The 71,655-nt window shown below is 41.7% G+C and overlaps 2 protein-coding genes and 1 long non-coding RNA gene across 6 annotated transcripts; 1 reads left to right on the top strand and 2 right to left on the bottom strand.

Moving 5' to 3' along the window:
* Positions 1-13,419: 13,419 nt before the first annotated feature.
* Positions 13,420-22,488, bottom strand: ap3m2 (adaptor related protein complex 3 subunit mu 2). The gene is made up of 9 exons (XM_047380228.1): positions 22,356-22,488; positions 21,076-21,362; positions 20,804-20,975; positions 19,153-19,290; positions 18,686-18,771; positions 17,921-18,054; positions 16,010-16,217; positions 15,702-15,846; positions 13,420-14,321 (listed from the first exon to the last, which is right to left on the bottom strand). Exons 2-9 carry the CDS (start codon positions 21,346-21,348, stop codon positions 14,221-14,223), a joined length of 1,257 nt encoding a protein of 418 aa, XP_047236184.1. The 5' UTR covers positions 21,349-21,362; positions 22,356-22,488; the 3' UTR covers positions 13,420-14,220.
* A 2,516-nt stretch (positions 22,489-25,004) lies between these two features.
* On the bottom strand, positions 25,005-62,305 carry kat6a (K(lysine) acetyltransferase 6A). Of its 4 annotated transcripts, none has more exons than XM_047380796.1 (17): positions 61,736-62,305; positions 58,546-59,991; positions 45,605-45,713; positions 43,648-43,763; positions 43,137-43,218; positions 42,628-42,742; positions 41,705-42,018; positions 40,921-41,033; positions 39,266-39,381; positions 38,872-39,013; positions 38,325-38,486; positions 34,202-34,295; positions 33,851-34,082; positions 33,021-33,222; positions 32,268-32,930; positions 30,669-30,927; positions 25,005-30,590 (listed from the first exon to the last, which is right to left on the bottom strand). In XM_047380796.1, the coding sequence occupies exons 2-17, from the start codon at positions 59,242-59,244 to the stop codon at positions 27,259-27,261; spliced, it is 6,750 nt and encodes a 2,249-aa protein (XP_047236752.1). In that variant the 5' UTR covers positions 59,245-59,991; positions 61,736-62,305; the 3' UTR covers positions 25,005-27,258. The 4 variants fall into 4 exon arrangements, with proteins under 4 accessions (XP_047236752.1, XP_047236750.1, XP_047236751.1 ...); XM_047380794.1 differs by having other exon boundaries at positions 30,669-30,930; positions 61,736-62,304; XM_047380795.1 differs by having other exon boundaries at positions 30,669-30,930; positions 58,546-59,907; positions 61,736-62,304.
* Positions 49,738-52,070, top strand: LOC124877529. The gene is made up of 3 exons (XR_007040551.1): positions 49,738-50,358; positions 51,661-51,823; positions 51,924-52,070. It is a non-coding gene; the product is annotated as an uncharacterized LOC124877529 (long non-coding RNA).
* Positions 62,306-71,655: the final 9,350 nt, after the last annotated feature.

Genomic DNA, 71,655 nt, shown 5'->3' with positions numbered 1-71,655 from the left:
GTCTCCGTACCCATAGAATCTAAAATAATCCCACGGCAATTTCTACTAAAGTTTATATAATTATAGATATATCTATATATATAGATATATAAACATATATCGAGCGGAACATTATAACATAAGCCGTATTGCTCCACTTGAGGAAGTAAATCCGTTGGGCTTCTTCTTGGCACTCAGACAACTATTCCGAGTGCTACTCTGGCAGACAGGACACGGGGGAAAAAAAAAACAGAACATGTCTAATAGGTAACGTTTGGAGGCTGGTGAACGTTCATGCCTGAGGTGTTTCATAGCATCAAGATTCACATTACTACAAGGCCTGTCCTCACCACTGCAACTGTGGGATCTGGGCTGGAGGTGAGGGGCCATAAATGAAATAATGACAATGCTTTAGAACCTGAACTGAAAAAAGAAAGGTCCAGCCCAATGCATTCGAAGCTCAAATCTAAACATGTTAAACTTGCCATAGCCTAAAATGCAAATAATTTGGACTGCAGCTGTATAGAAAGCCAAAAGTGCCACAGTTTATTAAATTAAAAAGTCCCAAAATCAATGTTTATGCAAGAGAACATTTTTATAAAACTGCAGATGTGTCTTACAAATCAATCTTTCTTTATTTTAAATAAATAAATGTAGAAATTATTAAATTATTAGTAATCATTTCATAAATACTTCACTTCACGTGGAGAGATTTTATTTTATCACTCCACCTTACAAATCAAAATCACCCAGTAAAGCAAGAAATACAGTTTAAGTTATTTCCTTATGTACGGGAAGCAAAACGCAATTTAAAAAGAACAAACATCTATTAATTTACTATATATTTTTTAAGATTTTATTTAGATTACCTCATTTATTTATTGTATTATTTAATTCATTTTCTAGTAGTTACAGAATGCTGTGGATGAGGGCCAATTCATTATGCTCTTGTCCAGGGCCCAGGCAAGACTGTCAGCTAGCCTGGCTACCACAGTTATCATCACTCTCGGGTAATTATTTAGTAAAGTAATATGTAACAGAAATTAGAGGATTAACAAATTGAGCATTACTTTTTATATTGAGGACTATTAATTAACATCTATGGGAAAAAGTAGGTACTCCCTCCTTAAGCACACTTGCTGTCATTATTTATAGACCCAAAATGAAGCCAAAAAAGAAAAGCCCAGCTGTTGGCGCTGCCATTGTATTTACGAAGGTAAGTAGCAGCCAGGCGAAGCTAGTCAAATGCATTTGATTAACTAATCATCAGCAAGTATGCCCATCAATGTGGGAAAGGTTATAAAGCTATTTCCAAATAGTTTAAAGTCCGTCATTCTACAATGAGAAATATTAAATAAACCTTTCAGTCTTCAAAGCAGTGGCCATGTCAACAAATTCAGAAAAACCAGCTCTATCTTAGACTCCACAGGCCTCTGTTGAAATATTACGATTCCTGACAGAACAATTAGAGAAAGACTCCACAAGTATGGCTTGTATCAGAACAAGGTAGGTTTGCATAGTTCTATCTGACTGAACCACAGCACTTCTGGAACTATGCCCTTTAAGATGGATGAGACAAAAGTAGAGATGTTTGTTTAAAATCAAACACAGAATATCAGCAAAACGCTTCATAAGGCCCTCAAGCATGGTGGTGGAAGATGATGTGAGTTTGTTTTGCAGCCACAGGACCTGGGCACCTTGCAGTCATTGAGTAGACCATTAACTCTTCAGCGTACTAAAGTATGTTACAGTCAAATATGAGGTAGTCAGTTCAGCAGTTAAAGCTTAGCCAAAACGGGTGCTTCAGCAGGTCAATTATCCCACCCAGCACCAACTCTGCAACAGAAAGCGTGAACTAAAAAAACAATAATGTGCTCCAATGGTTCAGTCAAAGTTTAAAGCTCCACCAGATTGAAATCATGTGGCTGGACCTGAAACATCTATGTAGAAACAGACCCTAATGAGTTGATGCAGCGTCGTGAAGAACACTGTGCGGCAAACCTTACTCAACACTGCGAGAGACTGATAACATCATATAGTAAAAGGACATGTTTGCTTTGTTTTTCCCTATTGTGTATTTATTAAGTTAGGGTTAGATTTGTATTATTTTAACCCCTTGTAAAGATCGGAATATTTTGATTATGACTTGATACATAAAACTCTAGACATTACATTGGGTGTTATTTTTGGAAGAAGGTATCTTCTGGCTACAATAAACGACTGATCTGTTAAAAACATATATTGCATCAAATACTGCACTGCATTTATTCGGCATCATCGATCGCAAAGCTGTCACATATCAGGGTGGGCAAACATGCAAGAAATACAAGAATGACTAACAGATCGATCTCACAAGCAATGGTGTGGCTTTTATAGAATTCCTAGATCTTCACACCATTCATGATAATACAATGCTGACAGAACCAATTGCTAAAAGTTTGTTGGTTTGGCTAAAAATAAGGGAAGAACCCCTAGAGGTGAAGCTTTCTGTAATCTTAAGCTTCTTAAAAGTGTCAAACTATACATCTCTTCTAAATGTATCCTGGGTGTTTTATCTCTTAAACTCATGTAGCAAAAGCCTGATGCTATCAGGTAAAGACATCTACACAGTCCCACCATCTTAACAGTTTGTCCGTTACATATCTTGCTGCCACTTCTAAAGCCTCTAAACAGGCAAGACAAGACAAACTGGAAGAAACTCCATTTTCAGTTTTTGTCTAAACCACCACCATGTTCCACTTCAACTGCAGAGTCATATTTGCTTTGTTGGGCTTTAAAGAAGTTCTCTGAAAGGTACCTTGATGCAGTTACACTTCTGGACATACCAGTATCCATTGTATCACTGTCTTTTCACTACCTGAAAGAGAGAGTTTCATGTTTTCTATCATGTTAAGTCTTGATGGTTTAGTCCTATGGTGATGAAGGAATAACATCAAGACCAACCACACCGTGTTCAAGTCAGAAACCAGCAGGATTATCTAACGTTTATACTTAATGACCAGGATGATAACCACTGGAAATTCAAGCTTATAGCAAAGCGTGTCAAACACTAGAGGCGATAAGTTCACAAATAGTTCACATGTGTTTACGTGCAGGAACGATTTAGAAATACAAAGTACCAGAAGCGTAAATACACTGCTGATCCCTGCAGCTTTCACCATGTTTTAAAGGCACAGCAGCTATATTGGACTTGGAGGTCATGGCTGGTGAGAAACCTTGTTCACTGTTGGGATTTCTGACTATAGGCAGTCTTCCTGTTTTTCTTTCTATTCTGACAAAACAACTAACAGAAAAGTCTTGACAGTAAGGTGGTAGTTTGAAAGCTTTGTATTTAATCGGGTGGAACTTGATGTAAAAAGTCTGAGAAAGACTGGCTTAGACAATCTTAACAGATTATGTATAATTTAATCTTCATTACCATTTTTTTGTTAGAGTCTTGGTCTTAAAAAGGTGAACTTTAAAAATAAGTTAAAAGGATGTATTCCTATTCTCTGCATTAATGTCTTTACGTTTCTATAAGATTTGGAATGTTTTGTAAGCTGAATAGAGAAAATGTGCTCGTTCTGTGGGGTGCCAGCATGCACTTGCTCGTCTGCACATGCTTTTGTAGACTATTCTAGTTTTTCCTGCTGACCATCCACACTCCGTCCTTCTCCGTGGTATACAGCCCATCCCCCGGGATTTAAGATGCTGCTGCACATAGAAAGACACAGAGGCACACATGCACACTTACACCAAAGCACAAGAGAAACACTTTAGGAAACTGCACTCTCTCCCTTTCTTTGCACCCCTCTATACACACATGCACATGGACACAAAATTGCCTAAGGTTAACCCCCACCCTTATTGGAAGCAGCAGAGGTCAAAGGGCAAAGCGCAGGCAACGGCAGGAATTCTCCACCACTGCTGTTTGGTAACCTCACAGTCTCAGCCATGTGAACACAGTATCCTTAGTCCACTAAAAACAATATATAAAAAGACTCCAATACTTAATAAAAAAGCATAACATCCAAATTAAATTATATTCTATAATTAATTAATTTGCTGTGCAGGCAGTTATAGTAGATTTTTTCATTTATTTTAAACATTTCAAACCATGTTTGCAATGCACACAGTGTTCTCATGCTGTATAAATTGTGCATGTGTATTTGAGTTGGCAGGACTACTACTTCCATCTGCTCTGGCACCATTAAATGGAGGGAAAAAACTAATATATTTGCTAATACAAAACTTTTCAGTAGTACAAGACGATTTTCAGTTCAACTGCCATGTTTCTTCACATATGGGAGGCGCATAGTTTCTTTGGCGCTTGCAGATTAGCAGCTTTAGCTTTAGCTCAGTCTCCGTAAAGTCAGCCTGAGAAGAAAAGGGTCCTTACTTGCCATTGGTAACACCAGCAGCTGTGACGCTGACATTTGTTTGTCTAAATGAACATCCCTGAAAAGATGTTCTAGACGCCTGGAAAAGTGTGTAATGAATCTATCCATTCCAAGTGAAAAAGCTGCTCTCTCCAATTACTTTATGTTCGTGGCGTAAAAGTGTTACAAGGCCTCCAGCTAAAAGTTGAGAACATATTAGTCGGATAACTTGACATATCATTAGCTCTACAGAATAACTGCCTAAGTCACATTTGCCAAAATATGACTAAGGCAGTTATGGAATGAGGCTAAGACACGTTAACACGTTGTGATGCCACTTCTCTAGCCTACATAGACAACTAATGGCAGCTAATGGCATAAAGGCTAGAAAGACATATTTTTGAATGTCGTTAGATACACTGTAGTGTTAGCATGTCAAACCTTTACAAAATCCAGAGACCAGAATTTGGCCACTAATCAGAGCAGAGAATCAGCGGTTATTTGTTTTTTACCGCAACATTAATATAATATCCTTCCAGACAATATTGCATAAGGATAGAAAGATAAAACCAAAAGCACACCATACCTCCCTCGCATCACCCTCACTCTGTCTCTTCTTCAGCTTTTCACATTTGCGCTCCTTGCAGATCTGCTTGCCTGTCTTACGGTTCAGACAGTTTGCGCAGGTACCACAGTTCACTTTGCGAAGACAGGGAACGCAGGCGCCACATTTCTTCCTCCGCTTCTTCTGGAGGTCAACAGTGACATCAGTGATGGCTTCCAATGAAGACAGAGAGAACAGCCCTGCTTGTTGGTGTTCAGCCTCGATATATTTGCTCAAAGGAGAACTCTTTCCTAAACATTTTCTTTGTATACAAAGAGACTGAGCCTCCATTGTGTCCATGGAGAGATCATACATGTCTTCAGGTGGTGGGCCTGGTCCTGCCCTCGGCCTGGGCATGATGACTCTCCTGTATTAGCTTTGCTATTGCCAAAAATGACAGAGACTAAAACACATGGATAAAAACAGTACAGTATAAAAAGTAAAATTTAAAATCCAAATCAGGTGTCCTCTAAATGGGGCTCTAGGATATAACTGCAACAACTGGAAAATGTCAGTCCTGAAAAGAAATGGTCAGATGGAAAAATGCTCTTATATCAGTCTTGATAATCGAAGAAAACTCGAGAAAGTCCCAGTTGTCTTAACTGTGTGGGATGGTACCAGAAGAGTTGGCTTAGTCTTCATGTTGTCTTCCAGAACAACATAAAAGCATTATGGTGTTTCCAGTCGCCCGGGTGGCCCTGGAGGATCCGAGCACTAACTTTGAGTCTGGATTCCATCTCTTTGCTTTGAAGAAAGGCTGGCAACCCAACACGTTGTTGGGCACACTGTTGGAGCTTCAAGGCATTGTCTACCCAGCCCGGGTACTGTCTGGAAGTGTGCAGAGACCACAAAGAAACACAACAGTAAGACAAGAAATGTTTTAACCATAAAGAGGTAGCTGGTACCTTTAGATACAAAATCTCTACTGGTCACAGTCTATATGTCTACACTTTATTTGTCTTAAAAACTCTTGTTTAACCACATTACAATTCGCACACATGTAAACCCTCGTACTGCTGTCTGAACATCGTCTGGATTTAAAAACCAGCTGTCAGGGCTTTGAATCTAGTTGGCTCATAGCCATACAGCCCTACGTGCACAGTTTGAGAAGATGTTGTGTTTTACTAGCTGAGCGCACATGGACGGGGTGGTTATGTCTCCCTGAATGAAGGAGGGGGGATGATGGGTTGATGCCAGGAATGGTCCCCTTTGTTTGGGGGTCGCGCACTCCAGTCAACCCTCAGTGAAGTGAATTGTGCAAAGAAAACCCAGTGTTTTATTTCTAAAGCCTGGTTTTAAGGCTTGCAGGAAAGCCAGTTTTTCTTGTTTGTGTAACGTTTTGGAATAATTTATATGTGGCACTGTGGAAGTACCACCTGGGTAATTCAAAATACAGAGCTTTGGGTAAATACAAGCCTTATTTAAGAATAAAAAAGTTCAACTTAACATTTTCATAGCTATTATCTGTGGTTTCATTGTGATTTCAAAGGGGGCCTAAACAATTAAATGACAAACAAAAGAAGTTAAACTTAACTGCGTATCACCTTTCCTATATATCTGAACTTATAAAGGCGTTATGTGGCAATGTTGGAATCTGTAGTTTGTTTTTCTCTCATCATACTTGTATCCAATGTGTGCTGCAGAGAAATCCGCTAAATGCACATCACTTATTGGTTTCTGTGTGGAACTAGCCCAGGCTTTTTGTTAACACTGCAACAAAAAGAAGGAACCTCAAACTTCCTTTTTTTCAAACAGTTCCACTTTGCTGATTATTTCACATGTGTGCATTTCAGTTTATCTGATTCTGATAAGTTGCTATTTTTAGTCCTGATCCAACTTAGGAAGGCTTCGATCAATGGTATGTAGGGCTTAAAGATATAATTTCAACTTTAATTGAGCAAAGCCTCATTTAATCCAGATGTTACCAAGTCTAATTACTTTGCCCCTATGCATGTTTTCACTTGTTAGTATCACATGGCTTTAATCACAAACCTCTGAATAAATATATATTTATGGTGCTACTAATTTTGCCTCTTGATGACTTTTCATACCCATCATGGATCACTCCATAACCACCAGAGAGAGGTTTCACTGTAATAAATATTAATAAAAGAAATAATATCTAAAAGAAGGAGTTAATTTACAGTTTTGTTGGTTTTGTCAACTGTCCCAGTCAAGGCTCAGGACCAAAAAAAATTGTAATTTATCTCTATCATTTATGAAAAATATTTAGATGAAAAGAAAAATAAAGACATGTAATGGCTTAAGTACATGTCTATAAAATTGTGTGTTTATGGATATAAAATGGATGTTGTAAGCCAGGGATGAAATAGCAAATGTGTTGCTATGAACTGGGGCATAAAAATTGATAAAAGGGTAAACTTATCCCACACCCCTCTAACAAACCATTACATGTAGAGAATTCTTATTGTGTGCTTGCTAAATGGTAATTTTGCTTTTTAAAATTGTACATAAAATAGGAATTTCATAATTGAGAGAAATGTCTTCATTGGAAGACATTTCCTAAAATAGTCCAGATTCAGAATAAATGTCTTAATATTTTTGCTAAGCAGATCAGGAAGGTTTTTTTGACAACTTTATTGTTCAGAGATAACACTCACTTTTTCATAAAGCTTATAGTTAGTGGCTTAGGTATTCCTGAAATATCTCTGTAGTTATGCTTCTATAGGTTTAGGCTGCTGTAGGACATAATGACATCATAATTTCCCTCATTCTGCTACATTCTCCTACTACTCTCCAATTTTTTCATTATTTGCGGTTATATCACCTTTTAACTTTATCTTTTAACGTTATCTGGTTTTTTTTCTCTTCCTAGAAGCTACACCTGGCTTGCAGTTCTTTTTAGCTGTTACACCTTCCTGCTGGGAGGGGGGGCATGAGCTTAGCAACTGCTGACAACAACTTAATGTTCTCCTACAGATGATACACTTTGCTGTCTTTCAGTATTTAACTTTGTCTCTCTCTTAAACATAGCTACTGGCTGAGCTTTTACTATGAATAACTGTATGTGCTCTCTTTTATACTCTAGACTTGAAAACTGGCTCAGGGTTTATCTGCTTAGCTGTTTTTCTCTCCTAGATGAAGCCACTGAAGAAGCTACTACTGCATTTAATATTTTACTTTTCTTTCACATGGAAAGCACTAACAGATCAGTGCTTCTGTGTTGTTTTGTGTGTATGCTCTGTTCTCTTAAACCCGCAGTTAGTGGTGGCAGATGGCTGCTCATACTGAGCCCGGGACTGCTTGAGGTTTCTTCCTGTTACAGGGGAGTTTTCCTTTCCACTGTTGCTACATGCATGCTCGCTAGAGGGAATTGCTACAAAGTCAAGTGACACAATGCAAGTGAGTGTCCAGTGTCACTACATGCTCATCCAGGAGGAGTGAAAACTGTCAGTGACTTAATGCAATCTGCTGGGTTCCCAGCAGATTAAATAAAAAACTATTTAACCAGTTAGAATAATAAACTGAATTTAACTGCATTGTTTAATAACTAGGATCAATTAGAATGTACAGTATGTACTTGTCTTGGAATCTGTATGACTCAATTGATTTGACTTTGTAAAGTGCCTTGAGGCGCCGTGTTGTAAACTGGCGATATATAAATAAACTGAATTGAAAACCTAAACTGAATTTAGATAGATTATATTTTTTTGATACATTACCACAACGATTGTCATATGAATGCCCGGTGGCCTTCCTGTATGGGTCCCATTTGGGTTCATTAAACAGTCTATATCTGAGAAAAACAGGTGGGCACCCTGTGTCGGTGTAGGTTAGGTATTAAACTGTGCAGCACATGGAGGATCCATAAGGATTCGATTTTATACCCATACCTGTCCTGCATCAAACCTGTATAGGCAAATAATTTGGGTTCATTATGTAAAGCAAAGAACAATACTATCATTTTAGGCTGCTAAAGTTTACTTTCCACCCAACATTTACATACGAAGCCAGTACAGGTAGGGGCTAGGGTGTAGGCCCATGTCGCCCGATTTGTAAGTACTGAGTTAGCAGTAAAACCTAAGACAAAACAATGTCAGTTGTGTGAAGGTTACAGTTGCTAGCTAACCTAAGCATTGTGTTAATGCAGCTTTCTTAAACTTAAACGACTAAACTGTCTGCATTTGACATTCCTTAATAACCTGTCAACTGTTTTAGCGTTATGATTTAAAGTTTGAGTGTAACGACAAAGCCAGCAAATTTTACATGTGTCCTCTTGTTCTTTAAGGTGAAACGTTTATTATAATGATGCCACATCCCATTTCTCTGCTACATTGTCATACATTAACATTAAGCCACCCTTGCAACCTTGTAATCTCTAACGACAAAGTAACAATACAGGGTTGGGTTTGTTTTAGGCAAAACTGTTATCTGGGCCAACATGTTGCGGGTATACAACCAGATAAACGGTTTGGGCATTTAACAACAAGCAGTAAATCACTGAGCACGAGGTCTAATCTGCGCGCGTGTAGAAAAGTCGGTAATGAGCGCGCGACGCCACCTCTGTCATGTCAGTAATGAGCTCCCCTCCGCTACTGTTGTTATGATTACAGTACCTCCACGTGCTTTCCAACAGAGATACTAGCAGGGGGGCACAGCATGCCGTACAGATCAAAGCAATTAGATCAAGGCTAACACCCCACCCTATGATTTTATTTTAGGATACCGTCTGTTATCTGCGCGCGGATACACAAAACCCGGTTAGAGCTGTGAGTGAGGGCACGTGGCTCATTACTTCAGGTGACAAAAATAGCACTTTCACCCTCAATACACATTGGGATTTAAATCCACGTACCTCACACAGCAGTGCAGCTCGGGTTACTGTATCAGAGCTGAGTTTAATAAAATGTTTCACATTTATGATTCAGTATTACAAAAATGGCAACTCTTGTGCAGATATAAACATTATAATAACCTTGCATCTCATACTGACTATCGATAATTATTTAAAAGTTAATACTATTCACGCTAACATGTTAAAATAGAAAATAATTGACGTTTTCAAAGCAACAAAACAACCAAACTTACCACTAAATGTTTCCATATTCCTCTTCACTTTAAGTTATATTTCTGTCGAAGACCTCAGCTCCATAAATATTTAATCGTTTTTTAGCTATCAAACAAACTTACTAACGAGGGAGGGAACGAAGGAGGATAAAGTTGGAACCTATATGACATAACTCTGCCTTGAGGCTCTTGACTTTTCGATGTTGTGGGCAAGAGACTGAGAGGAAAGGTGGGATCTTTTTTAAGGGGTTAAAGTCATTAGGAAATTATGGAGTGGAGTCCCGCCAGTCGGAGCAAATTGGGGGAGTGGTGACGTCACACGACGAGGAGATCATGGTCCGAATGGCCCCATGTTAGAGGAAGCGGCGAAGTCATCAGCAGATGATCTAGAAGAGATCTTCAAGACAGTGCGCGGTGGCTCGTAGGGGAAAATGATGCGGTATGAAAATGTAATGAACTGTAATGTCATGAGTGGGTTTTAAACCAGATGTAGTTGCACCATGACGAGACAGTTTAGTTATTTTAGGTCTAAAGCCTTCCTGGACATGTAATGACTGGCTGCGGTCAGATGAGGGGGTGGAGAGTTTAGATACCACAGCTTCGAGTCAGCATTTACTCGGAGGTGAACATCTAAAGATTGCTGGGACTGTGAACTGCCAACACATTTTACTGGAGATGCTATTCTACAGATATGGACCTATTGTCTTTTTAAGGTAACATAGTCTCACTGAAAAGTTTTAGAAAACAGCAAATGTTCTAAGAACATTAAGTTGGGGGAGTTGATCAGAGTTTCTAGGAACGTCTATTTAATAATCCATGACTTCTTGGAGTGTAAATATGGCGTTACACAGAGGCTCATTTCTTTTAACCACTGGCCTGGCCGAGGACCCATATTCTTCCTGCAACCATGCACAATGAGATGGTAAGGGAAGCAAAAACTGGAAAAAACGAAAAAAACATGCAAACTGTTAAGTATGGTGGAGGATCAGTGATGCTGTGGTCCAGTTTCTCTTTCAAATTTCCACCTGGCCTCATATCTTAGCAAAGACATTTAGAGCAATCAAAATGCTTCCAGTAGAGCTGCATGTAAACCAGTTAAAACTGAATCTTATGTTCAGAAATAAAAATGGGACAGTCCGAGTTTATCTATATAGACCAGTTCGGACGATGCACTACATCAACATAACACTCAAGCAAGTATCTGCTTCTGTATAGTACATAGAAAGTGTAGCGCTACTGCTTGAAGCTCGTTCTATTACACAGGTTTTTTGTTTTTTTCCGTTGTTGATGAGTTTTACTTTAAAAATTAAGTTGGATCTCTTTAAATGTCTTTAGAAGCCTGGTTATTGCTTATCTTTGGAATATTCCACAAATTGTGTTGGACTACATACATCCCTAGGTTTATATCACCTAGTTTCATTTGGTTTATCGCGTATCTGTACATATATTTTATATTTCTATATTTTATTTTTCTTGTTCAAAATTCTCAAAAAATGTTGCCTTTTGCTGTAAATATTTGTTGTTTTAGGATTGTTTCAATCTAATCTAATGCACAACATCAAAACCTTTTGAAATACCATCCATCCATTCATCCATCCCCACAGGGAAAACAACCATACATGCACACACTCATACCTAAGATCAGTTTACAGTAACTGATTAACCTACAGTTCATGTTTTTGGGCTGTGGGAGGAAACCGGAGTACCAGGAACGAACCCACGTGCAGTGGGTGAACATGCTCTTTGAAATACTAGGAAATTTTAAATAAAAATCTGATGGAGTCTATCAGAAAAACTCATTGGGTTTTTCAGCAATATTGTGATCCAAGAAATATGGCTCAACTTTTTTTCCATGGGCACCAGTCCTCAAATTTAAACACTTTAGGAAACCTTTGGGGTGTGCGGAAAATAATAGAGCATCAGACAGGACCTGGGACTCCCGACCGTCTATGGAGATGGTCCAAAGAGAAGCGATCAAAGATCCCTTCTCTGTACGCTTCATCCTTCTGAAATATTTTGGGATAAGACTAAGTGCTGTTCCATTGGCAAAAAGGTGTGAAGCAAAGAACTGACAACATGAGTAACAATATTGCAGTCTGCAATTATGTTTTAAACAAATATTTCCCTCCCTTGAGTCTGTGTACTCACACTAAAGGTTGGATTTTTCTAAACGTAGTTTGAGATTATGCTGCTCCGATAAAAGACAAATCTCCACATAGTTTGGCACATATGCATAAAATTATTATGCAAATATCTGACCTTAAATTAGGCTGTGAATTTTACTTAGAGCGTAATGATTATAAAATTGCTATATATAAAATGAAAAACAGTTAAAGTATGGGTGTCAATCAAGGATTTTGTTGGAAGTTTCTGTAATTATTGGATGGCTTGCACACACACACACATCCAAATTAAAAAACACACACACTTCATGTGTAACTCAGAAGTGAAACCCACTTTTTGGCATATGTTGGATGGAATTTGGAAGAACTATACCATAACAACTGTTTCCTTTATCTTTATCAAAACTATTTTTGTTTGTTTTGGGGTAGTTTATTGTTACTGTGAGATTAATCTAAGTTTAAGTCTAGCCAGAAAAATGCCAAACTGTTCATCGTTTTTCATTCTGTCCTCATCCATCCAAAAAGTCTGGTTATAGGACAACATGATGCTACCACAAAAGTCTGATTGGGATATGAACCATAAAGTTTCTCTAATCATTCTTCTGATTAATTTGGAGAGGGGCTTGTTTCTAGTTTTTTTATGTTTCTGGATTACCATTCCAACCGAACAAACCCAGCAAAACCACCATTCTCTCTTTGCATGTGATAATCTATTTCTCAGATCCTGACTCTTTTATCTCTTCGCATTGAGCTGCTTGATTGAAAAACAAATTAAAACCACAATACTTTTAGTCAATATTGACATCACATTTATATTAATGCAATTCTTCAAGTTGAGAAAAATCTTTAAAGCAGCTAAGAAAAAAATAATTATATTTGTATAGAGGAATAGTGCCAAATAAGTCTGATAATTGGTTTTGTGAAAATCGCAATTTATGTACAAATGCTTGAGAGGGCCATCACAGGACTTGTTGTTCGGAAATGATTCCAAAGCACATAAAATACTGTTGGTTTAGTTCATAAGTACATCAATTCTCTGCAGTTTGTGTTAAAAACGGAGTTATTTTTGAATCAATAAACTTTACTGTATAATTCTACAATTCTCAATTCAGGTGGTGAGACCATATCTCACGTTAAAATTCACACCCTGTGCCGCATCTTCTTCTTCGATTTGCTAGAGCATGTTAGCGCAGTTAGATGTAGCCTACCTACTAAATTATGCTTCTACAAGCCGCAGGCAGAATTTATTGGGGAACTCCTTGCAGTGTAACTGTGCGATCTGATGAAAAACTCGAAGAAAAAAGACCCATTTCTGTATTCGCTCAGCTATAACACAACATTTTTTTTTTATTTTATTCCACCATCATAACACTCCACTGGAGTATGTATCTTAAACGCAAAGAAAATACTGTAAACACAAAATACAAATTATCAACATTTCCTCGGAGGTACTAACCGTATTACAGAAATGTATTATTTCTGATCAGTTAACCATTGTGTTTGTAGTAAACATGAATCTGTATGCCAGCTCGAAGGGAGCAGAGCAAGGATGCAGAGACATGAATCAATTGCTTCCCTCTATATGCAAATATATCTAAAAGCTCAGTTGCTGTGGCAACATTAAGAATGTTTCCTGGCAGTGAGAAATATGACAATAGGAAAATGTTCACTTGTCAAATGTGTCATTTTTACATCCAATCAGGTTTCTTTGACATTATATTGTAAAATAAAACCCCAAGAAACCTGTTTGGTGGAACTTGATTCAGTACAAGTCAACATTCAGCATATATTATAACAGCATTAAGACATGACTGTTGACATCCTTGCTTAGTAAATAATACTTGAACTTAATAAAAGAGGTGGACATGAATCGTACAATTTCTGTGATACTTTAGTAGTGATAAATAATCAAACATCTTCAAACTCTTTTCTGCTCCCATCTCATTCTTACCACAAGGAAATGTTGGTACCAGTAGATGTAAACATGCATGAATGAGGACGGTTCAATTGGTTTGTTCTCATATCTCCGGACAGTCCAGTGTTCAAGACAAAAACAATGAATAAAGTAACTGCAAAAAAATAAAATAAAACAAGGATCAACATGGTCCAGCAGTCACAGCAGCAGTCTTTATGTTCGCACCTGGAACTTGCCAGCCTTGGTCATGTACTTGATGCCTTTGAAAGGTTTATACTTTTCACCGTACATGTCCAGCCGGTTTACCTTCAGCCCTGTTAGGGACACAAACACGGTTAAAGGCTGGAGGATTCATATACTTGTACATTAAATTTGTAGTTTGACTTGGAGCGGCTTTCAAAGCAAAAAAAAAACAATAAATTGTGAGAGCCACATCTGCACATTTGTAAAGAACTAATCAATTATAAACACCTAATTCGTTTTTTTTACAGCGCTCTCCGAAACTTTTAACATTCCTGGTAAAGATGTCTTTAAAAGCCTTAAAATAAAAAAAAAATTAAAATTTTGCTTAAGCTGATTAATGTCTCTGTTCATGACTTCCTATTTCCCAACGGTATAAATATGATATGAAAAACCGGCCTTCTCTGAGCTACTCTTCAAAAGAGGAAATAAAAGAGAACATGGCTTTTAAGGAAGGCCGATGCGTGCTGATTGTCATAAGTCATTAAATGGCTGTCAAAGCAATGCTACAATTTAAAACAGCTGGAACTATGATGAACAAGCCCGGATGAGGACCCAAAGCTTATCTTGTCACCAACATACAGTAAGCATGATGGTAAGAAAAATATCTCCAAAGCTCACTGATAAAAAGATGCAAAAAGTGACATCTTGGGGTCACCAAGTCTCCATAACAACTTTTAGACGATCAACATGCTGGCCAAATTTTATGGAATGATGCAAAAACAATGCCTTTTCTGTCCTACTATCATAAATGTAAATGTGTTCAGTTTGCTAAACTCTACAGGGACTTTATAGGGAACTGTGTGCTTTAGTCAAGCAAGTCCAACACTAAGCTTTTCAGCAATAAACACTTCTAGCAGGTTTAGCTTGACACTAATGGCAAATATGTAAACAAACAAAAAAAAACAAAAAAAACACCCAATGCCCACTGGGTTAAGTAAAGTGAAGGATCTGTGATGCTGTGGGCCTGATTCACCAGGAACCTTTTTCAGAGGGCAAGAAATTGTGAACTCTATATTATTAGCAGATTTAATTTCTAAATTTGTAAGTATAAGTTTGTGTTACTGAAAATAAATATGAACTTATTTTAAAGCTTTTGAAACATCTTTACCAATTAAATAAATTACCTCTTTATCAATAAGCTGATTTATTGAATATGACTCTCCTGTCAAGTCAGGGGATGCGGTTGTATTTAGTGCTTTGGCACCCTCTAGTGGACAGGAAGTAATATGTCACAGTAATAATAAAAAAAAAACATTAAATAAAATCAGGTGGTTGTCAGCTGAGAAAGCTGAGTCGGGCGAAGTATGCCCCTGAAGGAAGAAGTGGAGATCTTACTCAGAGGTTGGAAGTGCACTAATTATCTCAGATTGAAACAGTCTGATCAAGATATAGGGACATTCCTGGAAATACACTGAGGCAGCAGGCTACAGCTGGTGTGTGTATGGGTATACCTGAGATAGCCATCTGTTGGATCTTGAACTGTATATTAATGGCTGGGTTCTCATCAGGTTTAGAGGCTCCAGCTTGCAGGTTCATTGTGCCTTTAAGACTGGGAAGCTTCTGTGGGTTGATCTTTCCAACATCCCATGACAACAACTTCCATGCACAAAAACATGAAATAAAAAATATGAAGAATCTATCATAATGAAAGCAAAGTACAGAATAAGTCAATTGTAATTGCCCTTTATTCAAAAATATTCTCCTATAATGGACTGAACGGTCAGAAAAAACAAAACACACTCTCACAACTTCTCAGTACCTTTGTGACCGGGTCAAAGGTGTACGTTCCTTGGGACGGGTTGAGGTTGGCGTTGAGGACCCCGCGGGGCAGCTGGCTGCTGACTAGGACTGACTCCACAGCTTTACCCATGGTCTGTTTGGGACCCAGAGTCAAGTCAAAGCGACCCTGGGAGCTCCCCTCCCGAAAGGTAATGTTGTGCTTGACGTAAACAGGGATGGCCACCAGGCTGTGGAAGGCAGGTCAAGATGTATCATGAGTGAAATCATTTTGTATGATCTGCAAAATGCATGCAGATCATACAGAGATGAAAACTGTTACAGGTTTCTATTGGGGTTTTATACAATTGATCAAAACAAACTAGCGCACACAAAGTGAAATTAATTATTTTTACATGGTTTACAGATTTTGTGCATTAAGCCCTCTTTATTCTGCTACCCATAAACAAATTCCAAGAAAATCAACTGGCTTCAGAAGTAGCCAAATTTGTAAACAGAGTCCACGTGTGTTTAGTTTAATCTCAGTAGAAGTCCAGCTGTTCTTTGAAGGTCTCAGAGAACATCAGTGAACACAGCAGACAGGTATAAAGCCAACCAAGACATGGTCATCCACCTTTAGCAGGGGTCTGCAAGATTTACAATCCAAAGAACCATCCCCCGCCCCCCCAGTCCAGCTAAATAAAACTCATTTAGAGCTGCAAATGTTACATGACTTTTCAAAAAAAAGACGACCTACATTTTTTATAAACATCCACTATAGGACATTTGTTGTCATTTTCAAGAAACCACTATTTTAATTCTATTTTTAAAATAGAAAAAAAATATACAAAAAACTTAACTTTTTCAAAAAGCGGATAGAAACATTTTCTTCTAGGTTGATATTTGTGGAAAATGGGGTAAAAATAGAACAGGGTTTCCAACTTGATGACAAGAAAGATTGATCTAAAAACCTATTACTGGTACTCGTAGTGTCTGTCTGTTGTTGACATTCGATGCAATCATTTCAAAACTAGAAAACTGCTAAAACCTGCATTTGTTGTTATATGTCCACTACCGGTCAAACGTTTTAGGAACTCTTTGTGAGAATCTACAATGTAAACAGTCATGAAAATAAGGACATCCATTAAGTGAAAAAGTGCATCTAAAACTTTTGACTGGTAGTGTATGTATAAAAACATTTATTGGTTCTGTATCACGTTTTAGCCAAAGTTATTAAGAGTCATTTTGGAAGGTCCAAAGCCGGAGCCACAGGTCGCAGACCCCAGACCTAACCTGACAGGCTGGGCTAGGACAGCCAAATTTAAGGTTTGTAAAAACCAACACAGCAGATCAGCATCGCCATTGTAAAACATGCTGCATCGTGCTAAGGATATTGTTCTTTTGTTTTTTTTAATATGGCACAGGGAAGCTGGTCCAAGTTGACTGGGACTCTTAAAAACTCTTAAAGGCTGCAAAAGACTTAAAACTGGGGCTCACATTCACCTGTTGGAATGGCCCAGTCAAAGTCCAGACCTAGTTTCAACGAAGAGCATGTGGCAGGACTTGAGAATTGATGTTCGCAGATGCTTGAGTCAAACGGGCAAAAATATCACTCTCCACATCTGCAAAGCTATTAGAAACGTATGCCAAAAGACTTCCAGCTGGAATTGCAGTAAAAGGGGATTTTTTTAAAAGGTATTGACTAAAGTGGTGGTGAATAAAAATTCATCCCACACCCCATAGATTGTAAAAAAAAAAAGGTTAATTATACACCCTTTTCATTCTGCTGCATGATTATGAAGCACTTTGTGTTGGTCTACCACACAAAATCCCATTAGAATGCATTGAAATTTGTGGTTGCAATGCGAAAAAAAAAAACGTGAATAAGCTTAAGGGATACACATACTTTGACGAGACACTGTAAAACATTCAGAATCGCAAAATGAAGACTAACTTCTGGGAGCTAACGTGGTAGGAGAGTAGTCGAAAGTTTCCATCAGGTGGGATGAAGGAGAGGATCCGCTCAGCTTCCCAACGCTTGAACCGAACACACGGGTGGAAACTGACATCATCCAGAAGCCGTGGATTCTGAGGGGAGGGGGACAGGGAGTGAGACAGAGACTGTTTGAGAGCGAGTCAAGAAACATTGGGCTCTCCATTTGCTAGGACTGCACCAATCGATCGGCCCCGAATTCCTTTATTTTGTGTGATCAGCTGATACATGTGAAACCAATTTTATCTACCCCCACAAAGGTCTGAAAATCAACCACTGTCCCCTTTTGCTCTGCCGTGAGAAATGGCTGACTGACAGACTCACCCATCAGGTAACATATGCACATGTGTGTTTAACAATAGTCACCTCACTGTTGCATAGCGACTGTTTCGCTATATTTGGCGACATTTCAGACCCCTCTAGCGATTGTTTTTTTTTTTTCTTCAAAAAAGCAACTACCGGCAAATTTAGAGAGTATTGTTCAATGTTTTTCAATAAAATACGATTGGAACATTGAAGGTGTATTGTGACCTGAAGGTGCCAGTTAAAAAAAAACAAATAAACAAAATAATGATGAAAAAATTGTTATTGGCCAAAATTGCAATTGGCAGGTCAGGCTTTTAAAAAAAAATCGGTGATCGGCCAGAAAACTGCAATCAGTGCACTCCTCCTATTTGCATTTGCAGAACACTACAGATGTTTTTGGTTTAAAAAGACAAAACCCACCATAAATGAGAGCGTCAGGTCGGGCATGCCCGTCAGTTTCACGCAAGCATCAATAACTCCCTGAATCTCCGCTGTGATGGTGGAACCTGTGGAAAGACACATCCTGAGTGACTCTGATCACAAAGTGAGTTGTTTTACCTGCAACTCTTTATAGCAGGCATGGGCAAAATGCGTCCCCAAGCCACACACAGCCCGCTTGGGTTTTTAATCCGGCCCGCCGAACATGAGTTTCTCTACTGTGTTGTGAAAAAATGGCATTTGGAAAAAATATTTTGAACAACAAGCCTTGCATATCCATGCTTTACTGTCTATTAAAGGACAGAACCTTTTTTATGTTATGGCTTTTACATGTCAGTTATATTAGTTCAAACAAGTACCTCATCCATCCGCTCCTGGCCCGGCCCCTGCGCCACCATTGTGGCCCACAAGTCAAAAAGTTTGCCCAACCCTGCTTTATAGAGTAGTACCTGATTTATCAATGATGACATCAATCTCCTCCACCACGTCAAAATAGGCTTCATTGTTGGTGTATTTGACCCCGGTGCGTCGCCACGGCACCACTGACAGCTGGCCAGTGGGGAGCTGTTCTCCAACATTGGTGCTGCCTGGTAAACAGACATTGACCAATGATTAAAACAACATAAATAAGCACTAACTCAGAGGGGACGACACAAGACACGCCAAGCTTAAAAACCTGTTATGTGTAGATGTTACACTGGGTCACAAGCTGAGTTTAGGAGCCTAACATAACAAACATTTCTTTTTAAATAGTCCATTAGTGGGTTGAATATTCACGTAAAAGCAACCAAAACCTAAAGAAAACCGTGAAATCCCTTCAGAACTAGTAATCAAAACAACTTTTAAACATTACAGGAAAGTCTGGCTTTCCTGTGAGCTACATATGAGGAAATGAGCAATAAGCCACACTTTTTAACACTGCTGTAAACTGACAGAGTGCTAATACTTGCACAGCCTAAATGTATTATTCTGCTGCAGGCAAAGACTTTTCTGATGCATCTGTTGGTACAGTCCCTAAATACTGCAGTTGTTTTGTCTCTACAAGGGTTCAATGTGTTTGACGTAGACATAGTCCTGGGAAAACAATGTCTTAACAACTGACAGTACAGTCATTGGTAATAAATAAGGATACGCCATATTTCAAAAGCATTGAGGACCTCCTTTAGCAGCAATAAGTTGAAGTAGCGGTTTCTATATTACTATCAGTCTCTCGCTTATTCTTGAAGAATGTTGGACGACCACTCTTTAAAACATTCCTTTCACTTATTGAGGTTTGGAGACATTCATTTATGCCCAGCGCCCTTCTTTTCTTTTTCAACCGTTCTGCCATAGATTTGTTGGTCCTGATGCATGACCTGGTTTTGGTGAAGCTTTAGCTGTTGGAACGATGGCCTCACATTTGTCTCTAACCTACTTTAGATAACTCCCCGGCATACAGGGAAGTTGATAGTTGAGTCAATAACTGCAATGCATGTGGCACCCACACAAGCCCAAATCATCAGCCCTCCACCACCATGCTTGGCAGTTACAGAGTAAGGTGTTTGGGTCGACAGCCTCGGTTTGCTTTTCAGTAATGGTGCTGTGCTTTATGACCAAACATCTCAACTTTGGTCTAATCTCTCCACAGGATAGTGTTACAGAAGTCTGACGGTTCATTCAGAAGCAACTTTGCCAACCTACGTTTCGCTGCTTTTATGGTTTTCACGACAAAAAGATTTACCCTAACAAGCCATACCTGTTCCGTCTTTATCTTACTGTACTATTGTGAATTATACATGATGGAGTTCAAATCTTTGGAAAAGGCCCTCTAACTCTTCCGACATTTACGCAAAAACAACTGCTTCTCTAAAGCTGATCACATTCCTCCCTGACATTGTATGAACTCTCAGCAGCATTATTACTCCAGACCAACAAACTACAGAGGTGGTTAATTTTGCTGATGATCGCTAATTCTAGCCTGTTTGACTACCTTTCCTCTATAAGCCTACGAAAGCAGCGGGGGTGTCCTTACTTTTTTTCCAGGACTGAATTGACAAACATGAAACTGTATTTATCCTACAATTGTTTCACTGTAAAGTGTGTTAAGAATTGTGAGAGGACCTGTGATGGTGTTGACCATTGTGCGGAGGATGGTGGGAGGCTTAATAAGCTCTTTGAGGATGTTGGACTCCGTGGCCAGGGGGAACCCATTGTCCAGCATCTCCTCCAGCAGCTCATACACCACCACCACATTATCCTTAATGGCCGCCTCGGTACACACTCCAAAATAATCCTGGAAGAAGAAGCGCATACAGGAATGCATGCAAAGCCAGGTGTGAGTTAAGAGAGCTCAAATAAAAGCAAGTAGAAGACAACTCAAGAAGGCCTCTGACCTGGAAAGTGTCAACGACTCTGTGCAGAAACTCGATGACAAAGAGAGGCGGCACCTCGCTCTGGATCACGGCCACGAAGTAAATGCGGTGCCTGAGCACGCTGATCAGGTAGTGATGCGGCGTGGGGATCACTGGCGGAACGTTCTCCGGCTCAGTGGCGCGCTCCTGGGCCTCAAAGAAGTAGTCACACACGGAGCGACTGACCACGCTTTTCCAGTGCTTCTCCAGGAAAATATCCCCGGAGGCATTTATGAGGAACAAACTGTGGATCATCTTGACTGGAGAGGCTAATGGTAAAAGGAAATAATTTCATTATTTTAAAGGAATGTGTATATAAAATGTTTTATAAACTAACACACGTTCACTGATGCAGCTGAGTGATGAAGTTTGAGCAGACCATCATAAGTTACAACATTTTTAAAAAGAGCACGTTAAAACAAAACAGGGGTGACATCACAAGAGTCAAACTGATCAGCTGGCATCACTAAACAACGTGGCAGATAAGCAACTTTTTTACAGGTTATCTCATAGATTCTGAAGCCTTTCCGTTGCAATTGAGTGAAAAAAAGGATTTCAGCCTTATGTGTCTGAAAAAACAAAACAGACAAAACAACAAAAAAAAGAGTCTGACTTCGATTATCTTTAATCATCACCTGGTTGTTTCCATCTGATTCATTTCTGACCATATACTTGGAAAATGAGTAAGTTCCATATTGTGCTTCATTACCTTAAACTGATCCTCTTAAGAAAAGTAATATAACATGACATGTTTTTCTAAGGGTGTTACACAATATGTCTAAAGTGATTTTGCAAAAAACGGGCTTGTAGCTTTAAATATCGACAAAGAAACTAAGCTAAAATGGACTTTTTGGACGACTATAGGAGGAGATCATTTTAAACCCTGAGGGGAAAAGCCTTCCTCTCCTCACATGACACATTTCTGCTGGCTGGGGAATATGACACCGGATTATCCATTAAAAATGCGGCAAAAGCTATCAAGTTCAGGGCGGAAATAACTGAAGTCAAAGAATGGCTACAGTTCACACACATTCTCATGAAATAAAGTAGTCTGCAGCGACTAAGGAGCTAGGTGTATCTGTAATGTCAAGAAAACGAAGGCCTCCATCCGCACACATCAGGATGCTCTATCCGTCCCTCCTCCTGCCTCAGTCTCATGACAGAGACGCTCCGTCACCCGGGACCCGTTCAAATAACAAGCTTAGACTGAAAAATGTACCTAAATTACCAGCCGAACCACTTAACGGATGTCACTGACTTACCGAAGTGATAATTTCTGCCCTTCTCGAGTAGTCCTTCGCCTTTTCTCCCAATGAAAGATTAAACAGGCGACACTGCTTCCTGTTAGGTGGAGCAGTGGATACTAAAGCCACGCACAATGGAAGTGTTGAGCGAGCCAATCACAGGCCATATAGAGCACAAAGCCCCGCCTACTCGACGCATCCGTTAGGTTAATAACACGGAAGCGAGTGGTAAGAGTTATGGTACTGATTGGCCCATATCGGTAATCATTGATAAAACCGTCTACGGATTGGTTTAAATGGAGATTGGTCTGACATTTTGTTTCCAGTATCAGATTTCATCTTGTGGAGTTGTTCTCCAGTCGAACAAACATGACTTGTCTTCAAGGAGACAACAGAGGTCCGTTCTGCTGTTGTTTGACGACTCATAAAGATCATCGCATGTAAGAGGAAGCACAGACAAATTTCGATACTGTTGTGAAACATTTAGAATATTCTAACACTTATCGACAGAAAGAAGACAAGTTATACTCTACATTAAAATCTTTATCTGGCAAAACAGGTCTGCATTCAGTAGACTCTGAGATCACAAGTAGATGACTTTATTATTACTTTTTATGAATGTAGCTAAGTGAAAGTAAGTCGTGCCAAAGTTGTGTAATAAAATCAGCCACAAACCACGTTTTAATAAACGTTATGTGACAGACATGTATGGCATGATAATGACTTTAAATAAAAATCATACATGGTTTTTAAAATTATTTCAAGTACTTCATAAATCTAGATTTATGGAAGAGTGGCAGAAAGAAGGCAATTATTAAAAGAAAGCCATAAGAAGTCTCATCAGTTTTTCTTGAGCCATGTGGGGAAACAGCAAACATGTGGAACAAGGTGCTCTGGTCAGATAAGACCACAGTAAGAGCAAAGTTGAATTTTTTGGCCAATGCGCAAAATGCTATATGTGTCAGGAAACTGCACACCTTCCCGGACACACCATCCCAAGGGAGAAACACGGTGGTGGCAGCATCATGCTCTACAAATGCTTTTCTTCAAAGGGGACAGGGAAGCTGGATTTGATAAGAAGATGGATGGATGTTTCCTTAAAGAAAACATGTGAGCGACTGCACAAGACTTTAGACTGGGGCAGAGGTTCCCCTTTGAACTGGTAAATGACCCTAATTGTAAGGCAAGAGCTACAATAGAATGGTTTAGGTCAAACCATGTTAATGTGTCAGAATAGATCAGTGAATGTCCAAACCTTAATCTGATTAAGGGTCTGTGGCAACACTTGAAAATGTCCACGCATGCTCTGCAAAGAATAGTAATCATTCTTCTAGAGGTCTGGATATGGTTGAAGATAAAACATGCACTCTACATGCGACCTCTAGTGGTATTAATTCGCCAAACCTGAGATTTGTGAAGCCTTAGATCAATGATCCCTCTGACTGATTAATTATTAGAACCAGCTGTCAGTCAACAGTGCCCCGGTTTCAAATCTGGCTGTTGGTAAAACACAACAGTAAGCCCTCTTTAGTTATTTATAAGTTAAAAGTAGGGGCATTAATATAACATTGTTGACTTAAACTGAGAGAGAAGCTTATTGGCTGCAGTTTTCTTTATGCCCTCTGGCACCAAATTTATATTGGTTCTATGCTTTCTCCTCTCGCAATTGTATATCAAATAGAGGTTATTTGACACATCCTACCTCCACCATCATGAGCATAAAGTTCTTTAAGACTTCTTTCTTACTTGTCTCACAGTTGTCACAAGATTCGGTGATAACCTATAAATTCTGCCTTAGTGATGATAATATATCATTCTTTTTTTTATTTGAACATTTCCAATTATGTAAGTATATATTGACATTAACAGTCATTTAAAAATCTAAGTATATCCCATGATTCACTAGCATGTAGAACCACCTTATGAATTGAAGTATTTTTTTGCAGTATGACTTTTTAAGTCACTAACACTGTGGGGGGTTCCGGCCCACTCTTCTTTACAACATTCCTTAGCTGGGAAGAGCAATTTATGCTTATATGCTATTTGGCTCTTTCCAACCATTTCACTTTGATATCATCTGTTCAGCAGACGTGTCTTGACATTTATTTGTTGAAGTTGTTCTACCATATTCTTTTTATATAATGGTTTTCTCCTGTCAACCTTCCAAACAGGCCATATTTGTGTCTTCCACTTAGGAATAAATGTTCTTGCTGTAGAATGGTGGACTTTGAATGCTTTGGAAACCGCATTATTACCCCTCTCAGATTCATTAACAGCAGCCATCGCTTCTCTGTGGTCATTGCTGATGCATTTCCCACTTGGCATTGTGTTAACACATACCCGTATGCACCAGACCAGCAAAATTTCTGGAGCTTGTCACATAGGAGCATTGCTGCTACGTTTCCTCGTAGATCCTATGGAAGCAGGAAGGTTGTACTTAGTTTTGACTGTCTGCAGCTTACAAGGAACAAGGCCCTTAGGCTCCTTTTGCAACTAGAACAAGAGGCTTACAAAAAACTGCAAATAAAGTAAAAAAGTAATTCTTCTTCTCTATACACGTGGTTTATGTCTACGGTTAAGAAATGTGGAACAAATGTGCTAACCAACATAAAAGCCTGCCAGGAGTGGTTTTAGGGCATGACTGCTTCATCATGAAAGAAACATGAGTGGCTCAACATAATTTATTTCCATTTTATGTTAAAATGTACAGAGTTTTTGCTAAGAAAGAAAAAAATAAAATAAAAAAATAAAACAAATGAATAAATTGAAATACACACAGGGACAGAGTAGAGAGCTGAGGCGGCTGAGCACGACTCAACCTTCACTGTGCGCTCTGCTGTTACCCCGTCTCTTTATTTTTTCTCTCTTAGCATACAACGCAACATGTACAATTACAAAGGATACAAAAAGGGAAGCAATATAAACAGACAAATATACCGAGCTCATTTGTACATGCCTCTTAAATGTAAGGACGTCATCCTATACACACACAATTAAAAAAAGAAAAACAAACAAAACGAAAACAATGCCAAGTGACCTTTAGATATTTGTAGTCCTTTTGTTTAAAATAGCATTAATATACTACACAAAGATAGAAAAACTCTAGAGATGAGATGGAATGGAGAGGTTAAAGGCATCTTAAAGTCCCTAAAAGTGAGTGGTAGATTTTTACATTTTGAATTTCTTAGTAATTATCCAAGAGACAAGCTAAAAAAAATGTTTTTTTTGTTTCCAGAAACAGAAGTGGGGAAAAAAAAAAATGACAGTACCAATATCAATGTCAGAATTTCCTTTTTATATTATAGAAAAACATCTTCTCTACAATAGTTTTCTAAAGACAAAAAGAGTCAGCTTGTGTCATAAAAGAAAGCTGCCCAGTCTGATAAAATTCAGAAATCAAGTGACAAAAGAAATGAGTACAGAACAGAGCAATACACTCAAAAGAAAGTATGCATGTAGGAAAGAAAAAAAACCCAAACTCTTCTTTCGACTTTGAATACTGGTACATGGAGTGACAGGATCCGGTTTGCACGCCTGTCGTTTGAACGCCATCGCCACAGGGAGCAGGAACACTCCCTTGTCTCTGACCCTGCTTTAACTTAAGCGCGCCTCCGACTGAGAGCTGATCCGAGCACTAGATCGGGCATTTTAGGCACACCTTTCACAAAGGCTGGATGTCTGCTGCCATTCATCTAGTCAATGGGAGTGCAGAAAGAAATACTACAGTTTAAACTAAATAACCAGAAGCAGGCTCCTGAACCTCTTTGGGAAGAGGTGAGGGCAGCTTGTATGGACTCTTTATTTGGAGCAGGTGAACTCTGCATTCTCTAAACTGCTAAAAAAGGCTGACACTGTACAACGTCTTTCAGTGGAGTGGGGACAAAAAGAGCTGAATGTTAGACATTCCTGAGCTAGCCACCGATTGGCAACAGCTAGTCAGTGTGTGTTGATGTTATGCGTGTGTGTGTGTGTTAGTGTACATGTATTGTGTGTAGGGAAGTACCAGAATATTTACATCTAAAATGTTTCCAAGTGGCAGCAAACTGGAAAATAATGCTACTTGTTTCTCTTATGGATATATAATAGACAGGAACACATTTGTCTCTTCTGTGTCTCTGCCTTGTTTTTTTGGTACAACACTGTCCATCTGGGAAGACGGAGACTCCAGAAACAGCTCTAACACAACGTCAGACGCCTGGGGAGAGGCCCCGCTCCGAGGCTTTGCAGGAACCGTCGTCTGGCCGAGCTGCCTTGGAGATGCCCAGCAGGTGTGTCACCATTTCAGAATGTCACACATATAAAGACAAAAGCATATAAGAGGTTGGACTGCACACAAGTATTCCAAAAAAAACAACAAAAACGACAAGAAAAATAATATTTAACATTATGTTTAACAAAACAGTCCACCTACAAGTTTTCATGGTCTCTTTTTTTAAGATAAGGCTTCCTATATCAATTAAAAGATTGTGTGCATGGTTGGATATATTCAGTTAACCATTATTCGTTTCATTCGCAGTCTGTTGGAGCAAGGAATTCCTGTATTGTCACTCTGGGTCATTTGTTTGGTCATTTTTGACGTCCCGTTCTCTCTGGCAGGGCATCGGGAAAAGAAGGAAACTGTACCCACGTTTGCCTCTTTGCATGACCCGGCCTGATTACAGCCCTGCAGAGCTGAGGTCCGGTGTACACGTTCGATCCCGAATCCCAAACACAGCCAGCTGGAGGGAGAACCAAGCCTAAATAAAAACTGGACAAAAATGACTGCACTGAGCAACAGGAAATCCAAACACACCCTGCCTCCGATCACCTAGCCTCCCTGGTGCCTGCAGAGGCACCGGACCAGGCAAAGGGAGTGATTGATATTTAAAATACAGCGAGCATCAGCTCTGGTCCCACGTCTCCGCTACCTGCTCGCAGCTGCTCATCTGCTCATGTACGGCGACTGCTTTGGAACTCCAGCATAGCTGTGATGGGAAGGGCCCGTGTACATCATGTTGCTATGATGATTGGGCTGCATAGGCTGCTGGGGGTAACCCTGCCCTCCCATCATGCCCATCTGCATCTGCATGGGGTATTGAGCTGGCTGATTAATGTAGGGGGGATTGCTGTGGTAGCCACTGTTCATCATACTCTGAGGCATTCTGTAACCAGCCGACATAGCGTTCAAAGGAGTCATGTTCATGGAATTGTACGCTGTCGGCGTAGGCATGAGATTAGGCATCATGCCGCGTTGCACTGCCAATGTCCGGGGGGTGCCCTGCATGGCAACAGCCCCCGAGCTGCGGCCATAGAGCTGTTGCTGGTGCGGGGCTGGCGCCAGCTGCTGGGTGGCTTTGGACCGGATGGAGATGTGGCCTTTAACCGTTGCCATCTGGCCCTGCAGCCGGTGTGATTGTGGAGGCCCGAGGCTGATGTTGGTGGCTGGCATGTTGCACTGGAGCTGCAGCGAGCTCAGATTCATGGAGCCAGAACTTAGGTTGGCAGGCGAGGTCATGGTGGGCTGGCCCTGAGGAAGAGTGTGGGGTGAGGGGGCCAGTCCGGGGTTGGAGAGAGAAACGCTGGTGGCATACGATGTGACGGAGGCAGAGTGCGAGTAGGACATGGCGTGAGGGTCCATGATAGTGTTGGTGAGCTGCTGGAGCTTTGCCAGGCTGAATGTTGCAGTGGACTGGGGGTAGCTGCCTGTCCCAAAGTCCTGACCCATGCGCTCATAGAGGGCCCTGCCTCCTCCTCCTCCTCCACTCTCTGGGATCTCCATGATCATGGGTGTGGAGGCGAAGCCGTTGCCCATGCTGCACTGGGACAAAGCCTGCTGCTGCGGTGGAGGCTGGGCTGAAGCTTGGGGTTGAGGGTTGGGGGTTTGCTGCTGCTGAGGAGGCTGCTGGGGAACCTTTTTCTGGGACTGAGGTTGCTGCTGCTGCTGGTTGGTGCTGGGAGGCCTCTCGATCACACCGCAGCTCTGAGGGGACTTAATACCACAGCTGGGGGTGTTGGAAGGCGGTGGAGGTGGTGGAGGCTGGGGCACGGCACCGCCCACATTACCAGCTCCTGGTCCACTGTTGGGTCCTTGACCAGTTTGCTGAATGAGGCTACAGCTGCCCATGCCCAACTGGGACCCCCCATTGGCTGTGGAGGATGTGAGGCTGGGAGCTTGCACAAAGGAACAACTGTTGGACTGAGAGGAGGAGGAAGATGGAGTGACTGAGGTGGAGGAGGAGGAAGAAGAGGATGATGAAGTTGCAGAGGGTCCTGCCACAACAGCACCTGACATCGCCCCTCCATTACCCCCATTGCCTGTTCCGTTTCCCCCACTGCCCATGGTGGAGTCGTAGCTGCTTGGGTTGTCGTAATTCTCTGTCGTGCTTTCGATGCTGCCCAGGTCACTGAAGCCACTGTCGACAACCTGCTGTGAGTGATCTGACACCGACGGCACATCCATCATGGGAGATGTTTCCATGTTCTGCTGGGACGGGGCAGACAGCGAACTGGGATGTTCTGGTGTGATTTGGGTGTACCCACTCCCAGCACTCCCACTACTGCCTGTGGATGCAGTGGGGCCAGGGGTCCCCCCCCTCTGTCCGGCTGGCGATGTCTCCACAATGCCCGAGGACAACCCCGGGCTGTTGACTGAGCGGACAGACTGGTTGGGCAGAGGAGGCACTGGGGGGTTGGGGAGAGGGCTGCTGTGTTGTGAGGCTCCACACTCCTCTACTAAAGGTAGCCCTTCCTCCTCATTCTCTGCTGTGTGGCTATAACTCTGTAGGGTGCGGCAGGCGGCTAAGGTCTCCTCACAGTCTTGGTAGGCCCCATGGTGTGGCTGTGGCTCAGCCTCGTCCTCCTGGGCTTCCCCCTGCGTCAGGGACTGCACAGCCTGCATTGTCTCCAGGTCCAGCTCATTGGAGTGTTGATGTTGGTGGTGTGGATGGTGCTGTCCCAACTCTTCTTTATATTCAGAATGCTGATGTGGGTGGGAGTGTGGATGCTGGGGTTCCATCAACAGCGTGACGTCTTTGTTGTCCGGGTGCAGGGACTCTAGCTGCATGTTTTCTGAAGGAACGGACATGGCCGTGACCGTTTCCACTGCTGCAGCGGCTGCAGCAGACTCCTCCTGCTCCCTGCGTCGCCTCTCTTCCTGCAGTGGGTCAGCAGAAGGAGGTGGAGACTTGGCTTCCTGTACCTCCTTCTCAGCCTCCTCCTCCTCTTCTTCCTCCTGCTTGCTGACATAGTTTGCCACCACGCTGTTGTCCATGTCTAAAAAAGCCTCACCACCTTGGGGCTCTTCTTTGACTGGAGGAGAGTTTGCTGGCGAGGTGGGCTCATCCTCCTCCTCCTCGTCTTCTTCTTCATCATCGGAGTCTTGTCTTTTTCTGGGCTTGCAGCTGTTACTCTTGTCTTCTAAATGCCCATCACCTTCATCGTCTGCATCGTGCTCTTCGCTCCGCCTGCTACCAGAACCTGGTGTGACAGCTGCGCGCCTGGTGACACTACTGCCTCCACTGCCACTTTCCTCTTCCTCCCCATCTTCATTGTCCTCATCATCCTCCCCGTCTCCTATTTCCGCATCCTGAGGCTGGGAATGTGGGGCTCGTGGCCCTGACGCTGAGGAGGAAGAAGAGAGAGGGAGAAGGGGACGGGATGGTGGACGTATGGGCTTGTCTTCCACCCATGCAGTTTCAATGTCCTCTTCCTCATCTTCTTCATCCTCATCATCTTGCTCGGAGGTGGGAGGGGGTTTGGGGGCAGGCTGTGGTGGCTGGTGGAGGGAGCGGTTCTTTGGCGGCCTCCCTCGCCTTTTGGGCACTTTCTGTTCAGCAGGTTTAGGGAAATAATCATCGTCTTCATCAGAGTCTTTTTGTTTGGTAGTTTCGTTGATTCGCAGACTGGTGGTAGTGTGGTCTTCTCTGTAGAGCAGCTCAGAATCTTTGTGCAGCCGCTGTCTTTCCTTCTCCTGCTTCTCAGCCTCCTCCCGTTGAAGATACCAGCTACGGGGTTTGCGCCCAGGCTTCATTTTGATTTTGGGGGTGTGTGAATCCCCACTTTGGACCTGGCTATCGTCTTGGTTGGGCCCACAGCCAGATTTTCCAGGCCCGCATTTTGTCCAGTGCTGTGGTTTGCGGCTCTTTCCTTTTGGCCAGCCCTTCTTCTTCTTGATGGGGACATCTGGGTTGACCATTGGCAACTCTGATGGCTTTACTGCCAGAGCAGATACAGGTTTCAGCACAGGTGTTAGTTCTGAGAAGGCAAAAACAAAAGCTAGAATTTGATAAGAGAAACGTACCAGTAAATTATACAAAACTCTCCATGTCTTTCATGAAAACCTAGCTTGCTTACCATCGTCCTCTGAATCAGAGAGGTTGGAGTGGCGGGCTTTCTTGGGAGTTGGCTCAGACAATCTCAGAGCAGATCTTGCTGGGGGATAGCGACGCAGTGGGTGGCCCAGGGATGTTTCCTCTACAAGTCTAGGCATAGGCCTCTCAGAGTCTGAGTCCACAAAGGGCTCATCCAATACCTCTGTGGTCTCAGAAATGGTCTCTGTCACCACGCTGCTTTGTGGGTGACTGCTGCGACGAAAACGAGGCCTCTTTAGGGGCTTCTAGGAAGATACAGTGTAATTTATTTAGACATGCCTCTGAATCTCTGTCTCAAGTGGCAGTTTGTAGCAGATTACAACTAGAAATGCACCAATCTGAATTTTGTAAGTTCTGTTGTTCTGTTTTGTAAAGCTCTGATCTGCCAATGCAGATTTTGGCCGATTCAGATTTTTCTTTAAGATTTCTAATATAGAATAAATAGACATGCAAACAGGATTCATGCTATTAATTAATTAATTAATTACAATAGCCATCCCAAGAACCCGCCCGGTATGAGCAGCAAGAAAGTATGGCAACCCACCATACTGGATACCATAGGTGTAGACTGTCATCCAGGACATGACAATCCATAGTGCTTAAAGAAAAGGAAGCAGGACTCCTTTTTACTTCAACAGAAGCCCAGCTTCCTTCTACGGAATCTGGAAATCTAAAATGTTACTTTTATAAAGAATTGATATGGTTTAAAAATCCTCCTTCAATGTTAAAACGTCTTGCTTTGCTTCCTTTACAAGAGACGAATGCAGCAGTACTGGAAAAGGATGGACAGCGAGACAACGTGCTGCTGTGTTCACACACACACACACACTAACTGAAGATTTAATTCAGATCACATATAGGATGGTAAATCATATGTTTAGGGGACACCGCTTCCCTCTCTGTCATGCGCTGGACAGTCCGTTAGCTTTTTCACTGCAAGAAAACCAAGACCCACGTTTTCCGGCAGACCAGAGTTCAGTCGAGGAGTCACACCTGCCCAAACGAACTGGACTATCTGTAAAAATGAACTCCAGTCCACTTAAAGCAGACCAAACAGCTCTGGTGTGAAAGCAGCCTTGAAATGTCTTTAGCATGTTATATTATCACTGTGGTTACTGGCTTAGCAGTACTAAATAACCCAGAGAATGTAGATCCTTCCCTTAACTATGAGATGTTTAAAAGGGTGCCAACATTTCCAAATCCAGCAAGACTGAGGTAAAAAGAATAAAATAGAGCAACGTTGCTCCATTTAGCCTTGCTGTTATTAACTGAAGGTCTTGCTCTGTCTCACACTGAATAAACAGAAGACAAATCAGAAAATACAAATTTAAATAGCTTCTTCCATCTTTACATTTTCTATGACTTCATTTTACATACCTGACTGATATTTAAAATAACTATTCTTCCCTCAGTGACAGCATCCACAGCAAAGAGTAGCAATATCAGTACAATCTGGTAATGCTTAGGTATGGTGTGCTCACTGATTGGATTTTAGACTTTTAAGAGGACAGTCGTCCCATCCGGATCAAAGGCTGATCTCTTGGTGCATCTCTAATTATAACAGCTTCAGTCAGTTCCTTACCTTGCATTTAAGCCCTATTGCTGGCTTGGTGAGGATGGGTGGCGAGCAAGCCCTCCCCTCATCATCATCATCCTCCTCCTCCTCCTCGTCGACATCACTACTGTCACTGAAACAGCTTTTGTCGGCAGACGTTGCATTATTTAACCTGGATAGGACGGACTGTGTCAGCCCCCCTCCAGGCCCATCTGGAAGTCTAGGCTTCGGGCCCCTTTTCTTTCTCGGCGGTCGCCCTCTTCGTGTTGTAGGGGTTATTGAAGGGTGCCTGGCCAAGTCCAGTGAAGGAAAAGCTGAGGTGTCTCCTTGCCTATCCATTGAGAAAAGGGAAGGTGGGCTGCTGCAAGAGGCTTCTGTCCTTCCTTCCCCTGGTGTCTCCTCATCCTCATCATCCTCGTCTTCCATGTGGCGGATCTTTGGGGGACGTCCGACACGTGTGCTGTTTTTTATCTTGCCCCAGGGGCAGTTTTTAGGCGGACGCCCCCTGGGCCGTCGCTCACCGTTTGACGGTGGAGGAGGATGCACTGGATCTGAGACAAATGGCGGACCATGGACAGAGGGAGACGTCGGAGAGCTTTGGCTGATGGGGAACCCCAGGAAGCCCTTTCTTTCTTCGTCCTCTACACTCATTTGCCACGGTGCTGTTTGAACCTTGTGGCTTGGTTTGATCTGTTTCAATTTTGCAAAAATAAAAATCAATCAGAAAGATTGAACAGCATGGTAGAAATCATATCAACTCCACAATTTCATCAGGTCTACCTCCTTATGAATGTCATCCTCCAGTTCTTCCTCCTCCCCTTCTTCTTCCTCCTCCTCTCCATCCGTTTCAGAGACAACAGTGTTTGTAACAATGACTGGGGTCCAGCGGAGACACTCGGGATCAACTTCCAGCTGACGTGGCCGAGCTCTAAGACGAGCCATGTGATTAGCCACCACCTTCTCCCTTCGCATCAACACAAGGCTGCAAGTAAACATTACAAAGAGCGTTACAGTTCTGCATTTTCAAATAGAACTTGGATGGCTTACCAACACCCTTCGTTTAAGGTGAAGTTTTAACAATTAGCTGATAACAGCAACAACGTTGCACAAAAATGTACACTAGCTCACTGAGATAATGCCAAGACGTGCAAACAGTAATCAAAGTAAAGGGCGGTTAGTTTGAAGAGTGTAAAATATAAAAAACATTGAGTTATTTTGTTGGCTACATAATTCTAAATACTTCGCTTCATAGTTTTTATGTCATCACTATGTAGCTACAATGTAGAAAGTATTAAAAATAAAGAAAAGCCATTGAATGACAAATGTGTGTCCAAACCTCTGACTGGTGGTTTACTTCAAAAGTCAGACTCATCTTTCCATTAAATTCTTTTAGCGTGAGCGTCGCCTGGCAATCAGATCTCCTTCTCTGAATTAACTTCTCTGCTAAGAGTAACACCTGATTCTTTCAGAAAGATCATTACAGATTATTACAATATACAACAACTTGGAAATGTGAGAGGTGCCTCAGACCGCTTGAGTATTTCAAAGTTGTGAAGCTTTGACTTGTTTGTGCTCTAAATCAAAAGAGTAATTCAAATGTCATCTCTGACCCGTCTCCTCGCTGCTCCAGCATGTTGAGGCTGTGGAGGGTCGTGGTGATGTCCTGCGGGCAGATCCCTGTCTTTTTGCTGAGCTGTCGTATGGTGATCTGTCGGTCGCGGACCTCGTGGAGACACTCTAGTACCACACTGCGCCAGTAAGCCATATAAGACAGCCGACCCAGGTCAGACAGAGGCTTCTCTGGGGAGCCTGGTTGTCCTTCCCTCTTTGACAATAAGTAGCCTAAAAAGGAAAGGAAAAAACATGCTACGAGTCAAATATTAAGATTTCATGTGTGAAAGCAGGATAGACAACAATACTAAAGGTTAGCGCTGTATTTTGGTAAAGACTGGTATCCTTACTGAAGTCGATGAGAAAGCGTCCATAGCCCTTGCGCTGGTATTGTGGAAGAATCATGATGCATGATACGTTGTATTTCTGTTGACAATGCTTCTCCTGGAGAAGAGCAGAGTACATATATTAGCAAACAATGCTGTGGATGTACATTATGGTGTTGATTCTGGTGTGTTGTTGTTCTTACAGGGGTAGGAAGTGAATGAGCGAACCTTTAATATGACCTGCACGGATTTATTTCTGTAGACTGTAAAGTGGGACTACAGCATTTTTTTATTTCCTTTAATCCGGTTCTTTTAAAGCTCATAAAATGCTTGCAGAATTATTCAATTCCCTTTGAACAAGTTCACATTTTGTCAAGTCACAACCACACACTCAGCTGTATTTTATGGGACAAGTCAAAACAAACTAGTGCATAGATGTAAAGGGTTTATTTTTTACAAACAAATATCTGAAAAGTGTGGCAGGCACTAGGCCGGTCCATTCTGAAACATGAATAGGACAATTGTCCTGCTGGAAGGTGGACCTCTGTTCCAGTCTTTTGCAACCACTAATAGGCAGCCATGACTTTATGGGATTCTTCTTAAATAAAATTGATTCTATTAAAAAGAAAATCTTTGACATACTCCCAAAGATGATTACTTCATCCTCAGCAAGTGAGACAACATTGGAAATAACTGCAGAATCTGATTTGTGTTTGGACTGTTTTGATCCTGTGAAGCTTCCTGAGTTATCAGAAATATTAGCTTCATCTAAACCTTCAACTTGTATGTTAGACCCAATCCCAACCAAATGATTTAAGGAAGTGTTCCCTCTGATTACCAGCCCCATTTTAGATATGATTAATCTATCTTTAGTAAATGGATATGTACCACAAGCTTTTAAGTTAGCTGTAATTAAACCTTTACTTAAGAAACCTTCGCTTGATCGAGATGACTTGAAAAATTACAGACCTATATCCAATCTTCCATTCTTATCTAAAATTCTTGAGAAAATAGTTGCTAATCAAATGTGTGAACATTTACACAGCAATGATCTGTTTGAAGAGTTTCAGTCAGACTTCAGAGCTCATCATAGCACTGAAACAGCTCTGCTGAAAGTCACTAATGATATTCTTATGGCCTCAGATAATGGACTTGTGTCTGTTCTGGTTCTGTTAGATCTCAGTGCTGCATTTGATACGTTCAATCACGAAATTCTCTTAGAAAGGCTGGAATATGCTGTAGTGATCAGGGGAACAGCGCTAGGCTGGTTTAAATCTTATCTGTCTGACAGATTCCAGTTTGTTCATGTAAATGATAAATCATCTTTAAACTCCAGGGTTAATTGTGGAGTACCACAGGGTTCAGTACTTGGGCCAATTCTCTTTACTATATATATGCTTCCAATAGGTCAAATTATCACGCAGCATAGGATACATTTTCACTGTTACGCTGATGATACTCAGCTTTACTTATCCATAAATCCTGATGAGCCCAACCAGTTAGATAGAATACAAGCATGTCTTGAAGACATAAAAACTTGGATGACGTTAAATGTTTTGCTTCTAAATTCAGACAAGACAGAAGTTGTCGTCTTTGGACCGGAGTCTTTAAAAAAGAAACTGCTTAGTCAATCACTTAACCTGGATGGCATTAAATTGACCTCCGATAATAAAGTAAAAACCTTGGTGTTATCTTTGAGCAGGACATGTCATTTAAATCCCATATTAAACAAGTTTCTAGGATTTCTTTTTTTCATCTCCGGAACATTGCCAAAATTAGAAATATCCTATCCAGGAGTGACGCTGAAAAACTAGTCCATGCATTTGTTACTTCAAGGCTGGACTATTGTAATTCGTTACTATCAGAATGTCCACAAAATGCAGTTACAAGCCTTCAGCTGATTCAAAATGCTGCAGCAAGAGTTCTGATGAAAATTAAAAAGAGAGATCATATTTCTCCTATTTTAGCTTCCCTTCATTGGCTCCCTGTTAAGTCCAGAATAGAATTTAAAATTCTCCTCCTCACATATAAAGCCCTTAATGATCTAGCTCCAGAGATCTGATTGTTCCATATGTTCCTAACAGAGCACTTTGTTCTCAGACTGCAGATTTACTGGTGGTTCCTAGAGTCTCTAGAAGTAGAATGGGAGGCAGATCCTTTAGTTATCAGGCTCCTCTCCTGTGGAACCAGCTCCCAGCTTTAGTCCGTGAGGCAGACACCCTGTCTACTTTTAAGGCTAGGCTTAAAACTTTCCTTTTTGATAAAGCTTATAGCTAGAGTGGCTTAGTTTATCCTGAGCTATCTTCCTTATTTTTTACCTCCGTCTTCTTCCCTCCCTGTTGGATGGAGTAAAGGGGAGTCAGGTTTAGCCTCAACCGGCTCAGTTATGGTTGAGGTGCAAACACACCCTCCATTTCTGCTACCTGTGTGACCCCTTCTCTTTTCCAATGGTTATAATCAGTCTGACAGAGGGAGGTATCCCAATCATTGTGTAGTTTTTAGTATAACAATGACCATCAGTGGGACCCTTTGTGAGGTGCCTTGAGACGACATTGTTGTAAATAAGCACCGTTTAACTAAATAATCTGAACTGAAACTATCTGTGTAGTTATGCTGCTATAGGCTGAGGCTGCTGGAGGACATAAGGACCACTTTCACCCTCTTCACTACATTCTCACACTACTCTCAAATTTTGCATTATTTGCTGTTATTTCAGCTTTTAACCTTGTTCTCTCTTTTCTCTTCCTAGAAGCTACACCTGGCCTGGCTCTGTGTCTACCTGTGACACCTTTCTGGAGAGGAGAATTGTCCGAGCTTCTGCTGGCAACAACTTAATGCTCACCCTCTACAGATGATCCACATAGCCCTGTCTTTTAGTGTTTAACCCTTTCTCTGTCCTAGACATGGCAATTGACTGAGCTTTTACTGTAACTAATTATATGTGCTCTCTTTCAGACTCTAACCTTGAAAACTGGCTCAGAGTTTATCTGTTCTTTCTTTCTAAGTGAAACGACTAAAGGAGCGACATCCATTAACATTTACTTTTCCTTCCCATAGAACTGCTCCTGGATCAGTGCTTCTGTGTTCTTTTTGTGTCTCTGCTCTGTTCACTCAAACCCCCAGTCGGTCGTGGCAGATGGCCGCTCACACTGAGCCTGGTTTTGCTGGAGGTTTCTTCCTGTTAAAAGGGAGTTTTTCCTCTCCACTGTCGCTACATGCATGCTCAGTATGAGGGATTGCTGCAAAGTCAACGCCAGTGACTGTCCACTGCCTCTACATGCTCATCCGGGAGGAGGGAATGCTGCAAGTCACTGACTGGATGCAATCTGCTGGGTTTCCTTAGATAGAAAAGCTTTTTATCCAATTTGAATAAAAAGCTAACTCCGACTGCACTGTTCAATTGTTAGGATTAATTGGAATGTATGTACCTGACTGTTGTGAAGTGCCTTGAGACAACATGTGTCGTGAATTGGCGTTATATAAATAAACTGAATTGAATTGTCTTCAACTATTGCTCTGTATTTAGCTCAACTGATGTTCTCATTCACCTTGATAAGCTTTGATCAGCTTTCCCAGCTGAAGAAAAGCATCCCCCCTCAGCTTCATGCTGCCACCACCATGTTTGCAGTGTTAATTTTCTTCAACACCGAGTTCTGCATGTAGGCCAGAAAGTTCAATACTGGTTTGATCTGACCAGAGAACCTTCCATGTTTGGTGTGTCCCCTGCATGATTTGGGGCAAACTGCAAATGAGTCTTCTTATGACAACTGTCACGCTTCCATAAGGGCTACCTTTGTGGAAAGGACAACTACCTGTTGTCCTTTCCAGGGATTCTCCCACCTGAGCTATGGATCTCCTGAGTTCCTCCTGAGTTACCAAAGGCATCCTGCTTAGTGCTCTCTTTCCCTGTTTCCTTGCAATTGTGCTGTACTCTTTTCATTTTCAGATGATGGATTGAACAGTGTTTGGGATACTGCTTTATAACTAAATCCTACTTTAAACTTTCATATTAACTTCTACAAGTGTGAGCTTGTTTGTGCACCAGTTTAACTGGATAGATGTATTTATCTCGTGAAAAGCAAAAGAGCGAGATGTAGAGTTGCGCACAAAATGAGGCTTCAGATGAGATGTTTTGAATCCTGTGTACCTTGGAGAAGTAGCCAACGAGATGGCAACCTTTGCTGTCATTCTGTGTGAGGACGTAGAAAAGGAAGGGCTCTACATCATAGTAAAGGGTCTTGTGGTCCAGGAACAGCTTGGCCAACAGACACAGGTTCTGACAGTAGATTGTGCTCACGTTCCCATCAACCTGGGGCACGATGAGAGGGAAAAACAGCAATTATTTGTCCAGTCTCTGAAACTGTAAGGTAGAAACCATCTCGTCTTTAAACTGCACCTAAAGAGAGTGAAGGTGAATGGAGAGGACTTAAAATAAGGCTATTATCTTTGCAGCCTCTCCAAAGACGAGTATTTGACCAAGGAGCAATTATTAGACATTGAAATACAAAGAAAATGTAACAAAGCAATGCTTAATATTTTGAGAATGTGCATGTTTGGGTTGTATGGTTAAAGGTACAGCAGAGCTCTCTCTCCGTCTGACACAGAACTGTATAACAACACTAAGTCATTACATCCCTGTCTGGTTTTGAATTCAGCAAATGACACCCAGGCATATTCTCTGAACACCTTCTCACCTCAAACACAGAAACATCGTCCTTCCTGTAGATCTCATTGGCTGGAGGGTGGAACCAGTTACATTTCCTCATGTGCTGGTAGAGGATGCTGCGGCTCTTCATGTAGCGCAAGCAGAACTCGCACAGGTATAGTTTGGGGAGTCTGGAAGGGGAAACATAAAGATAGATGGGAAGTTGGTGGTTAAAGGTGAAACAAGTCGATTCCCAGAAAAAGACGGAAAGCTGATGGGTGATTCTATCAACTTATAGCACTTTAGAAACAAAACTGCCCACCTGCTCCTGGCTGGTTACATGCCTAAGTAAATGGAACTGTATACTGAGACTCCTAAAGTTGAAGGTAATTCCTACAACTATGTGTACAAATGTGAGCCAAGTACATGTTGTGTTTGCTTACCTGCTGTACTCCTGTGGGTACGGAGACGAATACCAAGTCTGGATTTCAAACTGGCCAAATTCGATGACTGATGGACAGCGCATCTGTGGGTCTGGTGGACCCGTGACCCCAACTTTCTGTTTGGTTAAACCACAGAGGGAAGATTTGTAAGGTCAACTCTAAGGTTGTGACTGTCACAATTAGCCGATCATCGGTCAGACAGATGGTAAATATACACCAAGAAATCTGCTGGTGGATCAATTAGTGACCGATTGCCCAGGAACTAAAACTCTGATCCATTTCCTAACAGTGAGCACACCATAGATATTAACCATCTACCAGATAAACCTACCTAATGAATGTACTGAATATCAGTATTTACTTGTGTAACTGTTTAAGGAAAACAGGATGTTGGAAATTAGTTGTTTTGAGTTAATTGTACAACAGCAAAAGGGGTGGGGTTAAATAAGTTGTACTTCCACCCACTCCTTTTTGAACATGGGGATATCTGTTGTAGTCAAAAAAAAAAAACGTTTTTCTCTTTCATTGTTGTAAACTTTTATGCTAATTGCATGTTTGAAATAAACGTTTCAAATTCAACTAGAGAAATTTCAGCCGATAACAGGAAGGAGGCTGAACATAGTCTAGCTGTTTTTTCCATTTGATCAGTCCAATTCTATGTCATGGAAAATACAAGATTTGGAAATGTTGATAATCTTTAGTAAATGTCAGTTATTGTGTGTGCGTATAGTTTTAACTGCTAATAAAAGATGCTAATGGCATCAAAATGTTAAGTGCTTGCTCATAGTATGAGGCTGCCTCTGATCCTAGTCACAACAAATTAATGATTAACTAACACATACATGATATCAAGCTGGTCAGATGTTATTTATTTGGGCAGGCATTTACAATTTGAGGTGAGCAAAAAAAAAAAAAAAAAAAATCATTGTGGCCTTTTTGTAAACAAAATATAATTGTTAAGATTAAAGCTGCAAAATCTATCTAAATCACATTTAGATAGATATTGGATATATTTAACTGACATGAATGCCATGTGGCCTGTTGAATGGGCTTTCACCATCCTTGACGGACACGTTATGACACGCTCAAACCTACAGACAGGTTTAAGATGCCATCCTGCAGCTTTAATCCATCAAATCTTTACAGACCAGGGTGAAGAGCCCTGCCTGCTGTTTATGACGATCATGAAGTCGTTTCCATTGCTACTCATCTAAATTAATCACGGTTTTTACAGCTAAGTAACTGCTCTGTCAGCACCAAACACTTAAACACCAGTGTAGGTATTCTGGTCAGGATTCATGTTTTATTAAGGCTTCTGCGATGCTGTCCAAACACCCACCGTCTCATAGGTTTACGGTGACACTTAAGCCCTGGAGATAAAGGAGCAGAATTTATGCTTCATCTCTTTATCTACCGTCTAACCTGTCACGCCACTGACAGTAAATTTTATGAGCCTAACCGAAAAGTGGGAGTGGATGTGTTTACACACAGCAGCCCTGTCTCAAGAAGAAAGCAGAGTTCAAGCAAATTCAAGACAACAATCCAGCAGAATGAGCCTGTAGCAGTTTTCTGTCCTCCTCTGGCCTTTAGCATATTGTGCTTTCATGATCCACCCTCTGAGATCTGTGGGCTCATCTATAGCAAGGGATCCATACCTGAAGCGCCAGCTCCTGGATATGTTTGAACAGTTCAATGTCTTTTTCTGTCAGGTTCTCGTGTCCAGGCAGTTTGTCTTCGTCTTCCCGCCAATCACTGCCGTCCTGATTGTCTGCAAATTGAAACGATAAGCTGACATGAATGCAAGTCCAACAACATCACTGGTGCAAGAGATGCCTCATCACCATTTTCCCAAAGATGAACAAACACACACCATTGTAATGATAAAACAACTAGTTTTTAATGGACTGTTTTATAGATCAGAGAGCTGAAATACCTGAATTAATTTACAAAATTCAGATGCAGCTTAAATTCAGAAAGACAAAAAATGTTCCCTTTACCGTGTGCATTTTACATGGTTTTGTTTAATTAAAGTTGAGCTGCCGTTTCCCACTTTAAATTATAAAAGGAATTTACTTTAAACTATCAGTAATAACAGAATTTATTTGAGGCAATGCTCTCAAATTAAAAAGAAACAAATAACGTACGCAATACACACACAATAGGTTAGACAAGTAGATAAGCTCAGTGGAAAAGATCGGTTTCATGTGTAAGTATCGTCCAATCACCGATCTCCCAAAATTAAGGAAATCGGGGCTGATCGATCGGTGCATCCCTATTAATAACTTCACAAGATTAAAAGGTAATTGACTAAATCAATGCCCTAAAAAGTCTGACTGAGTAAGAATCAACAGCACATCCTAAAGAGTGTAATGTCTGTTAGCTTAAACACTAAAAGCAAAGTATTGTTATGATGTCTCCAATGCTTAATAGGCTCACTACCTCCGTCATCTCCTTCTCCTTTTCGACCAGCTTTCTTCCGAATGCGGCACTGCTGTGAGTAGTCCACCACCTCCTGTCGCGCCTTACGGCCCGCCGGCGATGGAGTGAAGAACTTGGTGAGGGCGTCGATGAGGCCCTTAGTCTTGCTGTTGAAGTGCAGGCTGCTGTTGGACTGTTCGTCGTCTTCGTGCATCGAGAAAAGTAGCCGGTCATCTCCGGGGTAACCTTCACAAGAGGAGCTGGAGGAAGAGTTGGCTGAGGTGGAGCGCTTCCTCCTACCTCGTCCTCCCAGCTTCTTCAAGGGTCGCCCTGGTCTGTGGGGAAAGGGTGGTAGTGGGCTCACGTTAGCCTAGCTGTCAGCCTATTAACTGCATGTGCTGTAGCTGTTTGCCCACTTTACAGTGGTGTAGTGTATACAGACCCTCACAAAAGTATTCAGGCAACTTAAATTTCTAATATATTATAACCGTAAATCCTAATGTAATTTATTGGGATTTCATGCAGTAGACCAAGTGGCGCATACCTGTAAAGTTGTAAATAATCTGAGAGGTGTGCTGTAAATCTGCACGTCAGTCTGTAGGACCACCTGTCTTTAAACATTTAGAAACTGAAATGTTTCTAAATGTGCTGGAACTGAATCACACTGGATTGAGTGTTTCTGTGAATATCGATTTTTTAAGCATCACAGATTCTCAGTTGGATTCTGATCTGGACTGTGACTGGGTCATTCTAACACATGGATATGCTTGGATCTTAAACCATTCTTTCACTCCTCTTCATGTATGTTTAGGGTTGTTGGCCTGATGGGAACCTCCATTACAGTCTCCGGCAGGATCAACCTGTTCTACATACCAGTAAGGTAACCTGCAGTACGATTGGTGCACTGAATTTGAATTGAGTATTTTTTTAAATATACTGTGTACCTGTTCTTGGGCCGTCCCAGCGGTGCGTTGTATCGCCGTTTGATCTGTGCCGCTTTTTCATGTAAAAGAGTCTTTCCCTTATTCCTGGGTTGGCAGATTTGACAAATCCACATGCCTGAGTGAGAAAAAGGAAAAAGCAACGACTAATTGAAGCTGGAACTCAGGGGAATGTTTAACCTCTATTAACCTTTGCATTTTTTTTATTTACTTTCATTTCTCTGTTTCCTTGATCCTGTATGGGTCAGAGTGTAGGAATGTATTGCTTCTTAAAAAGCAAATGAGACTAACTGTGTCTAAGTAATTAGAATAGTAACAGACTAATCTTGAAATGACTCCTCTGCTTTTATTCGCTTACACTTAAAAGGAATTTGTAAATCTGGTTGATAATTTCTCATTTTTCTCATAAGTGTCGTTAGGGAAATAAAGAATAGGCAAGTCAGACCTGAAAAAAAAAACTGGAAATGGGTATGGGCCAAGAAAAGCCCGATCGCTGCATGTCTGTTATTTACCTTTGGGCATCCGTGTAAGTGGAGGATCGCAGCACTCCATGTGGAAGCCCCGGTCACAAGAATCACAGAACAACATGTTATCCTGCAAAGACAAACATTGACACTTTAGATGTGCTTTACAGGATTACTTTTACCACCAAATCTATGCTTATAAAGTCCATATGGGTTTAAGACTCCACACAAAACTGGACCTGATAACAGAAGAAAATGCTCAACATTCATGCAGGGGACTGCATTATTAATAGTTCTGCCCTGACTGACGTTTAGCCTCTTTCTGTGGATCTTTGCAAAAAGTTGTAAAATCACAGTCACAGGATTAAGAAATGCAAATAAATTATTTCATCAAATGTCGCCTGTCTTGACAAGTAGAAAGAGATGAATTATGCAGCTGCAGACGGAAATAGCTCAGCTCCACAGATATGTCTACCAGCAACACTATCTGACACTTAAGATGAATGCACCGAGGGATGCTGTCTGGCTGCCAGTCCACCATGTTTGTTCCTCCACTCACCGCATTCTTTCCTTGATCCTGACAGCTGCTGCAAGTCTTGCATTCAATGCACTGCCACCACAGAGCTTTGACTCGTGCCGTGAGCTCTGGGGAAAACTTGAGACAGGACGGGTGGCCTGCAGGTAGACACACACGCAGATACATGAACAACAGCATCAACATCACACACTGGCTTTTGGTTGCCATTACTGACAGCTGACACTCATGCATGATTGTAAGAATATGAGAGGGGGGGAAAACATCTTTTTGGATTTGAAAGCCATTGGAGAATCAAACTTGGCTGCAAAGTTAGTGTTCAGACATAAATGACAATCTGTCAGAGTTGTGCTTTTCCTCTGCTGTAGGAGGAAAACAAGAGGGCCTTGTCTGGGGTAGAAAGCAGCTGATGGAAGTGGAAGAGCGCAGTCACTCTCCTGCTTTCAGTAGGAATATTTCAGCACAAACTAGATCTTCTTTCCCAAAAGAAAGGAGAGTTAGAGAAATAATCACATTGACCTTTTACATCATAGACAATAACAGTAAAACAAGAAAGATTGGCTTTAGATAAACGTGTGTATTTAGCTTCATTGGTGCTGAAACGGAAGCTAAGAAAACAATAGCTGAAAATAGCTCTACAGGAAACTCATATTCCTGCTGGGGTGATACAACTAGTTTAACCATTTAATTATTAGTTAAGGGAATTACAATAACAAGAGTCGAAGCTGACTGATGACTGGTTTATGCTGCCAATTCAGCATAAATTCAAGCCCTGTGAGACATCTAATTGGTTAACCATGATTATTATCTATAATCATCTTTATTTGCTAGTGCATTTGTACAATCCAAGAAATTTGTCCTCTGCATTTCACCCAACCCAGAGAGAGCTGTGGGCAGCAGCGCAGGCGGGTTAACAGTCTAGCTCGGGGGTCCATAGTGTGGCTCCCTAAGCTTGGGGTACTTTCAGCCTTCCCAGAACACCACTAGGCTGCCACTTCCCATTAGAAGCGATCAGAGATTTAAGTAACAAGAGATGGAAGCATAGAAACTTTCAGTGAAGTGGAAAAAGCTGAAAACAGCTAAACTGTTGGGTGGGAAGATTAAAGATATACAGATTTGGAAAGATTTATTTGTGCCCCTGGTAGAGATGTGTAAACAGCCCTAAAGCCAATTAATCTATTGTTGCAACAGCATCACCTCACACTGAAAAATAAACCGTTAACATATAATTGTTTTTAACCGAATGTGTAGTAGCACAATTATTGGTACCCCTACTGTAAATACTTTGTACTCTTCTCCTTTACCATCGAACAACACTGTGGCATACAGGGAGAGGATTCTCTGATCATTCCTTTGTAGATCATTCGCAGCTCTGGGTCCTTTCAGATGCTCTCTTCTCTTCAGATCAGCTCACCTGTTTTCTACAGGATTTAGGTATGAGACTTCTATGAAAGAAGAGATTTTGGGTCCTGAGTTGGCCATATGTTTCAGACCATTGTTCTGCTGAATGACGAGCCCTTTTCCGCCAGATGTTTATGTGAAATCTCCTGGTTTTTCTAAGGCTTCATGGCGCCATGAAGCACCACTGATCAGTGAGGATGAGATGCTTTTCCACAGAGCAATTCTTTGTATCACATCAAACCTGGAGTACTGGTTGCTTAAACCAGCATTTTGTGCCACAGCTGATTTAGTTACTAATGATTTCTTCTTAACATAAAAGCCACGCCCACTGAAATGAAAGGCTGGGTTTTCTGACTGAAATGATGCTTCCTGCAATAAAAACTGAATTTATTTTAAGGTTTAATAAAACATCTCTATCTGGGGTTGAGTTTAAACACTTATTAAACCCACAAGCCTTTAAGCTCATTATGATTTGGTTGTTTTTATTTGAATATTTAAAACCCTTTTTTTTCCATCACTTTAATAACTGTGATTATTGTTTGAATAGTAACCTCAACCAGGAGTCCAGATCAACACTCACCACTGTTGCCACAGTCTGCACAGGAGATGAGCTCCTCTGGCTTCTTGTCGCGGTTCTGCTCCTTGGTCCCCAAACAGAAGCTGCAGATGGGGATGGGTTCTGCCACGGGCTGGAGGAAGGACACAGGGGGGAGAAAGTGGAGAGTGTCAATTTACAGCTTTACAATACAAATGAAAACAACACTGAGGCCCCGTGTCCTGACATAGTCAATGAGTGTCGCTGCGTATATTAGCAAGTCAACAACAGACTGAAAATTACACTGACACTGCATAGTGTGTCTGTGTTTGAGCAGCTAGTTAAGGGTAATGAGGAGCGTGTGAGCTGCCATGATGAGTGAGCTTGTATTATTTATGTGGCGTTAGAGCCTGCTGCCATGTGTCAGTATCTACAGGATGACTGACTCCGTTAGCTGAAGTGCTTCAGGTGGGTAGTTTGACTGCAGTCTCCTATTCTGACACGGCATCAGAAATCCACATCTGGGGCTGTGTACAATATGCCTATTTAGGCCCCTGATTGATTAAACTTTAAAAGCACAACAAAGCACAAACACAAGAAAAAGTACAAAATGATGCATGACTTGTTAAAAGAGGATGACTCTGGTTATTAGTTGTCTGCATGCTCCTGTAACAAAACCCAACACAGAATTCACCTTCTACAAAAACATTAGTCAACTATTAGAGGCGACTGTCCGCTGCCCTTTAAATTATGCCCGGTTTTTAGGTTCCTTCTTATTTCTATTACATTTGTCATGCAGTTTTGATCAACAGATATTTTAACACCACATCATTTTAAGATAGAAAAAAATAATTATAATTAGCACCAAGAAAATGCCTGGTGACTGGAATCAGCTCAGGAACAGTGATCTGCTGGTCACAAACTTAAACAAATTTTCCTATGAGTCAATGCACCATATGCATCATAGCAGTTACTGATGAGGGAGACTAGGACCCATTTTCAGTATCAGTGAGGTGCTCTAAATTAAGTCAGAAGAAGCACAGAGATGGAACAAGCTAGTCATTGTAACCTTTACTACAACAAGTTGAAACCTGTCTGTAGTTCATTCAGACGGCGAGAGAGCGAAGGAGAGGGAGAACTTCAGCAGCTAACAGGCTAAACGAAGTACAGCAAAGCTGCTCTGTTTTGTACCAAGTCTTTCATTAAAAATGCTGGATTTGGAAACCTAAAGTAAAAATCGACATTCCGTCATGAATACATGCAGATACTGCTGTATTAGTAATGCTAGTCATACAAATTGCAAAACAAAAAGTCTCTTAGTCCTGGTTGAAAAATGCTAAAACCCAGTTTTACAGCAACTCCTCTCGAACAGACAAGATAGGTAAAGAAAACTTTAAATAAGTCTTCTTCTCAAGATGTATAGATCAAAAGTTGCTTTTTAATCAACATTAAAACAAGACATGATTTAAAACGATGGCTTTTAAAAAGAAAGCGGGTCTCAGTGCCCAATAGAACAGAGTGCCAGAGTCTTGTAGCCACTAAAGAAAAAGGCTCGTTCTCCTTTTATGTTCAGCTTAGTACGAGGAACCATTAGCAGGCCCTGATCACAGGACCTCAGGGACCTGCTGGGGATATATGGGCGCAATACTTCTTTGATATAACAGTGCCTGCCCATGAAGAGCTCTCGAAGTCAGAACAAGTACTTTGAAATGCCCTTTAAAATACAGCAGGAACCAATGTAGCTGCATTAGCAGCAGAATCATATGTGAGAATTTGGATGATTTTGTCAGCAGCCTGGCAGCAGCATCGTGAACAACCTGAAACCGCTCTAAGGAGGTTGGGGGAAGACGTGTGTAAAGTGCATTACGATAATCAACAACGTGACAAAACAAAAGCATGAAGGACGAGGTAAAACTCAGTTAACTTTGGCAATATTTCTCAGATGATAAAAGCAGGCTTAAACCAGAGACTTGACATCATTATCTAAAGAAAAAACAGTTAAGAGACTATCCCAAGGTTTCCAACAGAGGATTTTGCAAACGCACCAAAACACCCAAAAATCTCCTTTATATGGAACATTGTTGGTTTTTTTCCCCTGGTGCAAAGATAAGTATTTCAGTCTATTTTTTTCATTTAATCGAGGAAAACTGCCATCCACATATTGATTCAGTCTAAGCACAAGAAAAGAATATTTTAAATGCCACTTTTATATCTTCTTCTATTATAGCTTCTTAAGAAAAATCACAATGAGCTGAAATCAGTACCGGCAGGTCAAAGCTTTACAAAACCTGAAAATTAGCCATGAGATTCTGATTGCTGCATCTCTACTCTAAAAATAATATTACCTAGGAACTGATCATCTTAAATGTGAGCTGGTTGTTAAACTGAATCTCAAAAAAAAAAGCACAAGTATTAAATCCTGCAATGTAATACAATTACTTGCCGTTTTTAGTAAACTGCAAATGAAGATCTGTATTCAATCCAACATGCTACAAGTGTGCAGGGCTCCAAAACAAAGACTCTTTATGTGCAGAAAGCATCATGGGAAAAAAGAAAAACTATTTGCAAAGCTTAAAATAAACCTCAGCAGAAAATATTCAGGTCCAAAGTGTCACCATAAAGAGAGCATCCGTTTGAGGGAAGCAATAATGATGGACACTTGGAAAGACTACACAGCTTTTTCAACATGGGGAACGTTGTGCTAAAAAAAAAAAAAAAAAGGCAGGACCAGCTGGATTTCTAAGGCTCGGCTTTGTGGCAGAGCGGCAGAAAGAAAAGCACGAGTGAAAACAAGTTGCATGACATCTGGGCCGGTGCCTGCTAACAGCCATGTGGGGAAAATCTAAAACAAAGGGGAAGGAAGCGTCTTCCAAAATCTGGCGACACTAAAGTCAAGCTTTTGATCAGTTCACTTTTATGTTGGTCCGATTCCCACAGTCCGAGTGCAAACATCTCATGGTGGAGGGAACACTTTTTTTTCCAAGGGAAAATGAAAAGATTCAGATTATCACAACAATCTAAAAACAGCTGCCAACTCCCAGAAATCCTGCAGTTTGACTGACCTTCACAAACTGCTCCAATCACGTTCAAATAATGAATAAACGATGCATAAATATCAACAGAGATCTGTTTTAGATCATTTTGTGCCAAGTGTCCTTTTATAGAATGAACCTTTTATCGCTTAATATAAAGTCTCTCTTGCATAAAAAACTGTAGGGCACAGGTTTAAAAATCCCAATAGCTGATGATGCCTTTGCTCTGACTCCTTTATAAGGCTTGTGAAACTCAGACACCCAAGCATGTTATTCTCAGACAGTTTCGGTTGTCATCTGCACAGGAAATAGAGACTGCAGTAAATGCTCAGCTGGATTTACATACAGAGAAAGTTAATTTGAAAATCAGTACACAAGTACTTGTCATCATAGGTTTGTTAAGCAGCCAGCCTGCGGTCGATCAATCCCAAGGCTTCTCTACCAGGCAGCAACACTGTGACAATGCTTCAGTGTAACATGCTGGTCTGGAAAAGTATCACCACATTCTAGAAGGTAGCTGGAGTTGTGATAAAAAACTAAAAACATTATTCACATGGATGTCGTCACGATTTGTCACGTTGAAAGAACAACCTTTAATGCATTTTATGTGTTGGAGCAAAAACACAGTATTGCTAAATTGTGAAGTGGAAGGGAAATGGTTTCCGCCATGATTTAGATCAAATCTGAACAGCGTAGCTTCCATTTGCCTTTAGTCCCCCACAGTGAATACTTTGTACAATCCCCTTTTGCTGCATTTGCAGGTGCAGGTATGCCTCTACCAGATTTATACATATAAACACTGAGAATGCTGCTTCTTCTTGCCAAACATCTCAAGTTGAGTCAGCGTGGACGGACACCATCTGAGAACAGCAGTTTTAGTCTTTCCCCAGATTCTCAGGTGGATTTAGATCTGAACTTTGACTGGGCCATTCTTACACACAGAATATGCTTAGATCTAAATGATTCCACTGTAATGCTCTCTGGATGTTTAGGGTCACTGTCGTGCTGAAGATGAAACTCTTACCCAGTCTCAAGTCTTTTAGCTCCAACAGGCTCCATCCATCTTCCCATTACCTCAGTCAAATAAAATACTAGGGGTGCCCCGACTGCACCTATCATATTGCAATATCACTGCATACAATATTCCCATTGCTAAGAACTTGCATGGACCGTCATAAGCGTGCACCAATTAAGTACCATGTACTGTAATGTATTAGGTGAGACTAGCTGTACAATTCTGCATAAACACGTAGTAGAAGACACAGGGGTGGTAAGATGGTCAGGTCAGTTAGAAATAGACTACTCCTTACCTAGGGTCTATGTTTGCTATGAAGCAGAACATTAGCATTGTTTACTTATTTATTGCAGGACCTATAGTCATCACAACAGTCACCAATATTACTGCAGATCGCATATCGTTCAGCCATACTGTATTATCAATTCTTGAAATTGTTAGGATTTTGTTTGTCTCCAGGAAGAGAGATATAGTTGCATGCAAGGCATAGTTTCTGTAAAAAACAACAACAAATGGATTAACAACAGAGTCTTTGGCCAAACAGTGCAGCAGCAGAGAACCAGGTTGGCCTGTTGTTTTGGGTGGAAAGAGACAGGGACAAGAACTTGATTTATTAGGTCCGTTTCCTTCTGACTCAGGCTGCTTCCAACACCCCCCTCCTGCTACACCTAATGCAGCACAGCACCTGAGGACCAGAGAAAGGAGCCAGGGGACAATCAACGGAGGGCTGTGGAGGAGGAAGAGGAAGATAGGTAGGGACATGCAGGGGCTTAACAGTGAGAGGTAAACAAGCTTTTAGATTTTTTTTCTCCCCCAATAATGGAGAATATTAAACTATGATCCTGCACAGGGGTCCAATCAGACTGAAAAACTCCCCATATGATCTGAACACATTCTGAAAAGAACAATGAGCTCAACAGAACACAGCTGTGGAGCAATACAAAGCGACCGAATCTGCAAAGAAAGAAAGGCAAGAAAGAAAGAAAGAAAGAAAGGCAAGAAAGAAAGAAAGAAAGAAAGGCAAGAAAGAAAGAAAGCAAGGCAAGAAAGAAAGAAAGAAAGAAAGGCAAGAAAGAAAGAAAGCAAGGCAAGAAAGAAAGAAAGAAAGAAAGGCAAGAAAGAAAGAAAGCAAGGCAAGAAAGAAAGAAAGAAAGAAAGGCAAGAAAGAAAGAAAGCAAGGCAAGAAAGAAAGAAAGAAAGAAAGGCAAGAAAGAAAGAAAGCAAGGCAAGAAAGAAAGAAAGGCAAGAAAGAAAGAAAGCAAGGCAAGAAAGAAAGAAAGAAAGGCAAGAAAGAAAGAAAGAAAGGCAAGAAAGCAAGGCAAGAAAGAAAGAAAGGCAAGAAAGCAAGGCAAGAAAGAAAGAAAGGCAAGAAAGCAAGGCAAGAAAGAAAGAAAGCAAGGCAAGAAAGAAAGAAAGAAAGAAAGGCAAGAAAGAAAGAAAGCAAGGCAAGAAAGAAAGAAAGAAAGGCAAGAAAGAAAGAAAGAAAGGCAAGAAAGCAAGGCAAGAAAGAAAGAAAGGCAAGAAAGCAAGGCAAGAAAGAAAGAAAGGCAAGAAAGCAAGGCAAGAAAGAAAGAAAGCAAGGCAAGAAAGAAAGAAAGGCAAGAAAGCAAGGCAAGAAAGAAAGAAAGCAAGGCAAGAAAGAAAGAAAGGCAAGAAAGCAAGGCAAGAAAGAAAGCAAGGCAAGAAAGAAAGAAAGAAAACAAGAAAGAAAGAAAGAAAACAAGAAAGAGGACAAGAGGAGCAGGAAAAAAAAAAGACAGCAGGACATAAATAATCTATAGGGCAAAAAGGGAAAGAGATGGAAAGTCAAAACAGAGAAAAACTGCAGCAGCAGCTGTCTGTATATGACCAACACCTCAATCATTCCTGACGCTTAACCCCCACACTGCTGGGCGGGGGTCAACTGTGAGCACTCAAGCAAACGTGTGCTGGAAGCCTGCGAGCTTCACCTTTCACGCACACAGCTACAACGCGGCTACGGTTACAGGCTGCCACTGTAAATTAATCCCCAGCAGATACTAAAAAATGAAAAGCTAATCTTCCTCCTGTGACAGGGATACAGGAACTGCAGAACACATTCCTACTGAGAGCTGTTCCTCCTCGCTTCAGCCTTTTTCTACCCTGGTTGCCAAGACCACTGTTACACCACAACGGCACTCCAGAAATTTCTCACAGTGACTGTTTGATTTCAGTGTCATGGTCGACATTTCGCTGAAGGTGAGTGTGTGTGTGTGTGTGTCTGTGTAGGATCTTTAAGCTAGCAGGTGGGTATTTTGACAGGAGATACTTTTTAATTCTGTTTTTTTTTTTTTTGCAGATGGAAGGAGTTAAAGCAACCAAATTCTTAGAGTCACACCTCGTAGTGGCGATTAGCAACTGGCTGCACTGAGAGGGAGTTCTCCGAAACATCGCCTTAACTGCATTCAAACCTGTCCGGCAGGTAGCTGCTGTCTTTATAAACACACACCCAGACATAAATGTTAAGTGAGCACAGCCCAGTCTAATCAAAAAATAAAACGCTGCTGAATTATTTCAAAATGTTTTCATCATTAATGTGACACGGATCCTATACAATTCAACTGGAAAACAAGAATTTAATAAAAGGAAAAAAATAAAAAGCTGCAATATCCTGGTTACATACATATAACAAATTCTGATTAACCTGAAATAAAATCACCTCTCCCAGTAGGACTTAATGGATGTTTACTCATTTGCATTCCTTAGCCAAAGCCAGAGCTTGCAGAGCAGTTACAAAGGATCCAAATGAGCTTAATATCCAAAGGTATCAATCAGGACAACGTTACAAAACAATCATAAATTCCACAGCATTAGATATTTACCACCATACAGTGAAGGAGACAATAATAACTAGAGAAAATATGGGACAACGGGGACATTACAAAAACTGGATGTTTCCAGTCAGGGAAGCTCCAACACCTGAGGAGCTGCAGAGATTTCTGGCAAGTACTGCTTGTGTTCTACATGCAACAATACTCTTGTGTTTATATTCTATAGTTCTGGACAAATCTTCCAGAGCCCAGTAGCAGAATTTGTTGAGGTGCGATGAAACCAGACTATCTTTTGGGCCACTTTCAGAAGGTACAATTCGTTGCCAAAAGAACTGCTAGAAAGCTGAAGGCAAAGAAATATTTTAGTTGTCCTTACGTTCAGCACATCCAAATCAGCAAAAGAATGACACAATGAAAGGAAAATGTACATTTCTGAATGGCCGAGCCAGGGTCCAGGCTGAGCTCTGACAGAACATCTGTGAGGTAACCTGAAGAATCGGACCAGTTTGTGGAGAGTTTTTGACTGGTAGAGCGAGCAATCTTTTTTTAAAGACAAGATGTGGGAAACTAGTAGACTTGATGCTATACTTAAATCTAATGGTGCCTCAACCAAGCATTAAAATAAAGATGTACCCACTAAGCTATCTTTATATTTGATGCAGGGCATGAGGGTGTGCAAGGCAACCGTGATGCAATCCCCGGCCCAGCGCGAGGCCCTGCACCACCGAATTTCTGTAACTTGTCACGGACCATGCGTGCCATGCTTCATTCAAAACATTTCATGCACAAATAAATCACTTCTTCATGAACAGACCTTAGAGAGTAACAGAACAGAAAAACAAAAAAAGCTAAGAGAAGGGCGAGTTACAAAGTTAGATTGTATGCATTAACAGTGTTTAAAGAGTTGAGATTTTTTAATGTTAAAGAGTCTAAAATTGTATCGAGGTTCATTTTTAGATCCTTTACAAAGAGGTCAGAAAGTGCTTTCCTCTTCACCGTTTTGCTCTTATTAATCCGAAACTTTGCAAGAAACAGAATTACGTTGATAAATGTTTTCTATACTGCGCAAAGCCCTTTTTGGTGTTGTAGCGAGTTTGGGGGGGGGGGAATAAGTTACAGATAACACCAAACTGAGTCCCAATATGTCCTTTACATGCTGACTTCTCTTATACTAAAACAGAGGACAAAAAAAGAGGACAGGAAGGACAGAACAATGAGAGAGGGATGAAAAAATGAGGGGAAAGAAAGGCAAGAATAAAAGGCAATGAGAGAGAAAAGAAGGAAAGGTGTTGCTTGTGTCCTTGTCTCCTCCTAAGTCAAGGATCTGATTTACATGGAAGTTTGAGCTCAGCTGCCCCCCTGCCCACCCATCCAACACAAACATATTGATCACCCTTACAGGCTGCGAGACTAAACAATATTACACGTACTACCTCAAAGGATCTCATTGTATTAACCTCCTGGTCCCAGTTACAAACACAGATATTGTTGGAGCAAAGTCAACGAATTATTTAAAATTCCTAATTCCAGTAGTGCAACCAGCCCTGAATAACTTCTAAGCACTGTATAACTTCTTGAAACTTCAAGCTCCCCTGTCTTCCATCAGCTCTCCATAGAAATATTAACTATGTATTCAAGGTTAGCCAGGGAGCACAAATCTTCATCGCAGCATCAAATGGAGGGAGGCTGGCCTGGCGGGGCTCCAGCCATTACTGCCACAGCTGCTCCACACATTGGCTCCACCAGCAGGGTGGTGAGGTTAGCCGTACGCTAGGCCTTGTGCAGATACACTGCCAGATGCCTTTCACATCACACTCACCAACTGGTGAGCTCGAGGTAAATGCTCCCCTCTGGGTGATAAAACGTCGTCTAGGGCTGTTTGGATAGACTTCTCCATCATTTCCTGGAGTTCCAATGTTATGAGAAGCACAACTATGGTCATTTTTTTAATCAAGTGTTATCCTGCTACAGTGTATTTTATCGTGATTTTTTTTGTGATAGACCAACAGAAACCACTGAATAATTGGGGAGAAAAAAAAAAAAAAAAAAAAGGAAAAATGCATTTTGTCAACTCTTTCTCACCTAGGTTTAGGCCTGGACTTTGACTAGGTCAATCTAAAACATAGTTTTGATCTAAACCATTCCAGTTTAGGTCTGGCTGTATGTTTGGTGTCATTGTCCTGCTGGAAGGTGAACCACCTCCCCAGTCTCAACACACTTGCAGCCTCTGACGGGTGTTCCTCCAGTATTGCCCTGTCTTTAGCATTTTCCATTTTACCATCATCTCTGACCAGCTTCCCCGTCCCTGATGAAGAAACATGTGTGGCTTGTTCAGGGTGGCATTCGGTCTTCGTTTTCTTCCACATAAAGCATTTAATAGGCCAACAAATTCAAGTTTGCTCTCACCTGACCAAAGCATCCTCCAATACATGTTTACTCGGTCCCATACATGGCTTTCTTCTTGTTAATCTCCATAAAGGTCAGCTTTGTAAAGTGTCTGACTAATAGCTGTGTGGTTGACAGATTCTTCAATCTGAGTTTTGGAACGCTGTAGCTCCCCCAGAGTTACCATAAGTCTATCAGATGCTTCCTGGATTAATGCTCTTCTTGTCCCAGTCAGGCAATTCTGGATGATTATTGAATAGTACTGTGGGCTATATTTAAAGCTTGAAATATTGGTTTATAACCCAACTCTGCTAATACATTTTCCACAACTCTCTCACCAATCTGTCTTCTTCAACAGACCTCCGGGGTCATCACAGAACAGCTGGATTTATATTGTTACACACAGGTGGATCGTGTTTAACAGCCTTTTACTTCACAGTTTTTAACCACTTTGTGGTGGTCTATTAAATCTAGTTTAAATATATTAAAGCCTGTGGTCATGAGCTGACAAAATGTGGAAAAAAAGGCAAGAGGTGCTAATACTTTTGCAAGGAAGTCTGGCGAAACCTTTACTGAGAGAATAAATCATGACCAGCGTTAAAGACCATGACGTTCTCGGACAGAGACATTCTGTCAACCCGCCTCTGTCCAACAACTTATTTAGGATCTAAGCAACTGAAATGATGGGCCCTCAAGCCTCCAACAATCATTTTAAATATTTGTCAAATAAAACCAGTGGCTTGATAAGAAAGAAACAGTGAATAAATAATCTATTGGCAAAAGATTCTAAAATCTAAGAAGAGAACACTAAGAAACCAAAGGAAAACGATTTCATGGAACCTAGCTTAATCATTTCCCAGCATAGCTGTGGCCAATCAAACCCTGTGAAAGCTACTATTGTGTTTACCAAGCAAACAAAACCCAACATAACATGATGCTGCAGCAGCAGAAAATGGGAAAGACAGTTCTAAAGTGCTGAAGCAGATTGCATCCACGATGTAATGCACAATTAGCATTCAGCATTCATCATCCTCCAAGTGAAGACAGTCAGGCCCTGATAACTCGTGGTGTTAACCATTAAAGATGGAGGCAGCTGTACTGAAGCCACTAGGAAAGAAAATATTACACCAGTGATCCCAAGTTGTGAGGCAGTTAGTGGGACATTTTGGAGCAAAAATAAAATCACAACATAACAGCACTGTGTACGAGCAGAAAGAGTGAGCTCTGGGTGGCCAACGTGTCAGGTTTTTCACACGTCCTCATCGTGACACCGCCTGACTACGTCGAGGACTCTGGTTCACCCCGCTCCAGCTGTTAGGGTGAGGGCAGCCACCGGGCAGGAAGATCGCCTTTACCTAACTTGATTGGATGAACAACAACAAAACACACACTCACACAAAAGTACATAAGCCTCATAGACACAAGCAACAGCAGCTCCACATTAAGCCCATCCCACCTAATGGCTGGAGCTCCATACTACTAACGGGTGCTCAGGGAGGCAATGAGGTTTGCCACCAATATATCTGTGACCCCTAGTTGACTTCCCTCACCCTTTTGCCTCCCCCTTCATGACCTGGCAATGGCACCATATTAGGGGGAGTGGTGGGAGACAGAGAGACAGAAATAGGGTCTGGGATCCCTTTTGAATAGAATGCCCTGATGCAACCATCAGTGTACTGAATACACAAATCTCCCTGCAAATGGGGTCAAATCTAGTGCTCAGCCATTTGTTTTGATTTTCCTCCCCCCTGCCTTTACGCTCACTCTCTCTCTCCCGCTCTCCTTGGGAAATCATAACTGCCAGCAATCATGCGAGGCAATGATGCACCGGTAGAAAACCAACCAGCAGAGGAGAGTGATTACGCAACAGCAATCTCTGCCTTTTGTGCGCACAGTTTAATCTCTCTGACACATATGCCACTTACACCAGTACAGGCTAACACACACCAAGGGCAGGTTGACAGCAACGCTCAAAACATTCACAACTGAGCAGCAACAGGCTCATGAAAGGAGGGGGAAAAAGGGCAGAAGGAACAAGAAAAGCTGTTAGACTCTGCCAATGCCAGACACAAATGTCAACATCCTGAGTGATGCAGCAACATATTAATCTTAATGTTCTCTCAAGGCTGAAGGACACTACAGAAATAGATCATTTCATTTTTGCACGTAACTAATATTCTAAGGCCTTCCATAGTGAGCAGCCAGTTGGTTCCAATGAAATCACCAGAATTTGTTGGTCTTTCCTTCTCTAAGAGAACAATCATAAGACATGGGACCGATTTCTTACAGAAATCACTGGTTCACATTCTTCCGAGTCGCACTGATCCAGCTTTATTGTTGTGCGGCTGCTACGATGGTTTTTCATGACCAATAAGAAAAATATACACATGTGTATGTTCTGTGAAAACCACTTAGTGCTTTTTGAGCCAATTATCAAATGTTTTTTCTGCTGACGTTCAGCACAATTTTACACCTAAAAGCAATATCCTAAAACACGTGGATTCACTGGTTTTATAAGATCTTTTTTATAGCTACAATGCAGCATGACAAAAAGGTTCCACAAATGTGTTATTTACTGTAATTACGTGGTTTTAGTTGCCGCTGTAACAGACCGTGTCAGAGAAGAAGGCTGATCTCCTGTTTTGTCTTAAGAAGCAGACCATCTGCAGCCAAGCAGGTCACCGTGTTAGGCAGACCCTACGTGATTTGCAGCTTGCTCTCTAGGCTAATCCTTTTTCTGTTTACACATATGGCTATAAGCATCTTCACCAGGAGCCTGTTGGCTCACGCCCCCTACAGAACCTAGACAAAGCTCGAAGCTAGCCATAATACTGCTTAGAAGCATCCCAGTTGCCTCCAGTTTTAAGGACGTCTGGGTTAGCAGGTCCTGTCATGGAGCCTTTTATATTCTTCGTTTTCAGGAAGATTTAAGACATCAGAGCTGCGCAATAATATGGGATAAACTCTGCACGGACACGTCTTTTAACCTTAATATGGGAGGTTAGTAGACGGCTGCTCTCTCTGATCAGGTTACAGAGGTGGGTGTGTTCCCTCTCTCCACTGTCGCCTGCATGTCTGCCTCCCCCTCTTGTTCTGACTCCCTCACTTTCCTCTCCCTCTTCCTGCTTCCAGAGGCCAGAAGCTTGCATCATCCAGGCCTCGCCCTCTGGCTCAGCTACAGACCACCTCCTATTCTCTCTCCCTCTCTCTTGTCCGTGGTACTTCCTTTTCCCCTCGTTTGCCTTCTTTCTTTCTTCTTAGCATCTCCTGACAGGGAGCAGCGCTGCTGCTGGTCTGCACTCCTTGCAGGAGACTGGGAGCCATGTGACTTTCTACCCTGACCTCATCTTCCTCTTTAACAGGCGAAAACAAGTCCACCGACCATGAAGCCAGCCCCGTAGGAGCATAACTAACTTCAAAACATAAATAAATAAAGCATAAAAGCTTGACAAACAGCAGCATCTCAGCTGTAGTGTCAGTTTTACAGATCAAGTTCACATTCTTTCTGTTCTAAATCAGGTTAGCCGAGGATCAGAATAGTTGGACAGCAGTGTTTCACATCAGTTTCTGTTTTTAATGCCAGCTTAATCTTAAACATTGCTGGAGTTATTAGCAACACTTAGTTGTCCTCTAAAAGCAAAAGTTAGACATAATGAACAGTTGGAGATAACGCACTGACATAAACAAAGCTCAGGGTAAACAGGTTGTTTGCTTGATGTGTATGGACACGTGATTAACTGTAGTGCATGGAAACTGTGATGTTACCTTATCCTTCTCGTGAGCCAGCAATCGCACAGGCGGCAGCGATTCCAGAGACACCGTTCCGGTCCCGTCATCCTGGGAGCTGACGCGGCTAACCAGCTGGAACATTTGTCCCTGCTTGGCCACACGTCCGTGAGCCACGGCTCTCTTCAGAGCTACCCTCAGCTGTTGGTGGAAGAGGCCAGCTCCCAAAGAACCACTGCTCGACAGGTAGGCTGCCACATCCGCCTGACACTTGAGAAAGCGCTCAATGTTCTTTAAGCTGGAACCACAGGGTTCGTGGAGCCCCTCCAATGCCCGTTTGATCAGCTTGTTCCAATCAAGTCCAGGTTTCTTCCCAGAATGCGAATGAGATGCACCACTGCTGCTGCTGTTACTGGTGCTGCCACTTCCTCCTGTTGATGCAGCTGCACCTCCTCCCCCAGTGCTGCTGCTGTTGCCACTTTTTGGCTTTGGCAGAGCCAAACGTCCAGGGTTATCTGGGTCTTTGTAGGAGTTAAGTCCCTTGTTGGTGACCTTAAGGATTGTGCCATCCTTGACACTGAGCTCCAACTGCTCCAGAACCGTTTTGCGGTCCAAACCATGGGACATAGAAACTGCATTGCAAATGCGCTCCTCTGATGGTCGCTGCTTCTGCTTCTTGACTTTCTTGATGGCCTCTAGGATCCATTGGGTGTAAACTGGGTTTGCCAGCTTCACCATAGCTGCAGTCTGGGCAGATGCAGTGACCCAAGGGCCTCACTGCAAGTACCACAAACAAAGAAATTATAACCGTCCGCCAAGTAAACACCCGGCCTGCGCCGTAGCGCCGCCTCCTCCTCTTTGTCCTCAACCAGCTTACTATCCCTTGTCTTGGGGCCGCACAGAGAGTCCCTCAGAAGCTGAGTATGAGCAACACGGAAAAGAGCAGTTAATCATAGCACAATCTACCCGAGCCAACCCACTATCTGGTAAAATTTGGCCCACCTACCACCCACTCCTAGCCAGGTAAATGTCCCTGGCAGGAAGCAGGGGGAAGTGGAAGAAGCAGCAGCTCTTTTAACAAGTTAAACTCCCACAGTGCACGAGACACAACCGGGTAGATAGATAGGAGATAGATGGGTAGGAGTGCCTTTCACAGAAACAGAGTTTTCTGTCCTATAAAGTGTTAAAAAAATTTCAAAAATCATGTGCAGTCAGTTTTCTGCCAGTGGTGAAGTAAACAGTTCTTAGTGTAAAGTGACAAGATGTGATCAAGGTCTCCAGAACATTAAATTAGTGTTACAATGTAAAGGGTCAAGAAAACAGATCTCCAAATCCACGTTTTCTTGTCTCCACTTGCTCTTTCCACTGTCTTCTTCTTTCAGTGATGTGGGATTCTCATCTCTGGAGTGGAAGAGAAAACACACCACAGGGAGAGATCAAGTTTGATCACCTTCATTCCCACTGTGCCTCAGCAGCTGATGAAATCTGTAAAAACATTGATAAAACAGATGGCAAACATTCAAACTGGTAAAACATGTCAGAATCCTGCAGATACCATTAACTAAAGTTAAGGTGACATAACATGTGACATAAAGAAGGTGTAACTTTTAAAATTACAATGATTCGCCAGAAAGTACCATCAATCAGACATACACCAATCGGCGTGGATACCCTGAGTAGTCTGCAGCCCCCTGCTAGCCATAAGTGTTCCGACACCTTCTATTAGAAACAGCATAAAGTTCTTCGGCAGTCTGAGCGACAGTAACTCGTCTGATGGATCGGACCACACTGGCAAGCCTTTGTGCAATCCACTGCACACCAGGAACACCCAACAAAAGCTGCAGCTTTAAGATGTTCTGACCCAATGATCTATCCATCACAGTCTGGCCAAACTTACTCAAACTCCTGTTTTATCAGGGTTCCTGGTTCTAAGACATCAACGTCGAGGATAAAATGTTGACTTGTTGCATAATATATCCCAGCCATTAACGGCTGCTATGCTGGAAAGCACGTGATCTATGAGTGAGTGGTCGCGATGTTATGACTGATCACTGTAAACAAAGCCATGCTGTTCTTTTCACACAAACAATGGTCGAGTATTTTTACATTTGAATTTAATTCAAAGCTGCAAGCAGAACTGGCAGGTTAACAGGTATTTACAGATACCTGTAAACCTGCGAATTACAATAAAACTCCGTCATTACTTGACAACACTAGCTCTGTAATCCAGTCGAAATGCGACTCGGGACATACTAAAGGTATTGCACACATATATGCATCTCAGAGACAAAACAACGACACGATCCTGAAAACTGGATAACCAGGTCCAGCAAACTGGTCAGCTGGGTTGCTAAATGTAAACACCATGTAGTCTAAAGCACACACAGCTAGCAAACACTAGCTTAGATGCTAGCTAAAAAGCCGACTCGTGTGTTGCCCTTTTAAACTGTTATTATTAAGCTGTGTTGTTCCCTGTTTATTACATACTACCAGCCTACCACGTATTTACAAACAAGAGTTCCCGCTAACTGCTTGTGTTTGGGAAGCTAACGCTGTAGCCAGCGAGCTAACGTTACCCCACTGTTACTAACGTAACACACTAACCCCAGACGTAAACAGCATGTAACAAGAGGACAGCTAACACTCCAGCACAAAAATCATAACATTCCCTCTTTGGTCGCCATCTCCAGCAACACAAATGAGACGAATATTCCTTTGCTGAACGTAATATTACTAACGTGAGATTGCGGCCTTAATATAAGAGGCACAATGCAACTTGCATACGGCCATCTCGGCTAGCGGGCAAGTGCAACACTGAAGGTATCTGAGCGGCGGACTCTGCAGCATTATGCTACGCGGCCTTGTTCCCTGCAACCAGCACAGGCGCCTAGACTCTGCCCGTTAACACACCGTCCATGCAAAGCGATCCCCACCTAGCTGACTTCCTCCCTTCACCAACCGCCCTCTTGTGTCGCTTCAAGCCTGCGGTGAAGTAGAGAGCCAAGGCCGCCACATCGGAGCGGCTAGGCCTTTGCTTTCCCCTCCTCTCTTAGCCCCCCTCCACGAGCACCATCCCTCCGTACCCCTCTTTCCCGCTACCTCTCGCGGTTCCCCTGAAAGCCAAAGCTGGTCCGGTTCTGGTTTCCGAGGGAAGCTCGAGTAAAGCTCACCCAGGTAAAAAAAAAAAAAAAATCTTCTCCAACCCCATCCGACTTCCGCTGCTACTCACCGGAATTTCGTGTCGAGCCGCTGCAAAGAAGGTGCCAGAACCGTGCGGAACGAAGACAACAACAAGGCTAAAAATGCAGCCAGAGGACCAGGGGCTTTAGAGCCGACGCCATCTTTGAGTGAAATAGGAGCACGGCTGTTGGGGGAGGGGGGAACACTGAGTAGTCAGGCAGGGCCGAGGGACCGTCTGCATGGTGAGAGGCGCAGATCCAGAGGAAGAAAAATCCACTGCAAGGCGCGGGGGCGACGTGCTGTTGCTATGAGAGGGGTGTGGATAACGCTTGAGCACATGAAATGGAAGAAAGGGACAGATGGTGGTGGTGTTGGAGGAAGAATGAAAAAAATAAAAAGAGATGCTAGGTGTTCATGCAGCAGGGATTCAAGGGAGCGTCTGCCTTTCTCATAAAAGTTAATGTTAGAGGGTATTTAAAGATCAAAGTGAGACACACTTCCTCACTGCAGTGTATTGTAGAACCCGTGAATGTTTTTTATTAACTGGGCTGATCAGATGTTGCGGTGTGCAGGTATGTGTTCCAGTAAACATGATGTTATTTATCTGCCAGTGCAGAGTTGTTTGTTGATGCATTGCTAATCCAACAAAAGGGAAAAAAAAGTTATTATTCAACTATTTAATTTTAAGAGACTATTTCAAAATCATTTATGAATGGAAAAATGAGAGTTTTTAAAGCTGTCAGTGCAGCATCAATTACAGTGTCTGGTGGCAGATGGAAGCAGTATAATGTAAAGGGATGATAATGAGCTCATCGCATTTGAATCTGTGCTTTCCTCAAGTGATGCATTTGTCAACCTGGCCTGTGTGAATTCAAACTCCGTTGGGTCCTCCAGGCCAGCAGTGGGCACTAAGCAATTGCAAAGTTTGCTCATAGTCTGGGCCGGCTCTGTGCACAAATTATGGCTACTATAAATCATGTGTTGCTTAGATTTAAAGCAAAGTCAACGGTGGATATATTTCTATTAATAGGTAATAAATGTATTATCTCTGACGTGATTAATTCACTGTGGCTAGTTTTGTAAAACTTAACATCCTTCTACTTATTTGTTAAAAAAAAACACTACCAGGTATTTTCCTGCTACACATTAATACTTATCCTGATACAGTGGCAGGAATTTGGCAGCTATTTTCAATTTATGTTACGGTGTCAAGACAAAAGCTCCCTCAATGGAAATTAAATTATCTTAGGCTTTGTGTAAAATGATGTGTACAGCAGTCCTCAGAGAAGGATTCTGGTGCCTTACAGGGAGCAATTAGATTTGATGTTTTCCCATGTTAGAAGTGTCTTGTGAGAGGGTGAAACGATGTGAGCACAGCCGGTGATCAAATAAAAACGGGTAAGGTCACACTTGTCCTCTCTGTTTATCCCCCCTCTTCTTCAGGGACGGATAAATCACATCCCAACGACAGGACACTAATTATAATTAACGACACTGTTATTACAGAGATAAATAGTGTGAAGCTTTAACAGTTGAGCAGCTATTAGTACACCTCCTGAGGACTCACATTACATTTAGTGTACAGTAGGCGAGCAAACAGATGGACAATACTCAGGAGAAGCTCGCACCACAACTATCTTTGCTGGCCATGAATAAATAATGCTGTGTATCATGATCCACAGCAGAGGCTGTGTTCACCATCACACCACAACAGACACATGATGAGCAGGAATGGGCATTCGCGGGTGGTGGAGTGTACAGGTGTGTCACTTTATGAGTGATAGGATCGTAGTGACTTACCTAATCTTCAGAAGAGCTCTCTTCTGAATCTGAAATTTAGTCAGTGCTCACTGGAGTTTCTCACTTTTAATTAAGGCAATGTAAGATTCTCATGATGCCATAACTGAGTAAAAATACCACAGTTTCAATATATTTGACATTAAAGTTAAAATGACAATTACGATACAAACCTAATGCTATTTTTAAACAGAAAATGCATTACTTTTACAGTAATCTTAAAGTAAAGAAGACATCTTTCTAAATAGCTGAATTTGTCTTTCTTATAAGCATGGGAAAAATATTGCATCATTCTTTCAGCCAGCTGACCAGCAGTGTGTAGTAGGGCAGCACTATTACTCGCCGATACTGACTAAAAGAAACATCTTTGTCCCGCAGTGAGGAAATTCAGCAGCCACATAAAAGGCAAATGGAAGCATGCAGGTACTAACAAATGTAAAAAAAAAACCTCTAAAGATCTAAAAGTCAGAGTAAACTGTACAGTGAAGGAAAAACATTTACAAAATAAGAAAAATAAATACTGTACAGTTATTAAAAATGGCATACTAAGATAAATAAAAGTAGGGTAAAATTTTAGAAAAAGCACCTTTGTAATTGTGCATGGGAAAACCACAACACACTATTTACAACAAAAGAAAAAGGAAAAAACTGCAAATAACAGCAGGGATGTAAACAATTATTGGGTTTGTCTGGAGCAGTGATGGTTATTAAGTCTAACAGCTGTTGAGAGGAAGGATCGGTGATAATGCTCCTTTGTGCACCTAGAGTCCAGCAGTCTTTCACTGCAGCAACTCTCCCGTTCTGCAGCAGCTTTGTGCATGGGTTGGGAGACATTGTCCAACACTGATGTTATTTTTCTAGAGTCCTTCCATCGCTCACCACCTGCACTGTGTCCAGGGGGCATCCAAAGACAGAACTAGCCTTCCTGATGAGGTTATCTAACCATTTCCTTTGATAAGCTGCTGCTTCAACAGAAAACACCAGAGGAAATGGCTGATGCCACCCCAGACTCAAAAAAGGTTTTAGAGAGCGCTCCCTACACTCCAACAGATCTCAGTGTCCTTGGTCTGATCATCAGTGTTGTGATCCCAGTCCAGTTTATAGTTCAAGTGAACACCCAGGTATTTCTAAGAGGATTTTAAACTGAGGAACAGTATGAAAAAAACGTCTGTGGGTTTGAAACCATAAACACCCGCAGTAATATGTGACCTGCAGCAATGTAAAAACATTAGGACAATCCATTAAACATTTTGACCTTTTTTGGAAGTGTTCATGTATTGATGTCTAATCTCATTTATTTATCTCTGGAAAAATTTAATTGCAGTTAAACAGCAAAAAAAAAAAAAGTTTTATTTAACAAAAAAAGGTCAACAAAAACATGTTTTCTAACTAAGGGGAAGTTGGGACACCGTGAATAAGGAAATTTAGGACACCCTTTCTGCTAGGGTAATAAGGTAATAACTACTTATTCCCCTTTGGCTGAAATAGCTTCACTGAGAATCTTCTTGCAGCCATCGGACTTCAGCTTGCCCCACTCTTCACTTTCAGCTGGATGATGTTTGAGTAGTTTCTTGCATGTTCAGCCTGCTTTAAGTCAATAGATCAAGATCTGGGATTTGTCTCAGCGCAGGACTTTCCGTTTCTTAGTTCTCAGCCGGTCATTTTTGGATTTACTAATATGTTTTTTGGTCATTGTCATGTTGCAGGATCCAATTCTGCTTAGCTTTATATTTTTACAGATGGTCACACATTCTCTAGAAGGATACACTGATACACAGCAGAATCCATGATGGATTTTTACAGGCGAAGTCCTGCTGCTACTAAGCATCCCCAAACCATTCCAATACCACCTCCAGATCTCTGCTATACAGTTACTATGAGGGTCTTTTTCTGGAATGCAGTATTTGGGTTAAATCAAACATGTTCTCTGTTCTGGTTTCCAAATAATGAAACTGTAGAATTATCTATCCAAAAATGTAATTCCAGAAGTCTTTGTCTCTCTTTGGCAAAGTTTAGTCTGGTTTTCATGTTTTTTTTAGAGGGAAATGTTTCTTCCATGCACACCTTGTAATTTAGACTTTTTCTAATTTTAAAAGGCATTCACTTTGACATTACCAGTAGCAGGAGCCTGTTGCAGGTTCAGTAATGACATTTTAGGATTTTTGGAGACTTCATTTAGCATCTTGCAGTCTGCTTTTATGTTGAACCTGCTTGGACCACCAGGCATGTTGGCAGTTGTTTTAAATGTCTTCCAAAATTTTTCATAAAATAGAATGGTTGATTTACATAGTTCTAGAGGTCTATTTAAATCCCTTACCACTTTAGTGAAGGCTTCAGACTGCTCTTTGGATTCCACCGTTGGGTTTATGCTCACTTCAACAGTCTGGTGCACACCAGACTAAATGACTGAGATAAAAGAGAGCAAATCTCCTTCAAAATGCTGAGTAGGGATGTTCTCAATATATGCACTGACTGTAATATAACTACGTGATTGTAGTTTAAGTGGGAATATATGTGAGGGTGTCCTAATTTATTCCCCACTAGAAATAGCATTTTGCTGAAGCTTTTAAAAGCTACTGCATCTTCTTCAGATTTTAATTCAATTCAATTCAAAAATACTTTATTATTCTCAAAGGGAAATTAAATGTTGTTGTAGCTCATTATGAAGGTTTCTTCAAAGAGCCGTTGTAGATGCTGATGGCTATGGGCAGGAAGGATCTCCTGTAGCGCTCCATCTTACAGCAGATCTGAAGAAGCCTCTGACTGAAGACACTCTGTTGTTGTAGGACAGTCTGATGAAGAGGATGCTCAGGGTTCTCCATAATGTTCTTCATTTTATGAAGAATCCGTCTTTCAACAATGATCTCCAGAGGTTCCAGAGGAGTCCCCAGAACAGAGCCAGCCTTTTTTATCAGCTTGTTGAGCTTTTTTAAGTCCCCGGTTCAGAAGCCTAATGTTATTGTGCATGATCCAGTTTAGATTAGTGTTTAGGATCAATGTCCCAGTTTTATATGATACTGCCCCCACCATGCTTGACACTTGGTTCTTTGTTCTTAGGTTTGAAAGTCTCATCATGCTTCCACCAATCATACTGTTTGGCCAAATTTCTAAATCTTTGTCATTTTTTTCTATTTTCATATTTGTTTTTCTCTTTTCACCTTACCAACCTAGACTACAGGTCCTTCTCAAAATATTAGCATATTGTGATAAAGTTCATTATTTTCCATAATGTCATGATGAAAATTTAACATTCATATATTTTAGATTCATTGCACACTAACTGAAATATTTCAGGTCTTTTATTGTCTTAATACGGATGATTTTGGCATACAGCTCATGAAAACCCAAAATTCCTATCTCACAAAATTAGCCTATCATTAAAAGGGTCTCTAAATGAGCTATGAACCTAATCATCTGAATCAACGAATTAACTCTAAACACCTGCAAAAGATTCCTGAGGCCTTTAAAACTCCCAGCCTGGTTCATCACTCAAAATCCCAATCATGGGTAAGACTGCCGACCTGACTGCTGTCCAGAAGGCCACTATTGACACCCTCAAGCAAGAGGGTAAGACACAGAAAGAAATTTCTGAACGAATAGGCTGTTCCCAGAGTGCTGTATCAAGGCACCTCAGTGGGAAGGAAAAAGTGTGGCAGAAAACGCTGCACAACGAGAAGAGGTGACCGGACTCTGAGGAAGATTGTGGAGAAGGGCCGATTCCAGACCTTGGGGGACCTGCGGAAGCAGTGGACTGAGTCTGGAGTAGAAACATCCAGAGCCACTGTGCACAGGCGTGTGCAGGAAATGGGCTTCAGGTTCCGCATTCCCCAGGTCAAGCCACTTTTGAACCAGAAACAGCGGCAGAAGCGCCTGACCTGCGCTACAGAGAAGCAGCACTGGACTGTTGCTCAGTGGTCCAAAGTACTTTTTTCGGATGAAAGCAAATTCTGCATGTCATTCGGAAATCAAGGTGCTAGAGTCTGGAGGAAGACTGGGGAGAAGGAAATGCCAAAATGCCAGAAGTCCAGTGTCAAGTACCCACAGTCAGTGATGGTCCGGGGTGCCGTGTCAGCTGCTGGTGTTGGTCCACTGTGTTTTATCAAGGGCAGGGTCAATGCAGCTAGCTATCAGGAGATTTTGGAGCACTTCATGCTTCCATCTGCTGAAAAGCTTTATGGAGATGAAGATTTTATTTTTCAGCACGACCTGGCACCTGCTCACAGTGCCAAAACCACTGATAAATGGTTTACTGACCATGGTATCACTGTGCTCAATTGGCCTGCCAACTCTACTGACCTGAACCCCATAGAGAATCTGTGGGATATTGTGAAGAGAACGTTGAGAGACTCAAGACCCAACACTCCGGATGAGCTAAAGGCCGCTATCGAAGCATCCTGGGCCTCCATAAGACCTCAGCAGTGCCACAGGCTGTTTGCCTCCATGCCACGCCGCATTGAAGCAGTCATTTCTGCCAAAGGATTCCCGACCAAGTATTCAGTGCATAACTGTACATGATTATTTGAAGGTTGATGTTTTTTGTATTAAAAACACTTTTCTTTTATTGGTCGGATGAAATATGCTAATTTTGTGAGATAGGAATTTTGGGTTTTCATGAGCTGTATGCCAAAATCATCCATATTAAGACAATAAAATATCTGAAATATTTCAGTTAGTGTGCAATGAATCTAAAATATATGAATGTTAAATTTTCATCATGACATTATGGAAAATAATGAACTTTATCACAATAGGCTAATATTTTGAGAAGGACCTGTATTTTGTGCAGAATACACATACATTCAAAGGTTTGTAACAAAATAGGTAAAAAGGCAACGGGGTTGAATACTTTTGCAAGGCATTGTATACAGAAATATGTCCTCTCATGAAGAGGATGCTCAGGGTTCTCCATAATTTTCTTCATTTTATGAAGAATCCGTCTTTCCACAATAATCTCCAGAGGTTCCAGAGGAGTCCCCAGAACAGTGCCAGCCTTTTTTATCAGCTTGTTGAGCTTTTTAAAGTCCCTGGCTCTGATGCTGCTTCCCCAGCAGATGATGGCAGAAGAGATCAGACTCTCCACAACAGACTTATAGATTATATGCAGCATCTTGCTGCAAACACCAAAGGACCTAAGCTTCCTCAAGAAGTACAGTCTGCTCTGTCCCTTCTTGTAGATGGCTTCACAGTTGCATCTCCACTCTAGTCTGTTGTCCAGGTGAACACCAAGGTATTTATACTCCTCCACCACCTCCACTTCTTCTCCCATGATAGAAATAGTTTTTGACTTATTCCTGTTTCTCTTAAAATCTACAATCATCTCCTTTGTTTTAGTCACATTCAAAATGAGATGATTGTTTCCACACCATGCCACAAAGCGGTCCACTACCTTCCTATACTCAGCTTCTTGTCCATCTCTGATCCACCCCATGACTGCAGAATCATCCGAGGATTTCTGCAGATGACAGGAGTCTGTCTTGTACTGGAAGTCTGAGGTGTACAGAGTGAAAAGGAATGGTGAGAGTACAGTCCCCTGTGGTGCTCCTGTGCTGCTGACTACCTGGTTAGACTCACAACCCTTCAGTCTCACAAATTGTGGTCTGTTTGTCAGGTAGTCTTTGATCCAGGAGATTGTTGAGGCCTCCAACTGAGTCTTCTGGAGTTTCTGACAAAGCAAATCAGGTTGGATTGTATTAAATGCACTGGAGAAATCAAAGAACATGATCCTCACAGTGCTGCTGGCTTTGTCCAGATGACAGTGGGTTTGTTGAAGCAGGTGTATGATGGCATCTTCAACTCCAACTCCACAGCAATAAGCAAACTGAAGGGGGTCCTGATAGTTTATTGTTTGCTTACTCAGGTGGGCCAACAGGAATCTCTCTAGGACCTTCATGATGTGAGATGTTAGGGCAACAGTTCTATAGTCATTGAGGACTGATGGGTGAGTTTTCTTTGGTACCGGAACAAGACAGGAGGTCTTCCACAACACCGGAACCTTCTTCTGTGCCAGGCTAAGGTTAAAGAGGTGCTGCAGAATCCCACAGAGCTGCTCTGCACAGGCCTTCAGGACTCCAGGGCTGACATGATCTGGACCTGCAGCCTTATTCCGATTCAGTCTCTCCAGTTGCATCTTCACTTGACTTCTTGAGACACACAGGTGGAAAGGGGAAGCAAAGGAAGCATCAGCATTTTCTGATATGGTTGAAGGCAAACATGTAGAAGCAGAAGGGTCTAGGGCTGAGGTGGAAGATAAAAAATGTGAGGTGTTACTGGACAGCTGTGGGTCCTGTGGGTCAAAGGAAGGTGGAATGTCTGTTTGGCTGTGAGCAGGAGAGGAGGATGCGAAGCTTGTTTCTGAACTGAACCTATTGAAGACTGTGTTCAGCTCATTGGCTCTGTCCAGACCTCCATCGGTCCGATCATCCCTCTGCCTGAAGCCCGTGATCTTCTTCATCCCTGTCCACACATCTCTGATATTGTTTTGCTGGAGCTTGCTCTCCAGGTTCTTCTTGTACACCTCCTTGCTGTCTCTTATCTTGACTTTAAGTTGCTTCTGTAAACTCCTCAATAATTCTCTGTCTCCCTCTCTGAAGGCTCTTTTTTTCTTGTTAAGCAGGTCCTTCAGGTCACTGGTGATCCAAGGTTTGTTATTGGGGACGCATCTCACGGTTCTGGTGGGGATGATGTTATCCACACAGAAGTTTATATAGTCGGTTACACACTCAGTCATGGCATTGATGTCCTCCATGTGGCTGGCACAGTGCGTCCCAGTCTGTAGCCTAAAAGCAACCGTGCAGGGCTTCTTCAGCTTCCTGTGACCATTTTCTCACAGTCCTCTTTATTACAGGTTGCCTCTGAACAAGGGGCTTATGTTTCAAGCAGAGAAAAATAAGATTGTGATCTGATTTGCCTAGAGGAGGTCTTGCTGTAGAGATGTATGAGTCCTTGACATTTGCATAAAACAAATCCAATGTTTTGTTTTCTCTGGTAGAGCAGCTGACAAACTGTTGAAATGTTGGAAGTGTAGCAGAGAGTGAAGCATGGTTAAAATCACCAGAAATTGCCACAAAAGCATTGGGGTTTTGTGTCTGTAGCTTGGCAACAACTGAGCTGATGGCATCACATGCAGTGTCGGCAACAGCGGAAGGTGGAACGTAAACTGTTGCCAAAATAACACTGGTGAACTCTCGGGGTAAATAATATGGACGAAAACTTACTGCCAACAGTTCAATATCTGGACTGCAGAGATGACACTTCACAGTTACATGTCCTGGATTACACCATCTGTTGTTCACAAGTACTGCCAATCCACCTCCTTTACATTTGCCACTCCTCTTTAAATCTCTGTCTGCTCGTATAGTTAAAAAGCCCGGCAGAGAGACGCTGGAGTCGGGGATATGATCCTACAGCCCTGTCTCAGTAAAACACATAATACTGCATGCCCGGTACTTTGGCTGGGTCCTTTATAGGGCTTGGAGTTCATCCAACTTGTTTCCCAACGATCTCACATTGCCCATCATAATCGACGGAAGAGATGGTTTGAACTTCCTCCTTTTCTCTCTTCTCTTAGCTCCTGCTCTGCATCCACGGCATCCCCTTTTCAACTCATCAGGGATTAGGGGTTGTAGTTGAAGTATTATTTGAGCTTTTGAGATATTAATCAGCTGCTCCCGGTTGTAAGAAACAACCCCGTTGCCATGGCAATGCATCAAAACAAATGTCCAAAAATATTAAGTATTAAGAAAAATCCTCCAAGCTGCACAGCATCCGACACCGGAGTGGACAGTCGTCCAAAAAAAAAATCAACTGTATCCACCACAAGAGGAATAGTTCCCAAAAAAGAATAAATCAGAATCAAAAGTAACAGAGCTACTCCAACCTGCTGCCACCTTGAGCGGCGCAATCCTAGAATCTCAATTTATTGTCCATCCATCCATCCATCCATCCATCCATCCATCCATCCATCGTCTATTCCAGCTTCCTCTTGCAGGGTTGCGGGGGGCTGCTGTCTATCTCCAGTGGTCATTAGGCGACTGTAGCACTTTGAACTGGAGGAAGCTGGAGTATCTGGAGAGAACCCACACATGCACGGAGAGAACATGCAATCTCCATGCAGAAAAAACCCAGGCTGGAGTTTGAACCCAGGACCTTCTTGCTGCCAACTGTTCCACCATG

The sequence above is a fragment of the Girardinichthys multiradiatus genome, chromosome 12 (assembly GCF_021462225.1).
Source record: "Girardinichthys multiradiatus isolate DD_20200921_A chromosome 12, DD_fGirMul_XY1, whole genome shotgun sequence".
NCBI classification, from domain to species: Eukaryota; Metazoa; Chordata; class Actinopteri; order Cyprinodontiformes; family Goodeidae; genus Girardinichthys; species Girardinichthys multiradiatus.
This window is presented reverse-complemented; position numbering and strand designations above follow the sequence as displayed.

Coding starts and splice junctions, on each gene's coding strand:
- ap3m2 (XM_047380228.1), bottom strand. CDS start 21,348: ATGATCCACAGTTTGTTCCTCATAAATGCCTCCGGGGATATTTTCCTG. Junction 20,976..21,075: donor GAGTCGTTGACACTTTCCAG/GTCAGAGGCCTT, acceptor TTCTTCTTCCAG/GATTATTTTGGAGTGTGTAC. Junction 19,291..20,803: donor AATGGTCAACACCATCACAG/GTCCTCTCACAA, acceptor TCTGTTTACCAG/GCAGCACCAATGTTGGAGAA.
- kat6a (XM_047380794.1), bottom strand. CDS start 59,244: ATGGTGAAGCTGGCAAACCCAGTTTACACCCAATGGATCCTAGAGGCC. Junction 41,034..41,704: donor AGGAGAAGGAGATGACGGAG/GTAGTGAGCCTA, acceptor TTCAATTTGCAG/ACAATCAGGACGGCAGTGAT. Junction 32,931..33,020: donor AGGATGACATTCATAAGGAG/GTAGACCTGATG, acceptor AAATTGAAACAG/ATCAAACCAAGCCACAAGGT.